Here is a 72,089-nt window from a genome sequence, read left to right as displayed (position 1 = left end):
CCTGCCAGCTCCCACTATTTTGGGAGTGTACTATCTTATTTTCTTTTAATAGGGCCACAGCTTGCTTGGCTTATTTGGTGTGTCCTTGAATTATTTCCTGTGATGATACCAAGAACCTGCTTTTCAGCAACACAATTATTTTATTAGTGCCATTTGCATAAATAAAGAACCTGCAAACAAACTGTCTGAGATATTTTAAGCCGCAAGAAATAATTTCGCGACCACCCTCTAGTCTTTCAAAGTTCCTCTAAAAATAATCTATAGTGAACAAGTTTTTACTATCAGAGACAGCTGTGTTCAAAACTATTAGCTCTGACATGTTCTTTGTAGACACTTGTGAGCTTTGTTTCATCATTTGTTAAATGGGAGAGTGATATCTTCTTTAATATTATGTATGAAAATTTATCAATAATGCATCCAAAGAAATTGATAAGCAACAGATGATCAGTTATTGACAGTAACCTCAATAGGTACAGAGAACACATTTGACAAATCCAGTATCTATTCCTGATTAAAAATCCCCAGCAAATTAGTAATCAAAGGGAATTTCCTTGACTTAACAAAGGGCCTATACAAAAAAACCTATGTCAAGTGTCAAATTTGATGGTGAAGGACTGAATGCTGTCCCCCTAAGATCAGGAATAAGGGAAGAATTTTGGCTCTCACCTCTTATATTTCATATTATATTAGAGGCCTAGCCTGTGGAATAATGAAAAGAAAGAAACAAAAGACATAGAGTTTGGAATGGAAGGAGTGAACCTATATTTATTCATAGACAGCATAAGTGTCTATGTAGAAAAACCAAGGTATCTACAGAAAAGCTATTGGAACAAACAAGTAAGTTTAACAACAAAGTTCAATATATACCTATCATATGATCCAGCCATTCCACTCTCAGGTATTAAACAAAGAGAAATGAAAGCAAATGTCTGTAAAATATCTTATACACAAATGTTCATAGCAGCTTTATCTGTAACAGCCCCAACTTGGAAGCAGCTGAAATGTACATCACCAGGTGAATAGATAAACGAATTGTTTTATATCGCTATGATGGAATACCACTTAGCAACAAAAATGAATGGGCAATTGATTCTTATGAGACCATAGAAGAATCTCAAAATAATTATACTGAGAGAAAGAAGCCAGACTAAAGAATACCTATGATTCTATTTATATAAAATTTTAAAATATGCAAACTGATTTATGACAGAGGTGTTGCCAGAAAATGGGGGTGGGAGATGGGGATAAGGTTGAGAGAAGGATTACAAAGAGATGTGGGGATCCTTTTGGCGGGATGCATATGTGTTGCCTTACAGCCGCTGAACCGTCTGTTCCCCGCGCCTTCCCCATGACGTCACAAGGAAGTGTCTGGAAAGCTGAGATCTGATGGAATGATATTGGTAAAGCGTCCTTGAGGGAATGTCCCAGAACGCTGGGAACTGATGGAATAATATCGGTGAGGCGCCCTTGTCTGATGGTTTCAGTACAGTAATTGTATCCCCTGGTGTTATGCGTGTGTGTGAAGGCACAGTACGTGTTGGAGCACAATGGGGACTTTCGGGAAAAACAGCCAGTCAGGCATGTAACTCATGGACCATGGAAAAATCAAACTTTACTTCCTTGTCTGATTACTAATAAAAGCTATGCGTTGGCCCAGTTCGGGGGCTCAGTCCTTGAAGCTTGAGTCCCTTTGCCCCGCTTGCACTTTACTCTTGGCTACTGTCTTTCTTAACCCTGTGCCGCCCTTCTTGCTTCTCACAGCTCTTGTCATGCAGGACCCGACACATATGTCCATTATCTTGTTTGTGGGGATGGCTTCAGAAACATATACAAATGTCCAATCTTATAAAATTGTTTACTTCAAATAGGTGCCATTTATTTTTATGAAAATTATGCAATAAAGCCAATAAAAATCCAAATGTAAGAAATACCTTCCTTCAATGTTGTGTAAGTCCTTTTGTGTGACCCAAATTGCAAATTATTTCCACTGCAGATGACCATTGGCTTAAAACTGTATTCTTTTGTTTAAGGTGTAGATAACAACTTTCTGCATCCACATGCTATACTGTTCATTTTCAACCCACCGTCATCCCAACCCAGTTTGCACTCTCCCTGTGTGTCAGAACAAATGTTTGTAGCAGCTTTTCCAGAGTTCCTGTCTAGCATAGTTTTGTGTCAGGTTCTGACAATGTGATTTGGAAGGTGGAGAAGAAGAAGAAGGGATATGTGAACCCAAACAGTACCTGAGCCTGAATTTCCTACTAGAGCCACATCTGGGAGACTATTCACACATTGCCTGTGGACTCATGAAGCCCCTTGACCTGAATCTGTGGAGAGAGCTCCTGGGACGCACTGAGCTAAGCTTCCATGTGCATGTCTATGGTAGATGTTCACAGGGCCTTACAGAAAGAGGTGTCCTTCTCTAGAACTTTATCTAGACACCCTCAGAGGTTTTGGTTTTGTTTTGTTTTATAAAGGACTGGTCATAAAAAGGGAGACAAAGAAGTGCTTGCATAGAAAAAGACTCGCTTTCAAAAAGTTGTGTAGTCATAGGGACATTTTCCCATGCTAATCCAGAGATTTCTCCCTGATCTTTGAGGACCATCTTGATCTAGGACAGTTATCACAAATGAGATCTTGTAAATTGGTATCAGGCTGGCTGCACCAAAGCCACCTCGGGGTGGGGTGCTTTCAAAGATTACAGATTAGTGGGCCTCAATCCTGGAAAATGTGATTCATGCAATTAGTGGTGAACTCCCAGAATCTAATTTTAAATCTCTCACACGTCGATTCTACTATCAGTTGTTGTATTGATAGGGTAGGTAGATAGATAGACTTGAGCAGGAGCAGAAGAAGCAACTCTAGTCAGAAAGTCCCTTGCTGCAGCTCCCACTTGAGTCAAGACCTTTTGCAGCTGCCCAGCAGTATTCCAGGCTTACACATACCTGGGAAACAAAGAGGTATGTTATTAAAAGTCAGAGAAGGGAGAAACACATCCTGCTTGTCAGGACAATCAATACCTTACCAGCCCAACAGTATTCCAGGTTTTCACATACCCTTAAGGGATTTGTTTACACATAAACCAAGGGGATATGTTTGCACATGCCCCTGCATCAAAGAAATGCATTGCTAAGTGCTAGAGAAGGGAGGACTAGGTACCTCAGGGGGAGAAAGACAGAAAAGAGAAGGGAGAGGGAGGAACAATTCTACCCATAGAAATAAAAGCCTTTATACAATGTAAAACGAGGCTGCCCTCCTCTCTTGGGTCAGCCCACTCCATGTCTCAGAGTCTGTTTTACTAATAAATTTCTGGCTACTTAATTCTGCACCAAATACTGTCTCTTGACTGAATTCTTTTTTCAAGAAGATGAAGAGCTGAGGTACAACATCATTTCCCAACAACAGTATGAATATCAGCTGGTATGTTTATAATATGAAAAGCTGGGAAAGAAGAGAGTTGTAACTTATGTACCAGGCTTCTGATGCAAATTCACATTTTATGGGTTCCCTACCCAGTGGAGAAAAATTAATCCATTGAGCTTTGGCAACGAAATGTTGAAGAGAGACAACAGTGGAAAGCATTCCTGAAGCTAACATCTGCATTAGCACTATAGGATTAGTACTCGTTGCCTGACTCACGTAGGTTAGCCATCTCATCTCAGAGTCTACGACATAGTAGGAGAATATGATAGTGATCTCAGTTTATTTTACAGAAAATCAGTAACTTCAATTTTGGTGTGTGTGTTTTTAAATCTAGCATTCATATTATCACTTTTTAATGATTCTGAAAGTCAGGAATATTTGACTACTAATAAAATAACCTGACTACTCTCCTAAAGAGCTTTTATTTAAAAGATAGCAGTATTACAATTGATATAATTTAGGATTGAGGAAATATTGTATTTCAGGTAGTAGTGATTCCTCTATCAAAGACTGTTTATTATTATTTTTTAATTTAACAAGTATTTAGTGAACACATAATAAATGTCAACTGCTGTTCTATATGATGGATTACAGTTCTGAAAAACAGAGAACCATTCAATAATGATTCTATTTCTTAATCCTGCCTCTCTTTACAACCCAAGGACTTTTCTGACATGTAATGCATTATAACCTGGTCCACAATGGTTATATAAGAATATAAAGAAGTGTATTAAAATGCTCAAATTGCTATTTTCTCAGCAACAGAAATACTCTGCTTTGTTAAAGAACTTTGTGAGGCAGTGGCCTATGAAGAAAATAGGCCTTAAAGATCATAACAGCTGTTGTTCAGAAAACTGTCATGTGCTTGGGAAACACAGTCAGAGATGAGAACTGACTTTGGGAGGAGCCTAGGAAATGGGCGCCCATTTCAGACCCTGTCCACCAGGGGATGCAACTTCTGACACAAACACATTTCCTGCGTGAAATGTAGGCTTCAATTTATAATTTTACTGTGACCTCCACATTTCTTCATGCTAAGAATCAAGAACATTATTTAGGTGACACTCTGGAGATGAAGTTCTTCTCCAGGCTTAGTGACTGTTGTACTCTTAGTGCTTTGTAAGTAACGTGCCTCTTAAAATATGGATTCTTTCTTCTATTATGTCAGCAACTCCTTTAACCATAATTTTGTTGAAGAGTTTATGCCCAAGTTATCAGATCTGTTTTATTTTCCCCCAGGGCAAACCCATGGAGCCTCAGTGTCCCAGATGGAAGGCCCAGTGACCCTCTCAAGAAGGGGCTTCCCTGAATGTGAGCTGTACTTACATATACTATAGCACATCCCACATCTTTTTTATCCAATTATCCATCGAAGGACACTTTGGTTGTTTCTATGTCTTGGCCACTGTGGATAATGCTGCAACGAACATAGGGGTACATATACTTTTACTGATAAATGTTTTCAGAATTTTTTTGGTAGATAACCAAAAGAGGAATTGTTGGGTCATATGGTAATTCTATTCTTAATTTTTTTGAGAAAGCTTCACACTGTTTTCCATAGTGGCCGTGCCAATTTACGTTCCCACCAGCAGTGTACGAGTATGAGGGTTCCTCTTCCAACACTTGTCATTACTTGTCTTGTTGATAATATCCATTCTAACAAGTGTGAGGTGGTATCTCATTGTGGTTTTGATTTACATTTCCCTAACAGCTGGTGAAGTTGAGCATTTTCATATGTGTGTTGGCTGTTTGCATGCCTTCTTGGGAGAAGTGTGATTGTTACCGTGCTCAAGGTCCTGCTCGTGCAGGAAAGCCAGAACTCGAGAGGTGAAGTTGGCGGGAAGAAAACCAGGTTTATTCAAAATACCAACATTCTGGGAGGATGGTGGACTTCTGTCCAAAGCCATCACCCTCCTTCCTGCATGGCCAAAAGGTTTTACAGGCAGGTAAGGAGAAGCAGAACAACAAAAAAGGAGACGTTGGCCAGGCAGTTCCTGGAAAAGGGTGTGTCCCAGAGGCTGGTTTGTTTCAGGGATCGGAGTGGATCTTATGCAGATGTAAAAGCTTCTTTCAAGTTAGTGTCCTGGAGGTTTCCTTGAGGAACCAGGGTGATTGAGCCTGGTGTGCATATGGTCTGGAGTAAACAGAACCATTGAAACTGGTATGTGTAGTAAATGTATAGTAAATAGAGTCATGCTGGTTTGGTGGGAGAAGAGAGAAGCAAAGCAAAGAAATCTTTCAAAAAGTCCCAAGCTAAACTACTGTTAAATCGAATTACAATAGAGGTTTAAATCTCAAAATAGAAGATATAGTGTCACTGTTTCATGTTCAGTTCCTCTGCCTATTTTTTTTTTTAAATTTTATTTTATTAAATTTATTGGGGTGACAATTGTTAGTAAAATTACATAGATTTCAGGTGTACAATTCTGTATTACATCATCTATAAATCCCATTGTGTGTTCATCACCCAGAGTCAGTTCTTCTTCCATCACCATATATTCGATCCCCCTTACCCTCATCTCCCACCCCCCCACTCCCCATCCCCCTTACCCTCTGGCAACCACCAAACCATTGTCTGTGTCTATGAGTTTCTGTTTCTCATTTGTTTGTCTTGTTCTTTTGTTGCTTTTGGTTTATATACCACATATCAGTGAAATCACATGGTTCTCTGCTTTTTCTGTCTGACTTATTTTGCTCAGCATTACACTCTCAAGATCCATCCATGTTGTCACAAATGTTCCTATATCATCTTTTCTTACCGCCGAATAGTATTCCATTGTATATATATATAACCACAACTTCCTTATCCATTCATCGAAGGACATTTTGGTCTATTTTTTTTTTTAATGGGATCATTTGCTCTTTTATTGTTGAGTTGTATGAGTTCTTTATGTATTTCGGAGATTATCCCCTTATTGGAGTTGTTTGCAAATATCTTTTCCCATTCGGTTCGTTACCTCCTTGTTTTGTTGATGGTTTCTTTTGCTGTGCAGAAGCTCTTTAGTTTGATACAAATTTCTTTTTGTGATATGTTTTATACAATAAGATATTAAAATCAACCCTCCTAGTAAATAAATGAATAAAGTGAGGATTCTAGAGGATGAGTGAGTTGCCTGAACTTACATTACTATTAAATTAGTGAAGTGTGGGTGATATGAGCTTAAACTCTGAGCTATCTGACACAGCAGACTCTTTAGAATCATGTAACTTGAATGATTTCTATTGATGAATTTGTACAATGTGTTTACATATATCACTACCAGAAATATCCATGTAGGGTTTCTTTTAAAATTAAATTTACTGGGTAACATTGGTTACTGATATAAATAATATGAGTTTCAGATGTACAATTCTATAATACGTCACATGTATATGGCATTGTGTGCTCACCACCAAAATTCTAGTCTCCTTCTGTCACCATATATTTGACCCCCTTTACTCTCTTCAACCTCTCTTAAACCTCGTTTCCTCTGGTAACCATCATACTGTTGTCTGTGTCTATGAGTTTGTTTTGTTTGCTCATTTGTTGTTTTATGTTTAATATTCCACATAGGAGTGAAGTCATGTGGTTCTTGTCCTTTTCCTTCTGACTTATTTCCTTTAGCATGATAGTCTTATAAGATACATGCATATTGTCACAAATGGTACTATTTCATCTTTTCTTATGGCTGAGTAGTATTCCATTGTATATATATACCACAACTTCGTTATCCATTCATCTGTCAAAGGACATGTAGGTTGTTTCCATGTCTTGGCTATTATGAATAATGCTGAAATGAACATAGGAACACATACATCTTGAGAAATAAATGTTTTCACATTTTTAAGGTAGATAACCAGATACGGATAGCTAAGTCATATGGGAGCTCTAATCTTAATTTTTTGGGGGAACTTTCATACTGTTCTCTGTAGAGACTGCACCAATTTACTTTTCTACCAGCAATGTACGAGGATTTCACTTAGTTCACGTCTAAATAGCACCTTGAATGGAGGAGCTCATGGTAATTTTCATTCTAATTCTTTGCTCTTCCTTGTCTTTTGAGTGAATCTATTACTTATGATTTTGTACCATCAATCACAGTTTGGGAATGACAGCATATAGCTTCCAGGAATACCCTGAAAAAACCTTTATCTATTTTAGCCAGGCACTAAGACTTTTCACAACCATATGCGAAGTTTATACTTGCATGTGGAATAACTGCAATGCAAACTGAATTCCAACACACTCTGTCTTTTATGTTAATGTCAGGGCATTGATAGGAAGGACTGTGACCCTGAAATTAAGATAAGGACAAATGGGCAGAGTCCAGTGCAACTGGGAGCAGGGCAGCTTCCTGGGCATGTGAGCTGTGCAGTTGCAGAAGAAACACTGCTCTTGGTTCAATGCTCTGTGATTGCTGTCTTGAAATTCTTAATAATTTTACCTTTTACTTGTGTTTTTTAAGGGAAGTCCCATAAGCGGCTGGAACATGAATGTGAGCACAGGAGATACATGGGGCAGGAGGACATGGGACAGGGACACATGCAGGCTCAGGTTCTCTGTCACAGGAGGGAGTGTGAGAGTGAAGCAGTTGTCAGGGTCACCTGTTGTGCCTGTGTGTGTTTTCCCTCTCTGGGACTCTGACATGCAGAAAAGGGTGCAGTAAACTTTGTCGGTAAATTAATACAAAATGAAAGTGCATAGATGAACAATTCAATAAAGCAGTTGGGCAGTTTCTTAGAAAACTAAACATAGTTTTACCATACGATCCAGTAAGGGAATCCTGGGTATTTACCCAAAGGAGTTGAAAAGTTGTGTCCACACAAAATCCTGTCCACAGGTGTTTATAGCAAGTTTCTTCATGACTTATAAACTTGGAGGCAACCAAGACGTCGTTCAATAGGTGAATGCATAAATAAATGGTGGTAAATAAAGACAATGGTATACTATTCCATGTAAAAAGAAATGACCTATCAAGCCATAGAAAAACATGGAGAAAACTAATGCATATTACTAAGTGAAAGGAACCATCCTGAAAAGGCTGTACATTGTATAATTCCAACTATATGACACTGTGGAAAAGGCAAAACTATGGAGACAGTGAAAAAACCAGGGGTAGTCAGGGTTGAGGGGACAGGGAAGGATGAGCAGGCAGAACACAGAGGACTTTTGAGTTGGTGAATCTTGTTTCTAGAATACTATAATGATGGCTAAATGTCATTACATTTGTGTAAACCCACAGAATATACACCACCCCAAGTAACCCCAATGTAAACTATGGACTTTGGGTGATTATGATGTGTCAATATTCCTTTGTCAGTTGTAAGAAACATATCACTCTTGTAGTGAAGTTCATGTGTGGGGGCAGGAGGAATCCTGGAATTGTTTGTACCTTCTTTTTCCTTTTTCTGTGACCCTAAAATGATTGAAAAAAATAAATTCCTTAAACAAATTAACCTCAGACTTCCATGGAACGGATTTGTATGAAGAATGAAAGCACTTTAGAAAAGTGGTTCCACTAAAAACGTTATTTAATTTCTCCTGCTTTTTTGAATAGGAGACCCCAAATTTTCACTTTGCATTTGACTCAAAAAATTAAATAGCTATCCCGGCTGGAATTTGAATCTCCTAACTAACCTCACAAGGAGAAATGCCAGAAGGAAGAGGCAATTAGGTTGTTTCAGAAAGTTCTTTTTGCTTTGCAGAAGAGTAAGCTCACCCACCACCTTTAGGTTTTCCCAGTTGTGGACAGTATTTTTCTTTTCTCCTACAAGATCTGAATGATAAGTTCTAGATACACGTATCAGAAATATGTCTCCAGAAGGGCATCCCACACGGAGCCACCCTGATCACACTATCTGTGATGCCCTTTACACTCAGTGATAAAATCCCATTTTATTCCATTTTCTTAGGGACTTAGGTTTTCCTTGATACACCAGTGCTTTTGTAGGAGAAATGAAAACTAAGAGAGGAAGTTATCCTGAGTATCCATAGTTTTGCAGATGAAGTGGCCCCAGATTTGCTCAGGTGCAGCTCAGACCCACTAGGTTGCATGTGGATGTGAAAATGGGCTTGGGGTTCCGTGATGCAGGACAGTTCTCCCCACTCTCACAAAGCTCTACGTTGCACACAACCAGTCCTCAATAAAAATAGCTTTACAGCTTCAAGAAACCCTTTAGTCCAACCTTAATTTATGAAAACAAACTAAAATTAAGATGCAAATATGAAACAATTAGGAAGTATATGAGCTGAGAGTAGAAAGATACGGCACTTCCTTACTTCCTCTTATATTCCTTTTCCTGCTTCCTTCTAGCAGGGTCATATTGCAGAGCAAAGAGAAATTGCCTAGTGCACGTCTAGGTACTTAGATATCAGCAATATGGTCCGTGCTGAGACACTTATTTCTACCAGGAAACTAGTCCATCGGTCTCTGTAGGAGTAAGCCAAAGATGATGGGACCATCCTCAACACCCAAATGTGTTTCTAAAGACTTGCCTGGAAATAGCAAATATATTTATTATCCCAGATGGACATTCCTTGAAGGCAGGATATGAGTATATTGAGCAAAACTCACACATTGTCAGCAAAAACGATAATTGGAATTGGAAGACTCATGCAGAAAGCAGCACATGGAGATGCTATGTAAAGGTTTTCTAGGCCAAAATTTTGACAGTAAGCTAAGAAATATTCTATGGACTCATCACAGAGCTGGGAATTTTGTCCAATGGATGGCTATGTCTTTGCTATAGTTAAAATATGATCTGCTGGTTTTCATGTGAGTGATCAGATTTATGTCATTACATTCAGATCTGTATGCGTACCTCAAAAGGGCAAACACTGACTTGAGTATCTGTCTCCCAAAAGAGGGAAAACTGCCCAGGGAAGTGTTTGAGAAAGCTTATCTTATGGGGAATGGGAAAGAGAATGGAATTTCCTCAAAATCAGTATGTTCTACATACATAAAAACATACATTTTACAGTAATACGTATATTTATATAGTGAGTTGATAGTATTCTCCATTGGTGTCTTTAAATTGTCAAGTCAGATGTGGAAGAGAGATTAGAATTATTCTTTGTAATTCCAGAAGACCGCTGCGTTCAAATCACAGGAAAGGAGCTTCCACTTCTGGAAATAGTCTTGGTTTCCCAGGGACCACGTCCCATGATCACCTTTTTAGTGTCCGTTTCTATTTGTAAAACTACCCTAGCTGACACAGGCAATATTTGAGCTTCTGTAGATTTACGCTCGCAGAGGTAACCAGAAAATTCCAAGAAGTTAAAGTGGTATAGAAAGCTTGTTCAGCAGGAAATTTAATTCTGAGTACTCTGAGGACTGGAGGACTTTATCAATGTTGGGGGAAAAGTACACTGTCATGGAGTTTGGGAGAAAAGTAACTGAGTATGACATCTGAGCCAGCAATGGTCAGAGAAACAGGAACACATGCCAGGAGAGATGACTTATATGTTAGAAGTAATTCCACGGAGGATATGAGTCTGTAATCTTAGGACATGCCATCCATGTTCACATGAGAAAATGAAGCCACCTCTAGAATAAACTGACATGTGGTTACATTTTCTGAATCTGCAGCTTGATGCTTTCTCAGAAGCTGTACTCTTTCAGTACTTTGAAGCATGGAAGACACAGAGCATTGGAATAGATGTCTTCAAGCCTGTCAGATACAACCATGGGTCAAATGGTTTCCTATGGTTGAAGTGTTAATAGCTTGTGGAACATATTCCCCTGCTCCTTTAACAGTAAAGTTCGCTCTTTTACCTTTTATCACAGTCATCTAACTGCGGGAAGATTGCTCATTTTGACTGTTGGTACTGTCAGTTCTTTGGGAGAAGCAAGGTCACAGGCAAGGCCAGCTGAGGGATCAGAGTCTGAGATAATAGGCACTGGAAATATCGAATGATTCTCTCTTATTCTGATCTCCGACTGACATGTTGCTTTTAGAAGGAGTTTTTCTCCATAAGAGACACATGAGGATGGTAGATTTAGTTGAAAAGGAAGGTTTTGTAATTTTTTTTTTTTTTAAGAGAGTGAATGACAGTGCAATCTGATTTCAAACATGTAAACCCAGGCCATCGTTGGATAAATACCAATAGCATCTGCCTGTTTCCTACATGTTAATAATGACTCAGTAGTATACAGTGATATAAACCTTGACATCTACATTCTCACTTAATCTGTGATTTAAGACCTAATTCGTTTGACTTATTGCTGCCTTTACTTAGGTGTCTGAGTCTCAGAGGCACAGGGTAAGAGAACATCTAACCAGTGTGTTCAGTCGTTACAGATGTGACCACAAGGTGGTAGTGCACCTCTGCTGATACAGAACATGTGGAGGCTCATTTCAGTGGATTCTGAATGAAGGGGCTAAGGCAGAAGCGGGGCCTTTTTCTTATTGGCTGGGTAGACAGTGTTAGAAACCCCTGTGTTTTTTAGAGGACAGAAGAGATAACCTGATACTAGAAGTAGCTCCCCTGGCTGTCGTTTGCAGGTCCACAGTTGATCTTGAATGGGAAGAATGCTGAAGACATCCATTGGTGCTTTATTCATATTCTTGTGGCTGCAGCTGGAATGTGAGTTGAGGTTTTGTGGGAAACAGAGTATATTAGTGGATATTCTTTAGAAGCCAAGAGTGGTTTAATTCGGGTGTCCTCTAGTTGTGGTACAAAAAGAAAATTTGGAAGTTAATGATGTGGTAACTCTTCTTCCTCCTCTGACTTTTTCTTTCTGCGTAGGGGTCAGTGGAGGAGAGAATGTGGTTCAGCGTCCTCCTTCCCTGAGTGTCCAGGAGGGAAACAGCTGTGATATGAATTGTTCTTATACAGACAGTAACTCAGATTACTTTCCTTGGTATAAGCAAGAAGCTGGAAAAGGTCCCCAGTTCATTATATACATTCGTTCATATCAGGACAAAACCGAAGATGGAAGATTCACTGTTTCATTGAATAAGGCGGCCAAACAGCTCTCCCTGCACATCGAGGCCACCCAACCTGGAGACTCAGCTGTCTACTTCTGCGCAGCAAGTGCACATTGCTTCCCAGGCACCTGCAACCTGTACACAAACCTGCGAGTGGAGCCACCGCTATTCTTTAGGACAACCTTCAAGCATAGATAGTATCTGTCATATTTTGTCTGCAAGTGACAACTTATGTGTTGGATTGTTAAAACCACAGAGTAAGTAGGTTAGGTTCAAAATGATTCAGGAAGGGTTAGAACATTTTATTGGATAACTGTTGCTTTGTGAATTCTTGATGGGAGTTACTTATGTTTTATTTTGAAATTTAGGTTTTAAAAATGACTTTACATTTGTTATCCTCCTTTCCTATAAAAACCCTTAGTATCAATACCCCAGTCCTAAATAGGGATGGGCTTTTAAATATTGTGTGTTGAAAATAGCATTAAAAATTTTTCTGAATATAAGTCATTATATGCCAAATATAGAAAATATGTACAATAGAAACATATGAAATTGATAATTCTGTAATCAGATAATATTGCTAATACTTGAATTATTCTTTCCTCCTATTTTTATTGTAATTAGAATCATGATTATTTTTATTCAGTGTTATATCTTGAAAGAACATTCTCCATTTCATCATTAGTCTCTTCAATTACCTGCTTCTTAGTAGCGCTGTGAGATTTTAATACAGTGGTACCTTGGTTTTCGAACGTCTCTGTTGACAAACATTTCGGTTTATGAACACAGTAAATTTTATGGATCTATGGTATCATTACATAGTAAAATTCATGCTAAATTTGCAGTTTTAGGGGTTGATTTTAAAGGTCTGGGACGGATTATATGCATTTTGCATTACTTTCTATGGGGAAACCGTGCCTCAGTTTTTGAACGTTTCAGAACTCGAACTGTCTTCGGAACAGGTTATGTTAGAAAACCGAGGTTCCACTGTAAATTTCAGGTTTCTTCTATATTTGTGGCACATTTGACAGTCCTCTCTATGTGCTCTGAGCTCTTTCTTTTTAAGAAAATGTGACTTTTGTTTTCCTTTAGAACCCAGTAATGGTATATATTATTTGTGTGTTTGAGGAAATTAGGCTAGCAAATGATTTGAGAATGTGATTTCTGTTTAAACTCACTAATCCATTCCTTTTTACAAAATTCTATATGTATCTTTTCACAGTTACTCTCTCATAGAATTTAGACCAGAGTTTGTATTATTCACTGCTATGGCTGTGGTACCTACCACAAACTTTTTCACATGGTTGATAATCAGTAGATGTTTGTTAAAGGAAGAAGGCAAGGTGACTTCTACTATTTATTTACAATTTTAAATTAAGCTTTGTGATAGAATTAAATTTATAAATTGATATGTGAACAAGAAAACTGATACCGGGTATATTAAATTATTTGATTGTTTAAGAATATACTATTTGTTTCCATTTGTATATGTCATTCTTTCTCAATAAAGCTCTGTTGTTTTAAGATAATTAAATTTATTCATTGATTTGTGATAATCTTATTGGGGAATACTGGGGAACAGTGTGCTTCTCTAGGGCCCATTAGTTCTGAGTCATTGTCTGTCAATCTAGTTATGGAGGGCTCAGCTCACTGGCCCATGTGGGAATTGAACTGGCAACTGTCGTTCAGAGCTCATGCGCTAACCAACTGAGCCATCCAGCTACCCTGAATTGTGATTTTGTTTTTCGTTACCGTGAGTGAAATACTTCTTTCTAGGGTATATGGAAAAATTTTTGTACACATTTATCAGTCATCTGACTATTTGTAGTGGATTGCACAAAGGCATTAGATTGATGATTTATTTAGAGATAGCTTGTTACCCATCTCTCTGCCTCATTTTCATGCTTTGACTGAATTAAACATTGCTAACCACAAAGTATTTTTTTTTAAAGTCAGTATTCTTAGTGTTATAGAGAATCAACAAAATGAAAGACATTGCATAAATAATTAATTCCCTAATTCTCCCACCCCTGGTCAAGGTGAGGCTATTTTCAAGATCACTTATAGTCTTCCTGAGGATGGATTATATTTGGCAATTGATATGGTGAGATGATCCCTCTTGGCTGAGTTTTGGTTTTGTTTATTAGCTAACTGGTTTGTTTACATAGGGAAACTCATCAGATTAAATTAGGTTTATAATATCTGAATAAGAAAGGCCCAGGACCTCAATGGTTTATATTAATTCCATCATTATAACCACTAGCTCCTGTGCAGTAAAAGCAAGGTGACTATTGATTGGTCCATTTTCTACAAGTCTGATGGACTGAGAAGGATGCATGGCTTCTATTTTTATTGGTTTATTCCCCTTAAACCAAGTTAGACGAGAGAGAGGGTGCAATTACTATGGGCTTAAGTGCTTTATCACACTTAAATGAGAATTTATTTAATGGAAGAACAATAAATGCTATAGTCAGAGTGTGTAGAATCTGGACATACTTAGACACATTCCAGCTTTAAATCTTTACCATCATTAGTGGATTGATTCCTTCGGAATCTGGGCAATTTACTACATATTTTTGGTCTTCTCTTGATCCCACAAAGCCAGACTAGGTGTTAGCAGCCTGCTTTTTCCTTGCATTACCTCGGGAGTTCGAGACTGCTCAGATTTGTGTGCTTTCTTCCAATCCTGCAGAGTGGGGCCCATTCTGCGCTTGCTCACTAGACATTTGCAAAGACTCACTGTATTTCTTTTAAATTTATTAAATTTCTTGTGGTGACATTGGTTAACAAAATTATATAGACTTCAAGCATACAATTCTATAATGCATCATCTGTATATGCACTGTGTGTTCACTACCCAAAGTCAAGTCTCCTTCCATCACCATATATTTCACACCCTATACCTCTTCTACTCCCCCACATCCCTTTCTCTCCACCACCATACTGTTGTCTGTGTCTTTGTTTTTGTGTGTTTGTCTTGTTTCTTTATTGCTTTCAGTTTTATATTCCAAATATGAGTGAAATCATATAATTCTTGACATTTTTAGTCTGACTTACTTCACTTACATGATATTTTCAAATTCCTTTCATGTTGTCATAAAACGCAGTGTTTTATCTTTATTCTTATTGCTCAGTAATATTCCATTGTATATATGTATCACATCTTTATCCAATGATCTATCAAAAGACACTTTGGTTGTTTCATGTCTTGGCTACTGTGAATTGTGCTGGAATGAACATAGAGGTACATATATCTTTACTGATTAATGTTTTCAGATATTTTGAGTAGATACTCAGAAGAGGGATTCCTGGGTCATATGGTAATTCTGTTCCTAATTTTTTGAGAAAACTCCATACTGTTTCCATAGTGGCTGTATCATTTACATTCCCACCAGCAGTGTATGAGGGTTCCTTTCCTCCACAGCCTCTCCAACACCTGTTATTACTTGTTTTGTTGACAATAGGCATCCTAACGTGTGAGGAGGTCTCTTATTGTGGTTTTGATTTTCATTTCCCTAATAGCTAGTGAAGTTATGCATTTTTCATATATCAGTTGGCTGTTTGTATCTCTTCTTGGGATGAAGTGTCTGTTCATTTCCTCTGCCCATTTTATTGTTTTGCTTTTGTTTTTCAATGATCGCATTTTGTATTTCAGAGAAGAGGCATTAAGGATTCATGCCATTAGTTTATTTACAAACATATCTAGTATATTGAGTTTGAGTTTGATCCATTTTTCAAAGTGACTGCACCTCTTAAAATGCTCCTCTTCATATCTTCTTCATGCAGTAAAACATCTTTATTTCTTAAGCAGTTGTTGTCTTGCTATAAAGAAAAGGTGCGGCAAATCCAGATCCAAAGGACAGAATCATCATCACTAGCAACTGCCACTTGTTTCCCACTGAAAACGGCGCATTCTTCCCTGGGCCCTCCTCATAGTGGCTCCTCCGGACCACAGAGGTTGTGAACCACTGGATGCCCTGTCCCAACATGTGGCTGTTGGGAGGCCTGTGAAAGGCACAGAGACCAAAAAAGTAGGAAATGCTTCTGCCCATTTTTAAACTGGATTGTTTGTTCTTTTGTTGTTGAGTTGTATGAGTTCTTTATATAGTTTGGATATTATCCCCTTATCGGAGGTGTTGTTTGCAAATATCTTCTCCCATTTGGTTGGGTGCCTCCTTGTTTTGTTGATGGTTTCTTTTGTTGTGCAGAAGCTGTTTAGTTTGATCAAAACTTCTTTTTGTGGTATGTTTTATACAATAAGATATTAAAAGCAACCCTCCTAGTAAATAAATGTGCAGTTTATAAATAAGGCAGTTAAAAACTCCCTCGATTCAACTTTCCACTAATTGCTTGTGCACAGAATAATTATATGCTATTTTGATGAGGGGCATTTTCTACTTTGTCTTAAAGGGTTTTTAGGGGATTTAGAAATGTGATATATGTTGTCTGATGTTCATTGCCACTTTATCCATGGTTGCTAAGACATGGAAACAACCAAAGTGTCCTTTGATAGATGATTGGATAAAAAAGATGTGGTATATATACACAATAGAATACTATTCTGCCATAAGAAGAGATGAAATAGTACCATTTGTGACAACATTGATGGATCTTCTGATTATTATGCTAATCATTATGCTAAGTCAGACAGAAGTGTAGAGAATCATATGGTTTCACTGATATAGGGTATATAAAACTGAAAACAACAAAAGAACAAGACAAACAAACGAAGAAAAAAGACTCTTAGACACAGACAATAGTTTAGTGGTTATCAGAGGGTAGTGGGGAGGGGATGGTAGATGAGTGTAAGGGGGATCAAATATATGATGATGGAAAGAGAAATGCCTCTGGGTGGTGAACACACAATGTGATATATAGATGATGTATTACAGAATTGTACACCTGAAACCTATGCAACTTTACTGACAATTGTCATCCCAATAAACTTTTATTAAAAAAAGAAATTTGTTTATAAGTAGCTCATAAACATTCCTTATGTAAAAGAATGAAGGTTGAGGGACTACTAATAACTCTGTAAGAGTTTTTATGAACACTTGGCTTTTTTATTCTCTGCTATACCAAGATACAAATTCCTTAATTTCAGTTTCCTGCTTTCCTGTGAATCTTAATTTCTTCCTGGTGTTTCCTCTCTGCAAGTTTTCCCTTTTTTTCTATTATCTTTTTTATCTGAATATTAATTTTGTAAACCTGTCTTTTTTCTTAGATCTCACCTAGGTAGGAGTTAACTTAGTTCACTTTTGATGTTCCCGTGGAGTTCTCTTGGTCTGTCCTTCAGCAGAATTGTCCTTCCTTTGGGATATTAATATCACTTTGGTGGGTATGGTGGGATAAGCACGTGAGGGAGGGCAGCAGGAAGACGCCCATCTTATGTGCACAGCCTTCTTGGTTGTGTTCTTCAGTTTTGTCTCTTAAGCCATATGTAGCAATTTTGTAAATTTTGATTCCATCAAATAATCTCTTTTTATATACGTTTTGAGTCCTGATATATTTGGACTCATTTCTCATATTTTGTTTTGCTCCACGTGCTCTTGTTTTTTTCTTTTCTATTTTCATCTGTCTTCTGCTGCATTTATAATTTTTTTCTCTCTGCTGATTTAGAAAATGTAGAGTGTCTTCCTTTTCTTAGGCAAATATCGAGAAATTATGTGTGTGTGTTATTTTATACCATTTCCCTCCTTGTATGTACTACTCCTTCTCTATGGGAATACTTTTTGACTTGCTGGTTTACTATCTTCAGAATGAACTCAGTGGCAGTTGAATCAAACTACCCTCCAGCTATACATTAGGACAGTAAACTCAGAGTTTATTAAATGAGCTCAAAAATTACAGTTCCAATGCTCATTTAGAAGACTATAATAGAAAACCATTTAATACAATAATGAGAACATGAATTCATTGCCTTCTGCCTCAGAGCCTTTGCCCCTGATGTGTCCTCCGCCTGGAGTGACTTTCACCTTGTAACCTCGTGATGTTCCTTCACTTCTTCTAGTCTCTGCTCCTAGACAAACATGTGCACATGTGAATAAAGATGAATCTCAGAAAGGTGTATTGCAGTGTTGTATTTCATAGACAAAAATAAATGAATACAAGGAACGGCTGTATAAAAGGTATTATGTCCATAATATGGGACATAATGTTGCAGAGGATCTGTGTGTTAACGTAACAAGACATACAAATTTATCACTGAGTTTATAAAATCGGTTACAGAATGGAATACTCAATATACGAGGTTAGACAATGAAGTTCACAAACTTGTTGCAAAGATGTTGCTTGTCTTTATAGATATCAGAAGAATTATTCATTATGAATTTGTACCAACTGGACAAACAGTTAACCGAGTTTACTATTTGGAAGTGCTGAAAAGGCTGCATGACAAATGTAGATGACCTGAAGTTTTCCTCAAAAATTCATGGCTCTGGCATCATGACAATGCACCAACTGAGACAGCACTGTCTGTGAGGGAATATTTAGCCAGTAAACAAATAACTGTATTGGGACGCCCTCCCTACTCATCTGATCTGGCCCCCAATGACTTCTTTCTTTACCCAAGGATAAAGGAAATATTATTTACCTGGGATTAAAGGACATTTTGATGACATTCAGGACATCAAGGGTAATGCGACGAGAGCTCTGATGGCCATTCCAGAAAAAGAGTTCCAAAACTGCTTGGAAGGGTGGACTAGGCACTGGCGTCGGTGCATAGCTTCCCACGGAACTACTTCGAAGGTGACCATAGTGATATTCAGCAATGAGGTATGTAGCACTTTTTCTAGGATGAGTTCGCAAATTTAATTGTCAGACCTCATATATGTATTATAATAAAGTATAAATGAAATATATATTTTCTGTCAATTGACGTCTATAGTGAAAAACCTGGAAACTTCAGTCCAAAGTAATCAAGATGAAAAAGAGTGAGGGTAATAAGTGATGGAAAAATGAGAATTGGGAGTGGTATTCAAAGGGGACTTTAGTCTATCTGTAATGTTTTATTATTTTTAATAATTAATATGTTTATGAATTCCTCTTATTGTTAAAATTAATAACAGTCATAGGCATTATAGACATTTATCCATGTTCTTTTCACTCACCAATAAAGGGGGAAAGTAGAAAATGACATCTTCATAAGATTTTATTCAACTACCCCGTGTATATGTAGTTTTTCTTCCTCTGGGATCATATAGCTTTTAGTTTTCATTCCTCTTAGGGTCCTACTCTTTAACTGTATTATACTTATGCATATTTTTGTCTTCCCCAGTGGACTGTACATTAGTATGTTATCTTTTATATAGTCTTAAGATCTAGTAAATTACCACACTTATACTAAAATTCCACAAGTGTTGATAGATTTATTTTGAACTGAGGTAAGAAATCAGGTAAATAGCACAAGATGAGAGTTCCCAAAATTATTTCTAGATAATAGTTTTTATGAAATGACATTTTCAAAGTAGGATTTGGTTCATTTGTAATCCCCATTTCATCTAGGCAGTAACTGTATTTTCTGACCATCTGCATTTCCTTCCTCAGAAGACATGGAGTAATTGGGGCTGGGGTAGTGTGACAGCTGTGTTATTCTGTCTGAAATGGTCTTTATTGATGGTTTCGGCCTTGTAGGAGGTACTGTAGGCCTTACAAGAAATGACTTTTTTGGGGCCGGCCCGGTGGCTCAGGAGGTTAGAGCTCCGTGCTCCTAACTCCAAAGGTTGCCGGTTCGATTCCCACATGGGCCAGTGGGCTCTCAACCACAAGGTTGCCAGTTTAATTTCTCGAGTCCTGCAAGGGATGGTGGGCAGCGCCCCCTGCAACTAAAATTGAACACAGCACCTTGAGCTGAGCTCCCTGGAGCGTGTCCTTTCAACCACAAGGTTGCTGGTTCGACTCCCACAAGGGATGGTGGGCTGTGCCCCCTGCAACTAGAAAACAGCAACTGGACCTGGAGCTGAGCTGCGCCTTCCACAACTAAGATTGAAAGGACAACTTGAAGCTGAACGGCACCCTCCACAAGTAAGATTGAAAGGACAACAACTTGACTTGGAAAAAAGTTCTGAAAGTACACACTGTTCCCCAATAAAGTCCTGTTCCCCTTCCCCAATTAAAAAAAAAAAAAAAGAAATGACTTTTTCTGTAGTTCCCACAGGTTTGATCTTCAAGAGCAGAGACCAGCAAGCCTGTGAGCCAATGAGTTGGCTCAGCAAAGATGAGGAGAGGGTAACAGTGTTCGTGTAAAGCTGGTCTCAGTTTTTTCAGTTCTGCTTCTCTATGTAAACTTTAGAAAGATAGAGTCCATACTCCATAAACACACTGTGAGGCTGATTCTCTGAGCAGAGGTACAGGAGTAAGAATGTTACTGGTCATTGTGAGCATGGAGGCTTAACAGAAAACATTTCCATATTTTTAATCGTTATGACTAAAATTCCTCAAACCATCTGAACTAGAATTACTTCAATAACCCAAATATCGTACCTTTTCATATAGCTCCCTGAAAAATAGAAGGAACCAAAATAAAGCGAAAATGGTAGAGAAAAAAAAACACAGAAAAAATAGAGGGGAAGGGAGAGGACAATATTTAATTGGACGAGGAAAGTGTGAGCAGATCAGAATGATCTATGTGGGTCAGCAGAGTGCCCAAGGTTGGACAGTAGAAGGGGAGAGGTAGAAATTAATTCAGAGTGGGCATTATACACATATTTTATTTTTTCACTACCCAGATTTTGTTGGAATTGTTTTCTGTTCAGATGGTGGTTGTACATCTTGGTTTATAGAACTCTCCTGATTTCAAGAAACTCTATTTATTTCTACAATACACAATTGATGTTATCAGGTAGTTTTTCCTTTATCAGAATTTTTATATACTTGAATTTTCAAATTCTCTGTCAAACTATGGAATTTTGGAAATGGGGTCACTCTTCCTAGGATTTTTCAAGGTTCTATGTTACCCAATGAGACACTGATTCTCTTAGAAACATCATACACCCTACCTCACACTCTATCCCACAAACATCTCTTACATAAGGTTCTTAAAAAATGAAACTCTTCTATCTTCATACATTGGAAATATTGCCTCTTACCTTCCTTCGCTGTTCTCAGATACAATTTTGGAGAGATGACTGTGCCATTGGACTGACCCACTGTAAATGAAGATTCCCATGGCGTGAATGATGAAGCTCAGATTTGAATTTTGCTCAGTGAATATTGTGGAACATAATGACTGTAAAAAAGCACTTACCTGGGCCTCTGTGGGTGGAATTTTCTATTAAGTGAATGACAGATCTCAGAAGTTACAGAAGAAACCCTGCCCTTGGCTTAATGCTCTGTGATCACTGTCTTGAAATTCTTAATGATTTTATCTTTTACTTGTGTTTTTAAAGGGAAGTCCCATACACAGCTGGAACATGTGTGAGCAGAGGAGACATATGGGGCAGGAGGATACAGGACAGGGACACATTCAGGCTCAGGTTCACGGTCACAGGAGGAAGTGTGTGAGTGAAGCAGTTGTCAGGGTCACCTGTTGTGTCTCTGCATGCTTTCACTCTCTGGGGTTCTGACATGCAGCAAAGGGGTGCAGTAAACTTTGTTGGTAAATTATTATAAAATGAATGTGCATACATGGACATTTCAATAAAGCAGTTTGGTAATTTCTTAAAATCTAAACACACTCTTACTATAAGATCCAGTAATGGAATTCCTGGGTATTTACCCACAGCGTTGAAAAATTATCTGTGCACAAAATCCTGTCCACAGGTGTTTATAGCAGCTTTATTCATAATTGTCAAAACATTGAGGCAACCAAGATATCATTTAGTAGGTGCATAGATAAATAAATGATGGTACATTCAAACAATGGAATTTTATTCAGTGTTTAATAGAAATGAACTATCAAACCATGAAAAGATAGGGGAAAATTAAATGTAGATTATTAAATGAAAGAATCCAATCTGAAAATATTATGTACGACATCAGACAATTAAGTTCGCGAACTCATCCTAGAAGAAATACTACATACCTCATTGCTGAATATCACTACAGTCACCTTTCAAGTAACTCCTCTTGGGAAGCTATGCACCCATGCCAGAGCAATGTCCACCCTTCAAAGCAATTTTGGAACTCTTTTCTGGAATGGCCATCAGAGCTGTTGTCGTGTTACCCTTGATGTCCTGAATGTCATCAAAATGTCTTCCTTTCAATATTTCGTTTATCTTTGGGTAAAGAAAGAAGTCATTGGGGGCAGGATCAGGTCAGTAGGGAGGGTGTTACAATACAGTTTTCTGTTTACTGGCTAAAAGCTCCCTCACAAACAGTGCTGTGTCAGCTGGTGCATTGTCGTGATGCAAGAGCCAGGAATTGTTGGAGAAAATTTCAGGTCATTTTCATCTAACATTTTCATGCAGCCTTTTCAGCACTTCCAAATAGTAAACATGGTTAACTGCTTGTCCAATTGATAGAAATTCATAATGAATAGTCCCTCTAATATCAAAAAAAGTTTAGCAACATTGTTGTAACAATTTCACGAACTTAATTGTCTACCTCATACATGCTGTAGTATGATTCTAAGTATATCACATTCTGGAAAAGGCAAAACTATGGAGACAGTAAAAAGACCAATGGTAGCCAGGGTTGAGGAAAGAGGAAGGGAAGAGTAGGCAGAGGACAAAGGATTTTTAAGTTGGTGAAACTAGTCTCTATGATACTATAATGATGGATATATGCCATTAAACAGTTGTGTAAAGCGATAAAATGCACAACATAGTAAATTATGTTAAACTACAGCCTTTGGGTGATTATGATGTGTCAATGTACTTTTATCAATTGTAAGAAATATACCACTCTTGTGGGGAAGTTCATGTGTGGGGGCAGGAGGTATATTGAAACTCTCTGTACCTTCTTTATTTTTCTGTGAACCTAAAATGACAGAAGAAATAAAGTGTTAAAAAACTAAATTCAAGCATACAGGAAACTGATTTGTATGAAGAGTTAAAACATTTTAGAAAAGTGGTTCCACTATAAATATTACCTAATTTCACCTGTGGTTTTGAATAAGAGACCCCAAATTTTCATTTTGCATTCAATCTCAAAAGATTATATAGCTATCATAGGCTGGGGATTTTGAACCCCCAAACTAACCTTGCAAAGAGAAAGGGCAGAAGGGCAGAATACAATTAGATTGTTTTAAAAAGTGCTTCTTGCTTTGCAGATGAGTAAGCTCACCCACCGCCTCTAAGTTCTCACAATAGAGGAGAGTTTTTTTCTTTTTTCCTACAAGATCTGAATGATAAGGTATAGATACACATATCAGAAATGTGTCTCCAGAAGAACATCCTGCTTACCCATGGCTCAGCCATGGAGCTACCCTGATCACACTGCCTGTGATGACCTTTACACTCAGTGGTAAAATCCCATTTTATTCCTTTTTACTAGGGACTTAGGTTTTCCCGGATCCATCAGTGATCTTAGAGAAGAAATGGAAACTAAGATAAGAACTCATCCTGAGGATCCTGTGTGCCAGTGAACAGGCCCTGAGATTGCTTAGGGGCAACCTGAGACCCCCTAGGTTACATGTGGATGTGAAAATGGTTTTGGGGTTCCATGATGCAGGATAATTTCTCCCCACTCTCACTCAACTCTACATTGCACGCTAGTCCTCAATAAAAATAATTTTAGTCCAACCTTAATTTACAAAAACAAGCTAGAATTAAGATGCCAGTATGAAACAATTAGATAATATGTGAGCTAAGAGTATAAGGATACTGGACTTTTTCACTTCCTCTTTAGCATTCTTTCCCCTGCTTCTTCTTGCAGGGTCATACTGCTGGGCAGAGAGAAACTGTCTAGTGCACGTCCAGGTACTTAGATATCTGTTGTATGTGTCTGGGAAAGCCAGGGTCAATAATTTTGAACACTTGAATAAGAATTCTAATTGGTGTAAATGTTTGACATCTAGGGCAGGAAAGGAGACTCATGCTGAGCCACTTACTTCTACCAGGAAACCAGTGCATCATTCACTGGCCTCTGTAAGAATAAGCCAAAGATGATGGGGCCATTCTCAATGCCCAGATGTATTTCTAAAGACTTGCCTGGAAATAGAAAATATATTCATTATCACAGGTGGACATTTCTCGAAGGTAGGATATGAGTCTATTGAGCATAACACACATTGTCAGCAAAAAAGATAATTGGAATTGGAAGGCTCATGCAGCTGGCAGTCCATTGACATTCTACATAAAGGATTTTTAGGCCCAAACTTTGACAATAAGTAGCAATATTCTATGAAATAATTATGGAGCTGGGAAGTTTGTCCAAGGGTGGGTATATCTGTACTGTAGGTAATATATGACTCACTGGGTTTCATATGAATGATGACATTCACAACATGACTTTCAGTTCTGTATGCGTACCTCAAAAGGGCAAATAATGACCTAAGCATGTGTCTCCCAAAAGAGGGAATTCTGCCCACAGAAGGGTTTACGAAATCTTATCTTATGGGGAATGGGTGAGCTAATGGAAGTTCCTCAAAATCAGGAAGTTTTACATACATAAAAACATACGTTTTACAACTACACATATATTGATATAATGAGTTGATAGTCTTCACCATCACTGTCTTTAAATTGTCAATGGAGTGAGATGTGGAAGAGAGAGTAGAATTCTTCTTGTAATTCCAGAGGACCACTGAGTTCAAATCACAGGAAAGGAGCTCCCACTTCTGTAAGTGACGTAGTCTTGATTTCACAGGGACCATTTCTCATGGTGGATTTAGCTGAAGAGGAAGGTTTTATATTTTGTCTTTAATACAGTGAATGACGGTGCTATCCTGATCTCAAACGTGTAAACCCAGGCCATCATTGGATAAATACCAATAGCATCTGCCTCTGTCCTGTATATCAGTAATAACTCAGTAGTGTGCAGTGATATAAACCGTGCTCTCTACATTCTTACTTCATCATTGATTTAAGACCTAATTCGTTTTACCTATTGCTGCCTTTACTTAGGTGTCTGAGTCTCAGAGGCACAGGGAAAGAGAACATTTAACCAGTGCGTTCAGTCATTACAGATGTGACCACAAGGTGGTAGTGCACCTCTGCTGATACAGAACATGTGGAGGCTCATTTCAGTGGGTTCTGAATGAAGGGGCTAAGACAGAAGCGGGGCCTTTTTCTTATTGGCTGGGTAGACAGTGTTAGAAACCCTGTGTTTTTTAGAGGAAAGAAGACATAACCTGATACTAGAAGTAGCTCCCCTGGCTGTAGTTTGCAGGTCCATGGTTGATCCTAAATGGGAAGAATGCTGAAGACATCAATTGGTGCTTTATTTATGTTCTTTTATCTGCAGCTGGACTGTAAGTTGAAGCTTTTGGGAAACAGTTGATATTAGTGGATATTGTTTAGTAGCCAAGAGTGGCTTAATTCGGGTGTCCTCTAGTTGCTGTAGAAAAAGAAAATTCTGAAGCATAATGATGTGGTAACTCTTCCTCTGACTTTTTCTTTCTGCACAGGGGTCAGCGGTGCTGACAATGTGGATCAGAGTCCTCCTTCCCTGAGTGTCCAGGAGGGAAACAGCTGTGCCATGAACTGTTCTTATTCAAACAGTGCTTTAGAATACTTTCCTTGGTATAAGCAAGAAGCTGGAAAAGGTCCCCAGCTCATTATATACATTCGTTCAAATCAGGACAAAACCGAAGTTGGAAGATTTACTGTTTTATTGAATAAGGCAGCCAAACAGTTCTCCCTGCACATCGAGGCCACCCAACCTGGAGACTCAGCTGTCTACTTCTGTGCAGCGAGTACACATTGCTTCCCAGGCACCTGCAACCTGTACGCAAACCTGCGAGTGGAGCCACCGCTCTCCTTTGACTACCTTCAATCATAGATAGTACTTGTCATATTTTATCTGAAAATGGAAACTAATGTGTTGGATGTTAAAAACACATAAGTAAGTTAAGTTCGAGATGACCCAGAAAGGGTTAGAACATTTTGTTGGCTGACAGTTAGTTGATTTTGATGGGAGTTTGTTATATTTTATTTTGAAATTTAGGCTTTAAAGTTGACTGTACATTTGTTAGTTAGACTCTAGACCTGTTACTAAAACCTTAGCGTCAATATCACGGTGCTTATTAGGAACGAGCTCTTAATCACTGTGTTTTTAAAACAGCATTCATTATTTTTCTGATTATAAGCCATTACATGCCGTATGTAGAAATGATCTATAATATAAAAGTATGAAGTTGAACATTCTGTAATCAGATAATATTGCTAATATTTATATTACTCATTCCATCAATTTTTATTGTAATTAGGATCATGATTATTTTCACTCAGTGTTATATCTTGGATGGAGGAGTCTCCATTTCATCATCATCCCTTCAAATACCTGCTTCTTAATAGCTCTGTGAGATTTTAATAATTTTCAGTTTTATATTAATTTTCCTCTGTATTTATGGCACATTTGATAGTCCTTTCTATGATCTCTGACCACTTACCTTTTTAAAAAGATAATGTGAACTTTATTTTCTTTTAGGCCCTAGTTATGGTATATATTATTTGTGTGTTTGAGTAAACAGGATAGGAATTGATTTGAGAATGTGGTTTCCATTTAAACTCACTGATCTGTTCTTTTTCTCCAAAATTCTATATGTATCTGTTTACAGTTACTCTCTCATAGAATTTAGACCAGAGTTTGTATTATTCACTGCCATAGCTGCAGTAACTATCACAAACTTTTTCACGTCGTTGATAATCAGTAGATGTCTATTAAAGGAAGAAGGAAAGGTGACTTCTACTATTTATTCACAATTTAAAATTAAGACTTGTGAGGGAATAAATTTATAAATTGATTTGTGGACAAGAAAACTGCTACTGGGTATATTAAATTATTCGATTGTTTAGAATGTACTACTTGTTGCCATTTGTATCTATCTTTCATTCTCAATAAAGCTCTGTTGGTTTAAGTAATTAAATTTATTCCTAGACATGTGATTTTTTTGTTACCATGAGTGAAAACCTTCTCTTTGGGGTGTTTGGCAAAATTTTTATATATATTTATCTGCCACCTTACTATTGTTCGTGTATTGCAGAAAGGCATTAGAATAATGGTTAATTTAGAGATAGCTTGTTGCCAATCTCTCTGCCTCATCTTCACATTTTGATTGAATTAAAGAGTGCTAACCACAAATTTTTGTAAAGTTACTACTTTTAGTGTTATAGATAATCAATGGAATGAAAGATGTTGCATCAATATTAAAACTTTATTCCCTATTTCTTCCACCTCTGGTCAAGGTTAGGCTATTTTCAAGATCACTTATACGTTCCCTGAGGATGGATATAATTGCTGATTGATAGGGTGAGATGATCCCTCTTGGCTGAGTTATGGTTGTTGGTTATTAGCTAATGGGTTTGTATTCATGAGAAAAGCCATTTATTAAATTAGGTTTATAACATTTGAACAAGAAGGCCCATCACCCAATGGCTTATATTAATTCTGTCACTATAATCACTAGCTCCTGTGCAGGAAAAGCAAGGTGACTCTTGATTGGTCCATTTCCTACAAATCTGATGGGGTGAGAAGGATGCATATGTTCTATTTTATTGGTTTATTCTTCTTAAACCAACTTAGAAGAGAGAGCCGGTGCAATTACTATGGACTTAAGTGCGTTATCACACTTAGATGAGAATTTATTTAATGGAAGAAAAATAAATGCTCTAGTTAGAGTGTGCAGAATCAGTACATACTTAGACACATTCCAGCTTTAAATCTTCACCACTATTACTTGTTTAATTTCCTACTGCTTCTGGGCAATTTACTACAATCTTTATGGCCTTCACTTGATCCTACAAAGCCAGACTGGGTGTTAACAGCCTGCATTTTGCTTGCATTTCCTAGGGTGGTGCAGGCTGCTCACATTTGTGTTTTTTTCCAGTTCTGCAGAGTGGGGCCCTTTCTGCACATGCTCACTAGACATGTGCAAAGTCTCATTGTTTTTCTTTTAAATTTATTAAATTTCTTGTGGTGACATTGGTTAACAAAGTTATATAGATTTCAAGTGTAGAATTCTGTAATGTATCATCTGTATATGCACTGTGTGTTCACTACCCAAAATCAAGTCTCCTTCCATCACCATATTCCATCCCCTATACTTCTACCTCCCTCCACACTCCTTTGCCTCTGATAACCGCCATACTGTTGTCTGTACCTGTCAGTTTTTGTGTGTTTGTCTTGTTTGTTTGTTGCTTTCAGTTTTATATCCTGCATCTGAGTGAACTCATATGGTTCTAGACATTATCTACCTGACTTATTTCACTTACCATACTATTCTCAAATTTCATCAAGGTTGTCACAAAAGGCAGTCTTTTATCTTTTCTTATGGCTGAGTAATGTTCCATTGTATATGTATGTACCACATCCTCTTTATCCAAACATCTGTTGAAGGACGCTTTAGTTGTTTCTATGTCTTTGCCACCGTGAATAGTGTTGCAATGAACAGATGGGTACATGTATCTTTACTGATAAATGTTTTCAGAAAGGCATGTTTAGCATGATATATATATATATTTTTAATTTATTTATTTTTTCATTTTTTAAAATTAGTTTCAGGTGCACAAGACAATGTAATAGTTAGACATTTATCATTTATATCCCTCACACAGTGACAACCCCCCTCTCCCATCCACTACCTCTCTGACATCGCACACAGCCATTACATTTCCACTGTCTCTATTCCTAATGCTGTACTCCACTTCATTCATATATATATATATATATATATATATATATATATATAATTGTAGTTGACCTTCGTTATTGTTCACCTTCAGCTTCAGGTGTACAGTGCAGTGATCAGGCATCTACATCTTCCCTGAGGTGGTCTCCTAATGAGACAAGTGTCCATTGGATACCCTACAAAATCTTTACAACATTATTGATTACATTCCCCAAATTGACTTTCGTTTCCCCATGGCAATCTTGTGATTACCGACTGTGCTTTCTAATCCCTCACCTTCCCCCTATCCCCCCCCCATCTAGCAACGCTCAGGTTTTCCTCCATGTCTCTGAGACTGTTTCTGATTAGTTCACTCATTTATTCTTTTCTTTAGATTCCACATATAAGTGAGATCCTATGGTATTTGTCTTTCTCTGTCTGACTTATTTCACTTAACATAATGTTCTCCAGGTCCGTGCATATTGTTGCAAATAGTAATATTTCCTTCTTCTTTATGGCTGCGTAATACTCCATTGTATAAATGTACCACAGCTTCTTAATCCAGTCATCTACCGATGGGCATTTTGGTTGTTTCCATGTCTTGGCTGTTGTGTATAATGCTGCAATAAACATAGGGGTGCATACATTTTTTTTGAGTTAGAGTTTTGGATTTCTCCGAATAGATACCTAGGAGTGGAATTGCTGGGTCATAAGGTTGTTCCATTTTCAGATTGTTGAGATACCTCCATACTGTTTTCCATAGCGGCTGCACCAATCTGCAATCCCACCAACAGTGCACAAGGGTTCCCTTTTCTCCACATCCTCACCAGCACTTGTTGTTTGTTGATTTATCAATGATAGCCATTTTGGCTGGGGTGAGGTGGTATCTCATTGTGGTTTTTATTTGCATTTCTCTAATGATTAGTGAGGTTGAGCATTTTTTCATATGTCTATTTGCCATCTGTGTAGCATTATATTTTGCTCAATAATTTTTTCTACCATCTCCAGTGTATTTTATAAGATGATAGTTTGTCTTGATGACAACAATTTCTTTGAGTAGCTAGAAGACATCAAATAATTCATGTGCCGGTGTCATTCTTAATAGGAATATGTAGATATATGACAGAGTTAAGGAAAGGTGAAGATGGTAAACAAACCCCATTTTTCTCATAGTATTTGAAAGTAGTGAAACATTAAAATTTATGATTACCACTGTATTTATTGGTAATTAATATGCACAGAAGAAACCTACAAGTTCAGCCATTAAATTTGATTTTGCTTATGTTAAGAGATTGGAATTATATAGGGCTCTGAAGTAGTTATGGTATAATCAATCTGGTTTTGCTCTTCTAATTGTTAATATAAGACATTAAAAAACTTATTAATGCAGAATTGGTAAGAGAGTGTCCAAATGATTTGTTCTGGACATGGATACTTCCTGAAAGGCAGAAGTATGATCATGAGATTCTTTTAATTGAGAAGTATCACAGATTTGAATAATATAAAGAAAAATTAATATTATTTTCTAGTTATTAAAAAAGTTGGTAAAAAAATCTTGGGTGTTCATAAATAGAAAAAACATTTTGTATTGTATGTGGTACCATAAGATTTCATTGTGATTCCAGTGCAAGATCTGAAGATGCTTCAAACAATTTAGTTGAAGCTCCAATTACTTTGAGATAGGGAGGATAAGTTTTGGCTAGTGTATCAAGAGACTGGCAGTGATAGGCAATGAGTGTTTGCAGTTTGGCATATTGTTGAGTAATATCTTTCAGCATAGCTTTCATTTTAAATCCATAACAACAGTATATTGCAATCTTATGATCAGTCTCCGGTAGAGCTATATGGGGTCACCTAAGATGCATTCTCTTTAGAATTGGGCATAAAGAATATAGAGATTTGTCGTAGCCCATTTAGGGTCCTAATTAAGGTAATGGCAAGAAGGTAAATTTAAAGTGTTGATAACCTAATGACCAAACTCTGGTGTCTTATCTGGCCTTTCTGAATAGGGCTTAGCTATAACACTAAATGAAGAAGAGAAGGGGACCTCTGTGACAGGACTCCATGCCTGAGGGCTTCATCCTAGTCTTCAGAGTAGGAGATCAGTTTTTCTCCTGCTATTTGTCATAAGACGGGTAACTGAACAGACATTGGTAGTGAGGAAGTAGATTGCCATAATAATTGGTAGATCAAAAGACCTGTATTGATAAGTACAAACAGCTTATCCTTTTTATCAGAAAGTGATTTATTCCTATTATAGATGAAATAACAGCACCCATATGTGTGAGGATATATGATTATTACATCTGATGCTGTTGCCATGTTCTATTGAATGTAGTATTTTCAAATAAATGCTGCCACCCAGTTCCATCACAGATGCAATGACTGAACCTAGCAATTGGTCAATTCTTCGATCTTCTTTTCAATAAACAATTTTACTGATGTTATTTTTAGTTCTAATTGTGTTTAAATTAAGAGTTGGTTGATTAATCCAAAAGGAACTTTGGGTTGGGTGACACTCTCAGCCAGAACATAGAGAAGTTTGATGTCACCCACAGCAACTTGCTACACCAGGAAACCCGTTTCCTGTTCTAGGGCAGCAGCAGACACAGCCCAGCATTTCTTCTCTCCCCCTTCAGAGTCGTCTCTCCTTGCACAGCCCTGACATGAGGAAGAGCAAGACATTGTTAATCTAGTAGAAGAAATCAAAGATGTTGCTTTCCATCCTTCTGAAATTGGTCATGGCTTCCATGTGGCTGGGTAAGGATGGCACCCATGGGAATGGGCTTCCTCTACGACCCTAGGTTTTGGGGTTCAGACAGTATTTTATGGGTATCCTAGGAAGGAAAGGTAGCAGGGTGTGATAAATAATTTCTTTGTCCCACGCTACTTATCCTAAAACCATGTGACTGTATCTTTTCTCTTTCAGGATCTAATATTGCCGAGAAGGTTACTCAAGGCCAACCGTCAATGTTAGTGCAGGAGAAGGAGGCTGTGACCCTGGACTGCACATATGACACCACTGATAGTACTTATAATCTATTTTGGTACAAGCAGCTCAGCAGTGGGGCAATGATTTTCCTTATTCGTCAGGACTCTTATAACCAACAAAATGCCACAGAAGGTCGCTACTCCTTGAATTTTGAGAAAGCAAAGAAGTCTGTCAACCTTGTCATCTCAGCTTCACAGCTGGAGGACTCCGCATTGTATTTCTGTGCCCTGAGAGAGCCCACAGTGAGAGGTGTGTTGGAAGGAGGTGTATCAAAACCTCAGGGCTCTGCTTGATGCATCCACCTGCTATAAAGACCAAGGCCAGGAATTGCCATCACAGACAGGAAGTGGTGAGGTCTGTGGCAGCATAGGCAGGTAGTGTTAATGGCAAAGAGTCTAAGAAAAAATACCTCTGTAGTTTCATATACTATGTCAAGAGTTATCCTTCCTGGGGGCAGCCGGAGGGTTAAGTTGGTTAGAGCATGAGCTCTAAACAAGGTTGTGGGTTCAATTCCCGCAGGGGATGGTGGGCTGTGCCCCCTGCAACTAAGGTTGAAAATGGCGACTGGAGTTGGAATTGAGTTGTGTCTCCCGCAACTAGATAGAAGGACAAGGACTTGACTTGGAGCTGATGGACCCTGGAGAAACACACTGTTCCCCAACATTCTCCAATTAAAAAAAAAAGGAGATTTCATTCATGAAAAAGTTTGACAATTTGGTTTGAAATTTTTTATTAAAGAAAAGAGCAGCCACGATAAACAATTTGCCTATTGGTGATAGTTTGAGCTAGAAGAATTTAGTAAGGACATTCAGAAACATCTAACTCAAACATCAGTAAAACGTGTGAATTGTTGGATTTTTCAGATCAATATTCTATAAATACTTACGGAGTATATTTTTTGTTGCAGGCATTGTTGTGATTAAGGAAGGCCATGAAATCTGCCTGTGCTTTTTCTCTTGTATATTATGCTCTTATATACTGTTTACTGACTTAGTTTATTTTAGATTTGTTAGCTGAGTTAAGGGTACTCTCATTTATTTTCTAAGGAGCCTACTTTGTGACAAATTTTGTTCTGATGCTATTCTGTCTTCTTAACACTCTAGCACGGAAGAGCTCAATTCAATAATGTAGATTTACCTTCCTCCCACCAACCTTATTCATAAAATGATCAATAGTTAGTGCTCTAGGGGGACAATTTGAAGAAGCAGAGTGCGCATTATCTTCTTTCTCTGCTCTTGCTTTTCATTTCACTGCTCCTCCCAAAGCATTTTTGCCTTCACGTGGCTCATTTGCATACCAATGTTCTGCAATCCAAAATCTGCATTCTCTCCTATTTCTTACCACCTTTCCTCTAACCCATGTCCTCAGTGCCCTAAATTTGGAATGGTAATGTTTTGTTCCTAAGTGTATTTTCATTTGGAAGCAGATTTGTAGAGTAGAAACCGAAAGGTGGGTCTTCTATAAATATTTTAATTTTATATTATCATTTTAACAAACATTTTCTTTTTTTACCATTTTAACAATTTTTAAGTGTATAATCTACTGGCATTAAGTCCACTTACATTGTTGTTCACTGTTTCTCTCTATATCTTTTTCATCTTGAAAAACTGAAAATATGTACTCATTAAACAAAAACTCCCCATTTTCCTGTCCTTGTAGCCCCTAGTAACTATCATTTTACTTTCTTTTTCTAGGGTTGACTGTTTTAAACAGCACAGATAAATGGAATCATGCAACATTGGTCATTTTGTGACTCATTCACCTAGCATAATGTCCTCAAGTTTCACCCGTGTTTTAGTGTGTGTTAGAATTTTTTTCCTTTTAATGTTGTATGATATTCCAGTGTACGTATATATCACACTTTGTCTATCCATTCAACTGTTGATGGATGTTTGGGTTGCTTCCATCTTTCAGTGGAAACATGTGTATAAATATATCAATATTTTGGGTATATACACATTTTCTTTCAATTTCTTTTCTTGAGTATATACTCAGAAGTAGATTGCTGGATCATACAGCAATTCTATTTAAAAGTTTTGTGAAACTTCATAGTGATTAATTTGAAGAAATACGCTCTAGACTGCTTAATCACAAGCAGATTTCAAGGATCATTGAAAGAGTGATTCTTAGCCATGGATGAAGTTTCAGTTTCCTGGTGATTTTTAAAGCCTAGAAGAGTTTGTCACCCTTCCTACAATGTATTTGTCAAGTCTGTGACTAATTGTTCTGAAAAGAATGGTCAAGCCTCTAACTTATTGTCAGCTCTTGAACTGCAGTTTGTGTTCCTTTATAATATGTTTTTTTTCCTCTCTGGTGAAGGAGCCAAACCTGCAAATGTTACCATAGACAGAAAGAATGGGGCAGCGGGAAAAGAAGTGGGAGCAAGAGAAGAAGAAAGTAAGGGGAGACAAAGGAGGGAATAGGTGAGCTCATCCTTAAGAAATAGTGCAGCTACCAAATGAGCCAGAGCTAAATTTCAGTGGCCATGGACAAATCCAGGATGCCATCTTGCCTCTCAAGGGGAACTTTTAGCTAATTATAAAAGATCATAATATTAGTACTACAGGTAGGAAAACTCTTTACTAACTACCTCCGTGACAGTTCCACTAGAGCCAAATAAAGACAAAGAGAGTCTCTCCTCTTGCCAGAGAGGAGAGGTCATAAGGACCAGCCTAAGAACACCTATAATGCCACCACTAAATTTTGAATATATCTTGCCCTCATTTTGAGGGTAAAAAATTTCTAAGCCTCTTTGTTCTTTGGTGCAGTTGCCCTTCTCCTGGCCTGTGCACTCCCACTATTTTGGGAGTGTACTATCTTATTTTCTTTCAGTAAGGCCTCTGCTTGCTTGGCTTATTTGGTGTGTCCTTGAATTATTTCCGGTAACGATATCAAGACCTCGTTTTGAAGCAACACAATTATTTAATTATTTTATTACTCCATTTGCATAAATAAAAAACCTGTTAACAAACTGTCTTAAGATATTTCAAAGGCTCAAGAACTATTTTACTACTCTGTAGTCTTTCTCTCAAATTTTCTCTGAAAATAATTTGTAGTGAGAAAACCAGGGAGCAATTTTTTACTACCAGAAAGAACTGTGTTCAAAACTATTAGCTCTGACATGTGCTTTCTAGACACTTGTGAGCTTTGTTTCATCATTTGTTAAATGGGAGAGTGATATCTTCTTTAATGTTTTGTTTTGACAATTTATCAATAATGCATCCAAAGAAACTGACAGGCAACAGATGATCAGTTATTGACAGTAACCTCAGTGGGGACAGAAAACGCATTTGACAATCTAGCATCCATTCCTGATAAAAAAATTCCCAGCAAATTAGTAATCAAAGGGAATTTCTTCAAATTAACAAAGGGAATGTACAAAAAAACCCTATGTCAAGTGTCATACTTGATGGTGAAAGATTGAATGTTTTCCCCTTAAGATCAAGAATAAGGGAAGAATTTTGTCTCTCACCTCTTGTATTTCGTATTATACTAGATGTCTAGCCTGTGGAATAATGCAAAAGAAGGAAACAAAAGACATCAAGTTTGGAATGGAAGAAGTGAACCTGTCTTTATTCACAGACAGCCTCATTATCTAAGTAGAAAATCCAAGGTATCTACAGAAAAGTTACTAGAAGAAACAAAGTTCAACATGCACCTATCATGATCGAGCCGTTGCACTCTGAGGCATTAACCAGAGAGAAATGAAAGCAAATGTTTATAAAATTTGTTAAAGACAAATGTTCGTAGCAACTTTATCTGTAACAGCCCCAACTGGGAGCAGCTGAAATGTAGATCACCAGGTGAATAGATAAACAAATTGTTTTACGTCTCTATGATGGAATACCACTGAGGAACAAAAACGAATGTACCATTGATACTTATGAGACCATAGAACAATCTCAAAATAATTATGCTGAGAGAAAGAAGCCAGACAAAAGAATACATATGATTCTCTTCATATAAAATTTTAAAGTATGCAAACTAAGTTATGACAGAGATGATGTCTGAAAATGGGGTGGGAAGTGGGGAGAAAGGTGAGAGAAGGATTACAGAGACGTGGGGATCCTTTAGGTGGGATGCATATGCTCATTATCTTGTTTGTGGGGGTGGCTTCACAAGTGCGTAGAAATGTCCAATCTTATAAATTGTTTACTTCAAATAGGTGCCATTTATTTTTGTGAAAATTATGCATTTATAAAGCCATTAAAAATCCAAATTTAAGAAATATCTTCCCTGAATGTGTACAAGTCCTTTTGTGTGACTCAAAATGCAAAAGGATCCCACTGCTGATGGTCATTGGCTTAAACTGTTTTGTTTTGTTTAAGGTGTAGATACAACTTTCAGTCTCCACATGCTATACTGTTGATTTTCAAACCAACATCATCCCTACCTAGTTTGCACTCTCTCTGTTTGTCAGAACAAGTGTTTGTAGCTGCTTTTCAAGAGTTCCTGTCTAGCATAGTTTTGTGTCAGGTTCTGAAAATGTGATTTGGAAAGTGGAGAAGAAGGAGAAGGGATACATGAACCCAAACAGTTCCTGAGCCTGAATTTTCTGCTTAGGTCCACGTATGGGAGATTATTCACACATTGCCTTTGGACTCATGAAGCCCCTTGACCTGAATCTGTGGAGAGAGCTCCGGGGACGCACTGAGTTAAGCTTTCATGTGCATGTCTACGGTAGATGTTCACAGGGCCTTACAGAAAGAGGTGTCCTTCTCCAGAATTTCATTCACACACCCTCAGCGGTTATTGTTTTGTTTTGTTTTATAAAGGACTAGCCATAAAAACGGAGTTAAGGAAGTACTTGCTTTTGCTCCTGGCACTTCATAGAAAAAGACTCACTTTCAAAAAGTTGTGTAGTCATAGGGACATTTTCCCATGCTAATCCCAGAGCTTTCTCCCTGATCATTGAGGACTAACTTGGTCTAGGACCGTATCACAAATGAGATCTTGTAAACTGGTATCAGGCTGGCTGCACCAAGGCCACCCGGGGGAGCTTTCAAAGCTTACACATTAGTGGGTCTGAATCTTGGAAACAATAATTCACGAATTAGTCGTGGAATCCCAGAATCTGTAATGTTAAATCTCTCACACATTGATTCTACTATCATTGTTGTATGACTATCAGCTTGTCTATTTAACATTATGAAAAGCTGGGAAGGAAGAGAATCCTGACTTATGTACCAGATTTTTGATGCAAATTCACATTTTTCAGAGTTCCCTGACCTATAATTTTAATCAATTATAAAACTAATTGATTAAACTTTGGCCACAAAATGTTGAAGAGAGACAACAGTGGAAACCATTCCTGAAGGTAGCTCTGCATTAGCACTATAGGATTGGTACTGGTTGTCTGATTCACATAGGTTAGCCACTCATCTCAGAGTGAATGAGATAGTGGGAGAAAGAAATAATGATCTCAGTTTATTTTCTAGGAAATCAGTAACTTCAATCATGGTGTTTTTTTTCTCTCTCTGGCATGCATTCATAGTATCACATTTTAATGATTCTGAAATTCAGGAATATTTGCATACTGATAAGATAGTGTGACTACTCTCCTAAAGTGCTCCTATTAAAAGAGACATAAAATCAACTTACAAAAGTCCATTGCATTACTATATACTAACAACGAAACTCAGAAAAACACACACACACACACACACACACACACACACACACACAAAACAATTCCTTTTGCAATTGCAGCAAAAAGAATAAAAGACCTAGGAATAAACTTAACCAAGGATGTGAAAGAACTGTATGCTGAAAACTATAAGACATTTTTAAAAGAAATTGAAGAAGACACCAAGAAATTGAAAGACATTCCGTGCTCATGGATTGGAAGAATCAACATAGTTAACATGGCCATATTACTCAAAGCAATATACAGATTTAATGCAATCCCCATCAGAATCTCAATGGCATTTTTTAAAGAAATAGAACAAAAAATCATCAGATTTGTTTGGAACCACAAAAGACCCCGAATAGCCAAAGCAATCTTAAGAAAAAAGAACAATGCTGGAGGTATCATACTCCCTGACTTTAGCTTGTACTACAGGACAACAATAATCAAAACAGCATGGTACTGGCAGAAAAACAAACACATTGACCAATGGAATAGAATTGAGAACCCAGAAATAAAACCACATAAATATGGACAGATAATTTTTGACAAAGAAGCTAAAAACATACAATGGAGGAAAGACAGCCTCTTCAATAAATGGTGCTGGGAGAATTGGATAGCCACGTGCAAAAGAATGAAACTGGACTGCTATTTGTCACCATGTACCAAAGTTAATTCAAAATGGATCAAAGACTTAAGCATAAGACCTGACACAATAAACTGCATAGAAGAAAACATAGGTACTAAACTTATGGACGTTGTGTTCAAAGAGCATATCATGAATTTGACTCCAAAGGCAAGGGAAATAAAAACTAAAATAAATGAATGGGACTATATCAAACTTAAAAGCTTCTGCACAGCAAAAGAAACCATCGACAAAATAAAGAAGCAACCAACTGAATGGGAGAAGATTTTTGCAAACAGTGCCTCCGATAAGGGGCTAATATCCAAAATATACAAGGAACTCATGCAACTCAACAACAAAAAAACAAACAACCCAATTGAAAAATAGGCAGAGGACCTGAAGGGACATTTCTCCAAAGAGGACATACAAATGGCAAATAGACATATGAAAAAATGTTCAACATCACTAATTATCAGAGAAATGCAAATAAAAACCACAATGTGATATCACCTCACCCCAGTCAGAATGGCTATCATCAACAAGACAAATAGTAACAAGTGTTGGAGAGGCTGTGGAGAAAAAGGAACCCTCACACACTGTTGGTGGGAATGCAGACTGGTGCAGCTTCTATTACGAATAGAATTACCATATGACCCAGCAATCCCTCTCTGGGTATCTACCCCAAAAAATCCGAAAACATTTATCCATAAAGAAAAGTGTTCCGATGTTCATTGCAGCTTTATTTACGGTGGCCAAGATATGGAAACAACCATAGATGAATGGATAAAGAAGTTGTGGTATATATACACAATGGAATACTATTCAGCAGTAAGAAAAGATGAAATAGGACCATTTGTGACAACATGGATGGATCTTGAGATTATAATGCTAAGCGAAATAAGTCAGACAGAAAAAGCAGAGAACCATATGATTTCACTGATATGTGGTATATGAACCAAAAACAACAAAAGAACAAGACAAATAAATGAGAAACAAAAACTCATAGACACAGACAGTAGTTTAGTGGTTACCAGAAGGTAAGGGGGGAGAAGGGTGGTAGATGAGGGTAAAGGGGATCAAATATATGGTGATGGAAGGAGAACTGAGTCTGTGCGGTGAACACACAATGTGATTTATAGATGATGTAATACAGAATTGTACACCTGAAATCTATGTAACTTTACTAACAATTGTCACCCCAATAAATTTAATTAAAGAAAAAAGAGAGCAAAGTTACATGTGATATAATTTAGGTTGAGGAAATATTGTATTTCAGGTGGTAGTAATTCCTGTATCAAAGATTGATTACTATTATTATTTTTTAATTTAACAAATATTTAGTGAATGCATAATAAATGTCAGTTGTTCTATATGATGGATTACAGTGTTGAATATTCAATATGTAATTCAATAATGAGTAATTCAATAATGACTCTACTTCTTAATCCTTCCTGTGATTGCCACCCAAGGTCTTCTCTGATATTCAGTTTATTATGTAGCCTGGCCCTCTATGGTTTTATATATATATATATATATGAGGAAAGTATTGAAATACTCAATTTGTTGTTTTCTCTGTTTGTTAATAAACTCCCATGTGAGGTGGTGGCCTAAGAAGAAAACAAACCTTAAAGATCATCACAGCCGTTGTTCAGAAAACTGTCATGTGCTTGGGAAATACAGTCAGAGATCAGAACTGACTTTGGGAGGAGCCTAGGAAATGGGCGCCCATTTCAGTCCCTGTCCACCAGGGGGTGCAACTTCCTAACACAAACGCATTTCCTGTATGAAATGCAGGCTTTGATTTCTCATTTCACTGTTTCCTCCAGAGTCCCTCATGCTAAGAATCAAGAACATTATTTAGGTGACACTCTGGAGATGAAGTCTTCTCCAGCCTTAGTGACTGTGGTACTCTTAGTGCTTGGTAAGTAACATGCCTCGTAAAATATGGATTCTTCCTTCTATTATGTCAGCAAATCCTTTAACCGTAATTTTATTGAAGAGCTTTATGCCCAGGTATCACAGATCTGTTTTATTTTCCCCAGGACGAACCCATGGAGAGTCAGTGTCCCAGATGGAAGGCCCAGTGACTCTCTCAGAAGGGAGTTCCCTGAATGTGAACTGCTCTTATGAAGCCTCAGGGTATCCCCGTCTCTTCTGGTATGTTCAGTATCCCGGAGAAGGTCCGCAGCTCCTCCTGAAAGCCGTGGCAGATGGTGAGAAGGGACGCAACAAAGGTTTTGAAGCCACCTACCGCAAAGAATCAAAATCATTCCACCTGGAGAAAGCCTCAGCCCAGGAGTCAGATTCGGCTATGTACTACTGTGCTCTGAGTGACACAGTGACAGAAACTGCAGGGGGAGCTGAGCACAAACTCTGAGCAGAACTAGAGCCTGGCTGCTGAGTGTGTCTGACTGTTTGATCCACTCTAGTGGATTTCGTTATTTAATATCAAATACACAATACCTTTCCTACACATTTCCAATCTTTTATCACATTAATAGAGTTATTAGGATAATTAGACTTCCATACACAATACCTATGAGTGGTATCTAACACAACGGAATACTTTTGGTAGGAAATAGCGCACTAAAAAATGTATATTAAAATAATCAATTGTTAATATTTTGAATATATTTTATATTATATTTTTGCCTCGTAATTTCTTTTTAAGAAAATTTTGTTAAATTTGTGGGGGTGACATTGGTTACTTAGTAAAATTATATATTTTTTAAGTGTACAATTCTATAGGACATCTATATATAGCATTAAGTGTTCACCACCCAAGGTCAGTTCTCCTTCCATCACCATATATTTGACCCCTTTACCCTGTCTCCTACCCTCTCCCCGCTTACCCTCTGGTAACCACTAAACTGTTGTCGGTGCTTATGAGTTTTTGTTTGTTTGTTTTGTTCATTTGTTGCTTCAGTTTTATATCCCATATATGAGTGAAGTCATATGGTTCTTGACTTTTTTGGTCTGACTTACTTCTCTTAGCCTAATAATCTCAAGTTCCTTCCATGTTGTCACAAATGGCAGTGTTTCATCTTTATTCTTATGGCTCAGTAATAGTCCATTGTATATATGTACCAATCTTCTTTATCCAATCATCTATTAAAGGACACTTTGGTTGTTTCATTGACTTGGCTACTGTGAATAATACTGCAATGAACACAAGGGTACATATATCTTTACTGATAAGTGTTTTCAGATTTTGTGGGTAGATAACCAGAAGAGGGATCGCATGGTCATACGGCAATTCTGTTCCTAATACTGTTTTCCATAGCTGTGCTAGTTTACATTCCCACCAGCAGTGTATGAGGGTTCCTTTTCCTCCACAGCCTCTCCAACACTTGTTATTACTTGTCTTATTGATAGTAGCCATTATAAAAGGTGTGTGGTGGTATTCATTGTGGTTTTGATTTATATTTCCCTAATAGCTAGGAAAGTTGTGCATTTTTCATATATCTGTTGGCTGTTTGTATGTCTTCTTGGGATGAAGTGTCTATTCAGTTCCTCTGCCCATTTTGTTGTTGTTTTTGTTTTTCAATGATCACATTTTGTATTTCAGAGAAGAGGCATTAAAGATCCGTGCCATCAGTTTATTTATAAACATATCTAGTATGTTGAGTTCAGAGGTTTGATCCATTTTTCAAGGTGAGTGTACCTCTTAAAATGCTCCTCTTCATATCTGTTTCATGCAGTAAAACATCCTTATTTCTTAAGCAGTTGGTGTCTTGCTATAAAGAAAAGATGTAGCAAATCCAGATCCAGAAAGGACAGAATCATCATGATAATCACCACTTGTTTCCCACTGAAAATGGCGCATTCTTCCCTGGGCCCTTCTCATAGTGGCTCCTCCGGACCACAGAGGTTGTGAACCCCCGGATGCCCTGTCCCAACATAGGGCTGTTGGGAGGCCTGCGAAAGTCAGAGACCGAAAAAGTAGGAAATGCCTCTGCCCATTTTTCAACTCGATTGTTTGTTCTTTTGTTGTTGAGTTGTATGAGTTCCTTATATAGTTTGGATATTATCCCCTCATCAGAGGTGTTTTTTGCAAATAACTTCTCCCATTAGGTTGGGTGCCTCCTTGTTTTGTTGATGGTTTCTTTTGCTGTGCAGACGCTGTTTAGATTGATCAAAATTTCTTTTTGTGGTATGATTTATACAATAAGATATTAAAATCAACCCTCCTAGTACATAAATTTGCAGTTTATAAACAAGACAGGTAAAGCCACCCTTGATTCAACTTTCTACTGATTACTTGTGCACAGAGTAATTGTATGCTATTTTGGTGGGGGGGGTTATCTACCTTCTGTTAAAGGGTTTTTAGGAGATTTAGAAATGTGTTTTAAAAGTAGTTCATAAAAGATTAAAAATTATTAAAGAATTAAGGTTGAGGGACCACTGATAACAATATAAGAGCTGTTATCAACACTTGGCTTTTTTATTCTCTGCTATATCAAGATACAGATTTGCTAATTTTAGTTTCCCGCTTTCCTGTGAATCTGAATTTCCTCCTGGTGTTTCCTCTCTGCAAGTTTTCCCTTTTTTTCTGTTGTCTTTTTTATCTGAATATTAATTTTGTAAACCTCTGTCTTTTTTCTTTTTTCTTAGATCTCACCTAGGTAGGAGTTAACTTAGTTCACTTTTGATGTTCCGTGGAGTTCTCTTGGTCTGTCCTTCAGCAGAATTGTCCTTCCTTTGGGATATTAATATCACTTTGGTGGGTATGGTGGGATAAGCACGTGAGGGAGGGCAGCAGGAAGACGCCCATCTTATGTGCACAGCCTTCTTGGTTGTGTTCTTCAGTTTTGTCTCTTAAGCCATATGTAGCAATTTTGTAAATTTTGATTCCATCAAATAGTCTCTTTTTATATATGTTTTGATTCATGATATATTTGGGCTCATTTCTAATATTTTGTTTTGCTTCACATGCTTTTATTTTTTCTTTTCTTTTTTCATCTGTCTTCTGCTGCATTTACGATTTTTTTCTCTCTGATGATTTAGAAAATGTAGAGTCTTTCTTTTCTTAGGCAAGTATCCAGAAATTATGTGTGTGTGTTATTTTATACCATTTCCCTCCTTGTATATACTACTCCTTCTCTATGGGAATACTTTTTGACTTGCTGGTTTACTATCTTCAGAATGAACTCAGTGGCAGTCGAATCAAACTACCCTCCGGCTATATGTTAGAATAGTAATTTCAGAGAGAGTTTATCAAATGAGCTCTAAATTAGAGTTCCAATGCTCATTTAGAAGAATAAAATAGAAAACCATTTCAGACAATAATGAGAACATGAATTCATTGCCTTCTGCCTCAGAGCCTTTGCCCCTGATGTGTCCTCCGCCTGGAGTGACTTTCACCTTGTAAACTTGTGATGTTCCTTCACTTCTTCTAGTCTCTGCTCCTAGACAAGCTTTTGCACAATGTGAATAAAGATGAATCTCAAAAAGGTTTAATTTAGTGTTGTATTTAAGAAATGAAATTAGTGAATATCCTAAATGTTCGTCTACATGGGAAGGACTGTATAAAATGTATTTTACAGATAATTTGGGATATAACTTTGCAGAGGACCTGTATGTTAACATAACAAAATGTACAAATTTATTATTGATTTTATAAAACCAGTTACAGAATGGAATATTCAATATATGAGTTCAGAAAATGAAGTTCGCCAACTTGTTGCAACGATGTTGTTAAACTTTTTTGACATCAGAGGGATTATTCGTTATGAATTTGTATGAACTGGATAGAGTTAACTAAGTTTACTATTTGGAAGTTCTGAAAAGGCTACATGAAAAATTTAAATGATCTGAACTTTTTGCTAACAATTCATGGCTCTTGCATCACGACAATGCACCTGTTGACACGGCACTGTCTGTGAGGGAGTTTTTAGCCAGTAAACAAATAACTGTATTGGAACACCCTCCCTACTCACCTGATCTGGCCCCCAATGACTTCTTTCTTTTCCCGTAAGATAAAGGAAATATTGAAAGGAAGACATTTTGATGACATTCTGTCTTCCCTTCAATATTTCCTTTATCTTACGGGACAACAGCTATGATGGCCATACCAGAAAAAGAGTTTCAATATTGCTTTGAAGGGTGGACTAGGTGCTGTTGGTGGTGCATAGCTTCTGAAGGGGAGTACCTCAAAGGTGACCGTAGTGATGAGTTATGTAAGACTTTTTCTGGGATGAGTTCATGAATCTAATTGTCAGACATCGTATATGTATTATAATGAAGCATAAATGAAATATTATATATTTTCTGTTGATTTAAGAGTATAGTAAAAAATATGGAAACATCAATCCAAAGTAATGAAGATGATGAAAGAATGAGGGTAGCAAGTTACGGAAGAATGAGAATTGAGAGTGGTATTCAAAGGGGACTTTGGACTATACGTAATGTTTTATTACTTTTAGTAATTTATATATTCATGAATTCCTTCTATTGTTAAAATTAATAAAAGGCATAAGCCATTATAAAGGATTATCCATTTGCTCTTCTTCTCATTAATAAAGGAGGAAAGTAGAATATGACATCTTCTTCCTAAGATTTTATTCAACTTCCCCACATATATGTAAGTTTTCTTCCTCTGGGATCATATGGCTTTTAGTTTTCATTCCTCTTAGGGTCCTACTCTTTAACTGTATTACAGTTATGTATATTTTCATCTTCCCCAGAGTACTGTACATTAGTATGATATCCTCTTTTATGTATCCTTAAGATCTAGTAAACTACACCATTTACACCTAAACTTCTGCAAGTGTTTATGGATTTATTGTTAACTAATGGGAAGAAATCAGGTAAATAGCACAAGATAAGATTCACTAAATTATTTCAAAATAATGGTTTTCATGAAATGACATTTTAAAAGTAGGATTTGGTTCATCTGTAATCCCTATTCAGTCTAGGCAGTGACTTTGTTTTCTGACCATCTGCATTTCCTTCCTCAGGAAACATGGAGTAATTGGGTGTGGGGTACAGTGACAGCTGAGTTAGTCTGTCTTAAGTAGTCTTTGTTGATGGTTTTGGCCTACTAAGGGTTACCGTAGGCCTTATAAAGAACGACTCTTTCTGGTGTTCCCAACAGGTTGACCTTTAAGAGAGGAGACCAGTGACCATGTGAGACAATGAGTTGGCTCAGCAAAGATGAGGAGAGGGTAACAGCGTTTGTGTAAAGCTGGTCTCAGTTTTTCAGTTCTGCCTATCTACGTAAACTTTATAAAGCTGGAGTCTATACTCCATAAACCCACTGTGAGGATGATTCTCTGAGCAGAGTTACAGGAGTAAGAATGCTACTGGTCATTGTGAGCATGGAGGCTTAACAGAAAACATCTCCATATTTTTAATTTTTATAACTAAAATTCCCCAAACCCAATGACCTAGAAATTATTCCCATACCCCAAATAGCCTACCTTTTCATATATCTCCCTGAATATAGAAGAAAACAAAATAAAGAGAAACAGGTAGAGGGAAAAAAAAAACAGAAAAGAAATAGAGGGACAGGGAGAAGACAATATTTAATTGGACAAGCAAAATGTGGGCAGGTCAGAATGTTCTATTTGGGTCAGCAGGGTGCCCAAGGGTTGTACAATAGAAGGGGAGAGGTGGAAATTAAGTCAGATTGGGCATTATACACATATTTTATTTTTCACTACCCAAATTTTGTTGGAATCATTTTCTGTTCAGATGGTGGTTATACGTCTTGGTTTATAAAACTCTCCTGATTTCAAGAAAATACATTTATTTCTATAGTACACTATCGATGTTATCACGTAGTTTTTCCATTATCAGAATTTTCATATACCTGAATTCTCAAATTCTCTGTCAAACTATGGAATTTGGGAAATGGGGTCACTTTTCCTAGGATTGGTCAAGATTCTGTGTTACCCAGTGAGACACTGATCATTTCTTAGAAACATTATAAAGCATTCCTCACTCTCTATCCAACAATCTCTTACGTAAGGTTCTTAAAAAAATAAAACCCTTCTATCTTCATACATTGGCAATATTGCCTCTTACCTTCCTGCTGTGTTCGCAGATACAGTTTTGGAGAGATTACCGTGCTGTCGGATTGGGCCACTGTGAGTGAAGTTTCCTATTACGTGAATGAAGGAGCTCAGATGTGAGTGCTCCTCTGTGAATGTGGTGGACACATTGACCGTAAGAGTACATTTGCCTGGACGACTGTGGGTGGAATTTTCCACAATGAATGACAGAGCTGAGAAGATGCAGAAGAAACCCTGACCTTGGTTTAATGCTCTTTGATCACTGTCTTGAAATTCTTAATAATTTTATCTTCTACTTGTGATTTTTAAGGGAAGTCCCATAAGCATCTGGAACATGTGTGTGTGTGAGCAGAGGAGGTACATGGGGTAGTAGAAACGGGATAGGTACACGTGCAGGCTCAGGTTCACGGTCACAGGAGGGAGTGTGTGAGTGAAGCAGTTGTCAGGGTCACCTGTTGTACCTCTGCAGGCTTTCATTGTATGGTGTTCTGACATACAGCAAAAGGGTGCTATAAACTTTGTCGGTAATTATTACAAAATGAATGTGCATACATGGAAATTTCAATGGAGCAGTTTGGCGGTCTCTTAAAAACTAAACATCCTCTTACTATGTAATCCAGTAATGGTGCTCCTGGGTATTTACCCACAAGAGTTGAAAAATTATCTGTGCACAAAATCCTGTCCACAGGTGTTTATAGCAGCTTTATTCATAATTGTCAAAACTTGGAGGCAACCAAGAGTTGTTCAGTGGTGAATAGGTAAATAAATGGTGGTTCATCCAAAAAATGAAATATTATTCAGTATTAAATAGAAATCAGCTATCAAGCTGTGAAAAGAAAGGGAAAATGAAACATATATTACTAAATGAAAGAAGCCAATCTGAAAATGTTCTATATGAAGGCAGACAATCAAGTTCACAAACTCTTCTTCGAAAAAGTGCTACATACCTCATCGCTGAATATCACTACCATCATCTTTGAAGTACTCCCCTTGGGAAGCTGTGCACCGACGCCAGCACCAAGTCTACCCTTTAAAGCAATTTTGGAACTCTTTTTCTGGAATGGCCATCAGGGTTGTCATTGTATTACCCTTGATATCCTGAATGTCATCAAAATGTCTTCCTTTCGATATTTCTTCTATGGTCACATAAAGATAGAAGTAATTGGGGGCCAGATCAGGTGAGTAGAGAGGGTGTTCCAATACCGTTATTTGTTGACTGGCTAAAAACTCCCACATAGTAACTGCTGTGTGAGCTGGTGCATTGCCGTGATGCAAGAGCCATGAATTGTTGGCTAAAAGTTGAAGTAATTTAACTTTTTCATACAGCCTTTTCTGCACTTCCAAATAGCAAACTTGGTTAACTGTTCAGTTGCTACAAATTCATAATGAATAATCCTTCTGATATCAAAAAAGGACAGCAAGATTGTTGCAACAAGTTTGTGAACTTAATTGTCAGGCCTCGTACATACCGTAATATGATTCTAAATAAATGACATTCTGGAAAAGGCAAACCTATGGAGACAATAAAATGACCTGTGGTAGCCAGAGTTGAACAAAGAGGATGGAATCAGTAGGCAGAGCACCAAGGTTTTTTAGGTTGATGAAACTAGTCTCTATGATACCATAATGATGGACATATGCCATTTTACATTTGTGTAAAGTCATAAAATGCCCAACATAGTAAATTATGCTAAACTATGGCCTTTGGGTGATTATGATGTGTCAATGTACTTTTATAAATTGTAACAAATGTACCACTATCATAGGGAATTTCATGTGTGGGGGCAGGAGGTATATTGGAACTCTCTGTACTTCTTCATTTTTCTGTGACTGTAAATTGACAGAAATTAACAAAGTCTTAAAAAATTAAACTCATACTTACATGAAACTGATTTGTATGGAGAGTTAAAGCATTTGAAAAAGGTGATTCCACTATAAACATTACCTAATTTCACCTGTTCCCTTGCATAAGAGACCGCAAATTTTCATTTTGTAGTCAATCTCAAAAATTATATAGCCATACCTGGCTGGTGATTTTGAACCTCCAAACTAACCTTGCAAGCAGAAAGGCCAGAAGGCAGAATGCAAGTAGGTGGTTTTAGAAAGTTGTTCTTGCTTTGCAGATGAGTAAGGTCACCCACCACGTCTAGGTTCTCCCAATAGAGGAGAGTTTTTTTCTTTCTTCCTATGAGATCTGAATGATAAGTTATAGATACACATATCAGAAATGTGTCTCCAGAAGCACATCCTGCTTACCCATGGCTCAGCCATGGAGCCACCCTGATCACACTGCCTGTGATGACCTTTACACTCAGTGGTAAAATCCCATTTTATTCCATTTTACTATGGTTTAGGTTCTCCCTGATCTATCAGTGATCTTATAGGAGAAATGAAAACTTAGATAGGAACTCATCCTGAGGATCCTTCTGTGCCAGTGAAGAGGCCCTTGGATTGCTCAGGGGTACCTCAGACCCACTAGGTTGCATGTTGATGTGAAAATGGGTTTGGGGTTCCGTGATGCAGGACAATTTCTCCCCACTCTCACACAACTCTACATTGCACACAGACAGTCCTCAGTAAAAATAATTTTGGAGCTCCAAGAAAACCTTTAGTCCAACTTAATTTATGAAAACAAACTAAAAATGAAGATACAAGTATGAAACAATTAGATAGTATATGAGCTGGGAGTAGAAAGAAACAAAACTTCCTCACTTTCTCTCTAGCATTCTTTCCCCTGCTTCCTTCTTGCAGGGTCATACTGCTGACCAAAGAGAAACTGTCTAATGCATATCCAGGTACTTAGATATCTGTTGTATGTATCTCGGAAAGCCATGGTCAATCATTTTGAACACATGAATGAGAATTCCAATTGGTATAAATGTTTGAAATCTTTTGCAGGAAAGTAGACTTGTGCTGAGCCACTTGCTTCTACCAGGAAACCCATGCATCATTCACTGGCTTCTGTACGAATAAGCCAAAGATGATGGGGCCATCCCCAACACCCACATGTATTTTAAAGCCTTGCTGAAAATAGTAAACATATTCATTATCTCATGTGGACAATCTTTGAAGGCAGGGTATGAGTCTATTGAGCATAACTCACACATTGTCAGCAAAAACGATAATTGGAATTGGGAGACTCATGCAGCTGGCCGTCCATGGAGATGCTACATAAAGGTTTTCAGGGCCAAAACTTTGACAATAAGTAAAGTAATATTCTATGAAATCATCATGGAGCAGGGAATTTTGTCCAAGAGTGGCTATGTCTGTGCTGTAGTTAATATACGAAACACTGGTTTTCATATGAATGATTACATTCCAACCATTAATTCAATTCTGTATGCATACTTCAAAAGGGCAAATAATGACTAAGTATCTGTTTCCCAAAAGAGGGAAATCTGCCCAGAGAAGTACGTTAGAAATGTTATCTTATGGGGAATGGGTGAGATAATGGAAGTTCCTCAATATCAGGAAGTTTTACACATATAAAAGCAAACATTTTACACATACACATATATAGTTATATAGTGAGTTGATAGTCTTCACCATCACTGTCTTTAAATTGTCAAGGGAGTGAGATGTGGAAGAGAGAGTAGAATTCTTCTTGTAATTTCAGAGGACCACTGAGTTCAAATCACAGGAAAGGAGCTCCCACTTCTGGAAATGAGGCAGTCTCAGTTTCCCAGGGACCATTTCTACCTGGTCAGCTTTTCAGCATCCGTTTCTATTTGGAAGATGACCCTAGCAGACACAGGCAATATTGGGCTTCTGTAGATTTATTCTCACAGAGGTAATCAGAAAACTCCAAGAAGATAAAGTGGATGAGAAAGGATTTGGGGCAGGAAACTTACTTTTGAATACTCTCAGGACTGGAGGACTTTATCAATGTCTTAGGGAAAGTACACTGTAGTGGAGTTTGGGAGAAAAGTGATTGAGTATGAAATCTGAGCCAGCAACGGTCAGGGAAACAGGAACACATGCCAGGAGAGTTGACTTATTCATCGGAAGAAAGTCCGTCAAGGATATGAGACACTAAGTTTAGGACATGCCATCCATGAAAATATGAGAAAATGAAACCCCCTCAAGAACAATCTGACATGTGGTCCATTTCCTGATCTGCAGCTTGATATTTTCTCAGAAGCTGTACTCTTTCAGTACTTTGAAGCATGTAAGACACAGAGCATTGGAACAGATGTCTTCAAGCCTGTCAGATCCAACCATGGGTCAAATGGTTTCCTATGGCTGAAGTGTTAATAACTTGTGGAAGATATCCCCCTGCTCCTTTAACAGTAAGATTTGCTCTTTCACTTTTTATCAGTCATCTTAACTGAGGGAAGATTCCTCATTTTGACTGTTGGTACTGTCCGTTCTCTGGGAAAAGCCAGGTCACAGGCAAGGCCAGCTGAGAGGGGCAGAGTGTGAGATAATGGGCACTGGAAATATTGAAAGATTTTCTCTCTCTTATTCTGATCTTTGACTTACACATTGCTTTTAGAAAGAGTCTTTCTCCATAATAGACAGATGAGGATGGTAGATTTAGTTGAAAAGGAAGATTTTGTAATTTCTATGTTTATGAGAGTGAATCTTGGCATTTTCCTGTTTTCAAGCACTTAGATCCAGGCCATCGTTGAATAACTACCACCAGCATCGGTCTCTTTCCTATATATCAATAATGACTCACCAGTGTGCACTGATATAAACCTTGATCTCTACATTCTTACTTCATCTCTGATTCAAGACCTAATTCGTTTGACCTATTGCTACCTTTACTTACGTGTCTGAGTCTCAGAGGCACAGGTTAAGAGAACATCTAACCAGTGCGTTCAGTCTTTACAGATGTGACCACAAGGTGGTAGTGCACCTCTGCTGATACAGAACATGTGGAGGCTCATTTCAGTGGATTCTGAATGAATGGGCTAAGGCAGAAGCGGGGCCTTTTTCTTATTGGCTGGGTAGACAGTGTTAGAAACCCTGTGTTTTTCAGAGGACAGAAGAGATAACCTGATACTAGAAGTAGCTCCCCTGGCTGTAGTTTGCAGGTCTAAGGTTGATCCTAAATGGGAAGAATGTTGAAGACATCCATTGGTGCTTTATTCATGTTCTTGTGGCTGCAGCTGGACTGTAAGTTGAGGCTTATGGGAAACGGTTTATATTAGCGGATACTCTTTAGAAGAATTAAACGTGGTTTAATTCGGGTGTCCTCTAGTTGCTGTAGAAAAAGATATTTCTAAGCATAATGACGTGGTAACTCTTCTCCTTCCTCTAACTTTTCCTTTCTACACAGGGGTCAGCGGAGGAGAGAATGTGGTTCAGCGTCCTCCTTCCCTGAGTGTCCAGGAGGGTAACGGCTGTGACATGGACTGTTCTTATTCAGACAGCGCCTCACAGTACTTCTCTTGGTATAAGCAAGAAGCTGGAAAAGGTCCCCAGCTCATTACATACATTCGTTCATATCAGGACAAAACCGAAGATAGAAGATTCACTGTTTTATTGAATAAGAAGGTCAAACAGTTCTCCCTGCACATCGTGGCCACCCAACCTGGAGACTCAGCTGTCTACTTCTGTGCAGCGAGTACACATTGCTTCCCAGGCACCTGCAACCTGCACGCAAACCTGCGAGTGGAGCCACCGCTCTTCTTTAGGACTGACCTTCAAACATAGATAGTATTTGTCATGTTTTATCTGAAAATGGAAACTAATGTTTTGGATGTAAGAACTCATAAGTCAGTTAGGTTCAAGCTGACCCAGAATGGGTTAGAACATTTTGTTGGTTCACTGTTAGTTAGTTGATTCTTGATCGGCGTTTGTTATACTTTATTTTGAAATTTAGGCTTGAAAGATGACTTTACGTTTGTTATTTAGACTCCAGTCCTGTAAGTTAAACTTTAGCATCAATATCACAACGCACATTAGGTTGGGCTCTTAATCACAGTGTTTTGAAAACAGCATTTATTGTTTTTCTGATTATAAGCCGTAAATAGAAATGACGTACAAGATACAAGTATGAAATTGATCATTCTGTAATCACATGATATTACTAATACTTATATTACTCATTCCATCACTTATAATTGTAATTAGGATCATGATTATTTTCACTCAGTGTTATACCTTGAATTGAGGAGTCTCCATTTCATCATCTCTTCAAATATCTGCTTTTTAATAGCTCTGTGAGATTTTAATAAATTTCAGTTTTACATTAATTTTTTTCTTCTATATTTATGGTACATTTGACAGCCCTTTGTATGTGCTCTGACCACTGTTTTTTGTTTGTTTGTTTGTTTTAAGAAATTGTGACCTTTGTTTTAAGTGCTAGTTATGGTATATATTATTTGTGTTTTTGAGGAAAGAGGTTGGAAGTAATTTGAGAATGTGATTTCTATTTAAACTCACTAATCGTTCCTTTTAACCAAATTCTATACGGATCTGTTCACAGTTACTCTCTCATAGAATTTAGACCAGAGTTTGTATTATTCACTGCCATAGCTGCAGTACCTACCACAAACTTTTTCATGTCTTTGATAATCAGTAGATGTCTGTTAAAGGAAGAAGGAAAGGTGACTTCTACTATTTTTTCACAATTTTAAATTAAGCTTTGTGATAGAGTTAAATTTATAAATTGATTTGTGGACAAGAAAACTGCTACCAGGTATATTAAATTATTTGGTTGTTTAAGAATGTGCTGTTTGTTTCCATTTGTATCTATCTTTCATTCTCAGTAAAATTCTGTTGGTTTAAGGTAATTAAATTTGGTCATGAGTGAAATACTTTCTCTGGAGTGTGTGACAAAATTTTTATACGTATTTACCTGCCACCTTACTATTGTTAATGGGTTGCACAAAAACATTAGAATAATGGGTAATTTAGAGAGAGCTTATTGCCAATCCCTCTACCTCATCTTCATATGACTGAATTAAACAGTGCTAACCACATTTTTTTTTTTGGTAAAGTTACTACTTTTAGTGTTATAGATAATCAATGGAATGAAAGATGTTGCATAAATACTTTATTCCCTATTTCTGCCACCCCTGCTCAAGGATAGGCTATTATCAAGATTGCTTATAGTCTTCCTGAGGATGAATATATTGGTGATTTTTAGGGTAAAATCATTCCTCTTGGCTTAGTTATGGTTGTTGGTTATTAGCTAACTGGTTTGTTTTTATAAGGAAAATCATCAGATTAAATTAGGTTTATAACATCTGAACAAGAAAGGCCCATCACCCCAATGGCTTATATTAATTCTGTCACTATAACAACTATCTCCTGTGCAGCAAAAGCAAGGTGACTCTTGATTAGTCCATTTCCTACAAGTCTGATGGGGTGAGAAGGATGCATGTCTTCTATTTTATTGGTTTATTATTCTTAAATCAACTTAGAAGAGAGAGCGTGTGCAATTACTATGGACTTAAGTGCTTTAGCACACTTAGCTGAGAATTTATTTAATGGGAAAAAAAATGCTGTGGTCAGAGTGTACAGAATCAGTATATACTTAGACACATTCCAGCTTTAAATCTTCTCCACTATTAGGGATTAATTTCCTGTTGCTTCTGGGCAATTCACTATAATCTTTATGGCCTTCTCTTGATACTACAAAGCCAGACTGGGTGTTAACAGCCTTCTTTTCACTTGCTTTCCCTAGGGTGGTTCAGACTGCTCAAATTTGTGTGGTTTTTCCAGTTCTGCAAAGCTGACCCCTTTCTGTACATGCTCATTAGTGCACATGCGCAAAGGCACTTTGTTTTTCTTTTAAATTTATTAATTTTTTTGTGGTGACATTGGTTAACAAAATCATATAGATTTCAAGTGTATAATTCTATAATGAACATCTTTATATGCATTGTGTATTCACTACCCAAAGTCAAGTCTGCTTCCATCACCATGTATTCTATCCCCTATACCTCTTCTACCTCTCTCCACACTCCTTTCCCTCTGATAACCACCATACTGTTGTCTGTGTTATGAGTTTTTGTCAGTTTGTTTGTCTTGTTTATTTATTGTTTCAGTTTTATTCCCCATATAAGATATTTTCCATTTGACTTATTTCACTTACCAATATATTCTCAAATTTCATCAATGTAGTCGCAAAAGGCAGTATTTTATCTTTTCTTATGGCTCAGTAATATTCCATTGTATCTATGTACCACATCTTCTTTATCCAATTATCTTTAGAAAGACACTTCGGTTTTTTCCATGTCTTTGCCACCATAAATAATGCTGCAATGAACGTAGGGGTACACATACGTTTACAGATAAATGTTTTCTGAAAGGCATGTTTTGCATGATATTTTGCTCAAAAATTTTTGTTACCTTCTCCATTGTCTTTTATAATGTGGTATTTTGTCTTGATAACATAAATTTCTTTGAGTAGTTTGAAGACATCAAACAATTCATGTGTTGGTATCATTCTTTTTTTTTTTTTTTTTTTTTAAGATTTTATTGGGGAAGGGGAACAGGACTTTATTGGGGAACAGTGTGTACTTCCAGGACTTTTTTTTTTTTCCAAGTCAAGTTTTTGTCCTTTCAATCTTAGTTGAGGAGGGCGCAGCTCAGCTCCAGGTCCAGAACCAGCAACCTTGTGGTTGAGAGAACACGCTCCAACCAACTGAGCCATCCGGGAGCTCAGCGGCAGCTCAGCTCAAGGTGCCGTGTTCAATTTTTAGTTTCAGGGGGCGCTGCCCACCATCCCTTGTGGGAGTCGAGGAATTGAACTGGCAACCTTGTGGTTGAGAGCCCACTGGTCCATGTGGGAATCGCCTTCGGAGTTAGGGGCACGGAACTCTAACCGCCTGAGCCACCGGGCCGGCCCCGGTGTCATTCTTAATAGGAACATATAGATATATGAGAGGGTTAAGAAAAGGTGAAGATGATTAACAAACCCCATTGTTCTAATAGTATTTGAAAACAATGAAACTAAAATTTATGATTACCACTGTACATATTGGTAATTAACATGACCAGGAGAAATCTATAAGTTTAGCTGTTAGATTTAATTTTGTTTCTCTTAAGGGGTTGGAATTATATAGGAGTCTGAAGCAGATACTGTATAATCAATCTGGTTTTGCTCTTCTAATTTTTAATATAAGACATTAAAAAACTTATTAATGCAGAATTTGGTAAGAGAGTGTCCAAATGATTTGTTCTGGACATGGATACTTCCTGAAAAGCAGAAGTATAATCATGAGATTCTTTTAATTGAGAAGTATCACAGATTTGAACAATATAAAGAAAAATTAATACTGTTTTCTAGTTATTCAACCACGTGGTAGAAAAACGTTGGGTGTTTTTAGATAGACAAGAATTTGGATTGTGTGTGGTACTATAAGATTTCATGGTGATTCCAGGGCAAGATCTGCAGATTCTTCCACCATGTTAGCTGAGGCTTCAATTTTTTGAGACAAGGAGTAAGCTTTGGCTACTGTATCCAGAGACCAGCAGTGAGAGGCAATGGGTGTTTGCTGTTTGACATATTGTTGAGTCATATCCCTAGGCATAGCTTTCATGTTATATCCATACACAGTGGTTTATTGCAACCAGTGATCTTATGATCAGTCTCCTGTGGAGGTATACTGGGTCACCTAAGATACATTCTCTTTAGAATTGGGCATACAGAATATAGAAGCTTGTTGTGGCCCATTTAGGGTCCTAATTGAAGTAATGGGAAAAATGTAAATTTAAAGTCTTGATAACCTAATGACCAAACTCTGGTGCCTATCTGGCCTTTCTGAGCAGAGCTGAGCTATCACACTAAGTGGAGAAGAGAAGGGATCTCTGTAACAGAACTCCATGCCTGAAGACTTCATTCTAGTCTTTAGCAGAGGAAGGTCAATTTTTCCCCCCTGCTATTTGGCATAAGATAGGTAACTGAGCAGATATCGAAATGAGGAGGAATATCGCCATAATAATAGGTATATTCAAAGAGCTATAGTGATTGGTCCAAAGAGCTTAGCCTTCTTATCAGAAAGTGACTTATTTCTACTTTAGGTGAAAGAACAGCATACATACTTGAGAGGATACATGATTATTACATCTGATGTTTCCATGTTCCATTACATGTAGTATTGCAAATAAGTGCTATCACCTAGTTCCATTGCAGATACAATGACTGAGCCTAGCAGTTGATGAAGTCATTGGTCTTCTTTTCAATATACTATTTTACTGATGTTTATTTTTTATTTGTAATTGTTTTTAAATGAAGAGTTAGTTAATTAATCCAAAAGGAACTTTGGCTTGGGTGAGACTCTCAGCCAGTGCAGAGAGAAGTTTGACATCACCCACAGCAACTTGCTACACCAGGAAACCCGTTTCCTGTTCTAGGGCAGCAGCAGCACACAGCCCAGCATTTCTTCTCTCCCCCTTCGGAGTCGTCTCTCCTTGCAGAGCCTTGACATAAGGAAGAACAAAACATTGTCAGTCTAGTAGAAGAAATCAAAGATGTTGCTTTCCATCCTTCTGAAGTTGGTCATGGCTTCCATGTGGCTGGGTAAGGATGGCACCCGTGGGAATAGGCCTCCTCTATGACCCTACGCTTGGAGGTCCAGACAGCATTTTATGGGTATCCTGGGGAGGAAAGGTAGCAGGGTGTGATAAATAATTTCTTTATCCCACACCACTTATCCAAAAACCATGTGATTATATCTTTTTTCTTTTAGGATCTAATATCGCCCAGAAGGTTACTCAAGGCCAACCAGCAATATTAGTGCAGGAGAAGGAATCCGTTACCTTGGAATGCAAATATAGCACCAGTGATTCGTCTTATAGTCTATTCTGGTACAAGCAGCTCAGCAGTGGAACAATGATTTTCCTTATTCGTCAGGACTCTTATAACCAGCAAAATGCCACAGAAGGTCGCTACTCCTTGAATTTTGAGAAAACAAAGAATTCTGTCAACCTTGTCATCTCAGCTTCACAGCTGGAGGACTCCGCATTGTATTTCTGTGCCCTGAGAGAGCCCACAGTGAGAAGCTTGTTGGAAGGAGATGTATCAAAACCCTAGGGCTCTGCTTGATGCATCCACCTGCTGTAGAGGCCAAGGCCAGGAATTGCCATCAGAGACAGGAAGTGGTGAGGTCTGTGGCAGTGTAGGTGTAGGTAGTGGTAGAGGACAAACAATCTAAGAAAATACTTCTCTAGGTTCATATACCATGACAAGAGTTATCATTCATGAAAATGTTTGACAATTTGGTTTGAAATTGTTTATTAAAGAGAAAGAGAAGCCACAATAAACAATTTGCTATTTGGTGATAAATTGGGCTAGAAGAATTGACTGAAAACCTTCAGAAACATCTGACTCAAACATTAGTAAAAATATGTGTGAATTGTTGGATTTTCATATCAATATTCTATAAATATTTATGGAGTATATTTTTTTGTTGCAGGCATTGTTGTGATTAAGGAAGGCCATGAAATTTGTCCGTGTTTTTCCTCTTGCTGTATATTATGCTCTTATATACTGTTTAATGAATTAGTTTAATTTAGATTTGTTAGCTGAGTTAAGGGTACTCTCATTTATTTTCTAAGGACCCTACATGTAACAAACTTTGTTCTGATGCTATTCTGTCTTATTAACACTCTAGCATGGAAGAGCTCAGTTCCATAATGTAGATTTCCCTTCCTCCCACCAAACTTATCCATAAAATGATCAATAGTTAGTGCTCTAGGGAAACATTTTGAAGAAGCAGAGTGTGAATTATCTTTTTTCTCTGCTCTTGCTTTTCATTTCACTGCTCCTCCCAAAACATTTTTGCAATCACTTGGCTCATTGCATACACATGGGTCCTCTTTCTTAGAACAATGTTCTGCAATCCGAACTCTGCATTCTCTCCTATTTCCTACCATGCTCCCTCTAACCCATGTCCTTAGTGCCCTAAATTTGGAATGGTAATGTTTTGTTCCTAAATGTATTTGCATTTGGAAGTAGATTTGTAGGACAGAAACTGAAAAGGAGTGTCTTCTATAAATATTTCAGGTTTTTGAAATTTTATCATTTTAACATAATTTTTCTTTTATCATTTTAACAATTTTTAAGTATATAATCTACTGACATTAAATCCACTTACATTGTTGTTCACCATCTCTCTGTATATCTTTTTTCATCTTGAAAAACTGAAAATATGTACTCATTAAACAATGACTCCCCATTTTCCTGTCCTTGTAGCCCCTGGCAACTATCATTCTACTTTCTCTTTCTAGGGTTGGCTGTTTTAAATAGCACAGATAAATGGAATCATGCAGCATTGGTCATATTGTGACTCATTCACCTAGCATCATGTCCTCAAGTTTCACCCGTGTTTTAGTGTGTATTAGAATTTTTTTCCTTTTAACGTTGTATGATATTCCAGTGTCCGTATATATCACACTTTGTCTATCCATTCAGCTGTTGATGGATGTTTGGGTTGCTTCCACCTTTCAGTAGAAACATGTGTATAAATATATCAATATTTTGGGTATATACACATTTTCTTTCAAATTTTTTTCTTGAGTATGTACTCAGAAGTAGATTGCTGGATCATACAGCAATTCTATTTAAAAGTTTTGTGAAACTTCATAGTGATTAATTTGAAGAAATACGCTCTAGACTGCTTAATCACAAGCAGATTTCAAGGATCGTTGAAAGAGTGATTGTCAGCCACAGATGAAGTTTCAGTTTCCTGGTGATTTTTTAAGCCTAGAAGAGTTTGTCACCCTTCCTACAATGTATTTGTCAAGTCTGTGACTAATAGTTGTTCTGAAAAGAATGGTCAAGCCTCTAACTTATTGTCAGCTCTTGAACTGCAGTTTGTGTTCCTTTATAATATGTTTTTTTTCCTCTCTGGTGAAGGAGCCAAACCTGCAAATGTTACCATAGACAGAAAGAATGGGGCAGCGGGAAAAGAAGTGGGAGCAAGAGAAGAAGAAAGTAAGGGGAGACAAAGGAGGGAATAGATGAGATCATCCTTAAGAAAAAGTGCAGCTACCAAATGAGCCAGAGCTAAATTTCAGTGGCCATGGACAAATCCAGGATGCCATCTTGCCTTGCAAGGTGAACTTTAGCTAATTATAATCATAATTAGGTAAATATTATTTAGCTATATTATTATTAGATCATAAGATTATTAGTACTACAAATAGGGAAAACCTTTACCCCTGTACCTCCATGACAGTTCTACTAGAACCAAATAAAAACAACAGAATCTCTCCTCCTTCCAAGCAGGAGAGGTCATAGGGATCAGCCTAAGAACACCTATAAACCCACCACTAAAGTTTGATTATATCTTGCCCTCATTTTGAGGGTAATAATTCCTAAGGCCCCTTTGTTCTTTGGTGCAGTTGTCCTTCTCCTGGTCTGCCGAACCCACTATTCTGGAAGTGTACTATCTTATTTTCTATTGGTAAGACCTCTGCTTGCTTGGCTCATTGGTATGTCCTTGAATTATTTCTGGTGATGATACCAAGAATCCATTTTGCCACAACACAGTTAGTTAATTATTTTGTTACTGCAATTTGCATAAATAGCCCGTTAACAAACTGTCTTAAGATATTTCAAAGTTCAAGAACTAATTTTGCTACCCTGTAATCTTTCTCTCAAATTTTCTCTGAAAATAATCTGTAGTGAAAAAACCGGGGAACAAGTTTTTACTATCAGAAAGAACTGTGTTCAAAACTATTACCTTGAACATGTCCTTTGCAGACACTTGTGAGCTTTGTTTCATCATTTGTTAAATGAGAGCGTGATATCTTCTTTAATATTTTGTTGTGATAATTTATCAATAATGCATCCAAAGAAACTGACAAGCAACAGATGATCAGTTATTGATAGTAACCTCAGTGGGGACAGAAAACGCATTTGACAATCTAGCATCCATTCCTGATAAAAAAAATTTCCAGCAAATTAGTAATCTAAGGGAATTTCCTCAACTTAATGAAGGGACTGTATAAAAAAACCTATGTCAAGAGTCATACTTGATGGTGAAAGACTGAATGCTGTCCCCAAAGATCAGGAATAAGGGAAAAATTTTGGCTCTCACCTCTTGTATTTCGTATTATACTAGAGGCCTAGCCTATGGAATAATGCAAAAGAAAGAAACAAAAGACATCGAGTTTGGAATGGAAGAAGTGAATCTATCTTTATTCACAGACAGCCTCATTGTCTAAATAGAAAATCCAAGGTATCTATTGAAAATCTACAAGAAGAAACAAAGTTCAATGTGTACCTATCATACGATTGAGCCATTGCACTCTCAGGTATTAACCAAAGAGAAATGAAAGCAAATGTCTGTAAAATTTGTTAAAGACAAATGTTCATAGCAGCCTTATCTGTAACAGCCCCAAACTGGGAGCAGCTGAAATGTAGATCACCAGGTGAATAGATAAACAAATTGTTTTATGTCTCTATGCTGGAATACTACTGATAACAAAAACGAATGGACCATTGATACTTATGAGACCATAGAAGAATTTCAAAATAATTATGCTGAGAGAAAGAAGCCAGACAAAAGAATACATATGATTCTCTTTATATAAAATTTTAAAGTATGCAAGCTAAGTTATGACAGAGATGATGTCTGAAAATGGGAGTGGGAGGTGGGGAGAAAGGTGATAGAAAGATTACAGAGACGTGGGGATCCTTTAGGTGGGATGCATATGTCCATTTTCTTGTTTGTGGGGGTGGATTCACAAGTGCGTAGAAATGTCCAATCTTATAAAATAGTTTACTTCAAATAGGTGCCATTTTTTGGGGTGAAAATTATGCATTTATAAAGCCATTAAAAATCCAAATTTAAGAAATATCTTCCCTGAATGTGTACAAGTCCTTTTGTGTGACTCAAAATGCAAAAGGATCCCACTGCTGATGGTCATTGGCTTAAACTGTTTTGTTTTGTTTAAGGTGTAGATACAACTTTCTGCATCCAAGGCTATACTGTTGATTTGCAACCCTCAATCGTCCTACCTAGTTTGCACTCTCCCTGTGTGTCAGAACAGATGTTTGTTGCTGCTTTTCCAGAGTTCCTTTCTAGCATAGGTTTATGTCAGGTTCTGACCTTGTGATTTGGAAAGTGGAGAAGGAGAAGGGATACGTGAACCCAAACAGTACCTGAGCCTGAATTTCCTACTAGAGCCACATCTGGGAGACTATTCACACATTGCCTGTGGACTCATGAAGCCCCTTGACCTGAATCTGTGGAGAGAGCTCTGGGGACGCACTTAGCTAAGCTTTCACATACATGTCTATGGGTAGATGTTCACAGGGCCTTACAGAAAGAGGTGTCCTTCTCCAGACATTTATCCAGACACCCTCAGAGGTTTTGATTTGTTTTGTTTTATAAGGGACTGATCATAAAAAGAGTTAAAGAAGTGCTTGCTTTTGCTGGTGGCACTCCATACAAATGGACTCGCTTTCAAAAAGTTGTGTAGTCATAGGGACCTTTTTCAGGCTGATTCCAGAGCTTTCTCCCTGATCTTTGAGGACCGTCTTGGTCTAGGACAGTGATCACAAAAGAGATCTTATAAAGTGGTATCAGGCTGGCTGCACCAAAGTTACCTGGGGGAGCTTTGAAAAATTGCACATCATTGGGTCTCAATCTTGGAAACAATGATTCAGCAATTAGTAGTGAAATTCCAGAATCTGTAATGTTAAATCTCTCACACATTGATTCTACTATTAGTGCTGTACAACTATCAGCTGGTCTATTTAACATTATGAAAAGCTGGGAAAGAAGAGAATCCTGAGTTATGCACCAGACTTTTGAGCAAATTCACATTTCTCTGGGTTCACTACTCTGTGGTGGAAAATTAATTATTAACCTTGGGCAACAAAATATTGAAGAGAGACAACAGTGGAAACCATTCCTGAAACTAGCTCTCCATTAGCAGTACAGCATTAGTACATATCACCTCATCCACATTGCTTAGCTGTCTCATCTCAGACATAGCGGGAGATGCAAGAGTGATCTCAGTGGATTTTATGGGAAATCAGTAACTTCAGTCATGGTTTTTTTTTTTTCGGTCTAGCATTCATAGTATCACATTTTAATGATTCTGAAATTCAGGAATATTTGACTACTGATAATATAGTGTGACTACTCTCCTAAAGCGTTCCTATTAAAAGAGAGCAGAGAATTACATGTGATATAATTTAAGACTGGGGAAATATTGTATTTCAGGTAGTAGTGATTCCTGTATCAAAGATTGATTATTTTTTAATTTAACAAATATTTAGTGACTGCATAATGTCAGTTGTTGTTCTATATGATGAGTTACAAGGCTGAATAACAGAGAATCACTCAATAATAACTCTACTTCTTAATCTTTCCTGTCATTGCCACTGATATTCAATGTACTTTATAGCCTGGCCCACAATGGTTACATAAAAATATAAAAAAAAGTGTTAAAATGCTCAATTTGTTATTTTCTCTGCTTTGTTAGACAATTCCCTGTAAGGCAGTGGCCTAAGAAGAAAATACCTGTAGACCTTAGAGTACATGACAGCCATTGTTCAGAAAACTGTCATGTACTTGGGAAATACAGTCAGAGATGAGAACTGACTTTGGGAGGAGCCTAGGAAATGGGAGCCCATTTCAGTCGCTGTCCACCAGGGGGTGCAACTTCCTAACACAAACGCATTTCCTGTGTGAAATGCAGGCTTAGATTTCTCATTTCAATGCTTCCTCCACAGTTCTTCATGCTAAGAATCAAGAACATTATTTAGGGGACACTCTGGAGATGAAGTCTTCTTCAGCCTTAGTGACTGTGGTACTCTTAGTGCTTGGTAAGTAATGTGCCTCTTAAAATATGTTTTTTTTCCTCTATTACGTCAAAAATCCTTTAATCATAATTTTATTGAAGAGCTTTATGCCCAGGTATCACAGATCTGTTTTATTTTCCCCAGGACGAACCCATGGAGAGTCAGTGTCCCAGATGGAAGGCCCAGTGACTCTCTCAGAAGGGAGTTCCCTGAATGTGACCTGCTCCTATGAAACCTCAGGGTACCCCACTCTCTTCTGGTATGTTCAGTATCCCGGAGAAGGTCCACAGCTCCTCCTGAAAGCCATGACGGATGGTGAGAAGGGACGCAACAAAGGTTTTGAAGCCACCTACCACAAAGAACCAAATTCCTTCCACTTGGAGAAAGCCTCAGTCCAGGAGTCAGATTCGGCTATGTACTACTGTGCTCTGAGTGACACAGTGACAGAAACTGCAGGGGGAGCTGAGCACAAACTCTGAGCAGAACTAGAGCCTGGCTGCTGAGTGTGTCTGACTGTTTGATCCACTCTAGTGGATTTCGTTATTTAATATCAAATACACAATACCTTTCCTACACATTTCCAATCTTTTATCACATTAATAGAGTTGTTAGGATAATTAGACATGCATACACAATATTTGCAAGGGGTAGCTAACACAAAGGAACACTTTTGCTAGGAAATAATGCACTAGAAAATGTATATAAAAATAATTAATTGTTAAAATTTTGAATATATTTTATATTATAGGTTTGACTCCTAATTTATTTTTAAAAAATTTTTATTAAATATGTGGGTACGACATTGGTTAGTAATATTATATAGGTTTTAAGTGTACAAATCTATAGAACGTCACCTATATATAGAATTAAGTGTTCACCACCCAGGATCAGTTCTCTTTCCATCACCATATATTGACCCCTTTACCCTGTTCTCCTACCCTCTCCTACTTATCCTCTGGTAACTGCTAAACTGTTGTCGGTGTTTATGAGTTTTTGTTTGTTTTTTTTGTTTTGTTCTTTTGTTGCTTTCAATTTTATATCCCACATATGAGTGAAGTCATATGGTTCTTGACATTTTTTATCTGACTTATTCGGCTTAGCATGATAATCTCAAGTTCCTTCCAAACTTCCATCTCAAGTTCCTTCCATGTTGTCACAAATGGCAGTATTTCATCTTTATTCTTATGGCTCAGTGATATTCCATTGTATATATGTACCAATCTTCTTTATCAAATCATCTATTAAAGGACACTTTGGTTTTTTTCCCCATGACTTGGCTAACATGAACATTACTGCAATGAACACAAGGTACATATATCTTTACCAATAAATGTTTTCAGATTTTGTGGGTAGATAATCAGAAGAGGGATCGCAGGGTCATATGGCAATTCTGTTCCTAATTTTTTGAGGAACTTCCATACTGTTTTCCATAGTGGCCGTGTCAATTTACGTTCCCACCAGCACTGTATGAGGGTTCCTTTTTCTCCACAGCCTCTCCAACACTTGTTATTACTTGTCTTGTTGACAATAGGCATTCTAATAGGTGTGAGGTAGTGTCTCATTGTGGTTTTGATTTCCATTTCTCTAATAGCTAGGGAAGTTGTGCATTTTTCATATATCTGTTGGCTATTTGTAGCTCTTCTTGGGATTAAGTGTCTGTTAGATCTTCTGCCCATTTGTGTTGTTTGGTTTTGGTTTCTCAATGGTCACATTTTGTATTTCAGATAGGGGGATTTAAGATTCAGGCCATTAGTTTATTTACAGACATATCTAGTATGTTGAGTTCAAGGGTTTGATCCATTTTTCAAGGTGAGTGCATCTCTTAAAATGCTCCTCTTCATATCTTTTTCATGCAGTAAAATATCCTTATTTCTTAAGCAGCTGGTGTCTTGCGATAAAGAAAACATGTGGCAAATCCAGATCCAGAAAGGACAGAATCATCATGATAATCACCACTTGTTTCCCACTGAAAATGGCGCATTCTTCCCTGGGCCCTCCTCATAGTGGCTTCTCCAGACCAAAGAGGTTGTGAACCCCCGGATGCCCTGTCCCAACATAGGGTTGTTGGGAGGCCTGCGAAAGGCACAGCGACCGAAAAAGTAGGAAATGCCTCTGCACATTTTTAAAGTGGATAGTTTGTTCTTTTGTTGTTGAGTTGTATGAGTTCTTTATATATTTTGAATATTATCCCCTTATCGGAGGTGTTGTTTGCAAATATCTTCTCTCATTAGGTTGGATGCCTCCTTGTTTTGTTGATGGTTTCTTTTGCTGTGCAGAAGCTGTTTAGTTTGATCAAAACTTCTTTTTGTGGTATGTTTTATACAATAAGATATTAAAAACAACCCTCCTAGTAAATAAATGTGCAGTTTATAAATATGACAGGTAAAGCCTAACTTTATTAACTTTCCACTAATTACTTGTGCACAGAATAATTATATGTTATTTTGATGAGGGGCATGTTCTACTTTCTCTTAATCAGTTTTTAGGGGATTTAGAAATGTGTTTTATAAGTAGTCCATAAAAGATTCCTTATTGTAAATAAATGAAATTTGAGGGACCACTATTAACAATGTAAGAGCTGTGATCAACATTTGGTTTTTTTATTCTCTGCTATATCAAGATGTAAATTTTCTTAATTTTAGTTTCCTGCTTTCCTGGAATCTTAATTCCTTCCTGCTGTTTCCTCTCTGCAAGTGTTCCTTTTTTTTCCCTTGTTGTTTTTTTTATCTGAATATTCATTTTGTAAACCTCTGTCTTTTTTCTCTTTTCCTTAGATCCCACCTAGGTAGGAGTTAACTTAGTTCACTTTTGATGTTCCCGTGGAGTTCTCTTGGTCTGTCCTTCAGCAGAATTGTCCTTCCTTTGGGATATTAATATCACTTTGGTGGGTATGGTGGGATAAGCACGTGAGGGAGGGCAGCAGGAAGAGGCCCATCTTATGTGCACAGCCTTCTTGGTTGTGTTCTTCAGTTTTGTCTCTTAAGCCGTATGTAGCAATTTTGTAAATTTTGATTCCATCAAATAGTCTCTTTTTATATATGTTTTGATTCCTGATATATTTGGGCTCATTTCTAATATTTTGTTTTGCTTCACATGCTTTTATTTTTTCTTTTCTTTTTTTTATCTGTCTTCTGCTCCATTTATAATATTTTTCTCTCTGCTGATTTAGAAAATGTAGAGTGTCTTTCTTTTCTTATACAAGTGTTCATAAATTATGTGTGTGTTGTTTTATACCATTTGCCATTTTGTATATGCTACTCATTCTCATTGGGAATACTTTTTGTCTTGCTGATTTACTGTCTTTAGAATGACCTCAGTACTTGTTATAGCAAATTACATTCCAGCTATATTCAAATGAGTAAATTCATTTGACAGTAAATTCAAATGAGCTCAAAAACTACAATTCCAATGCTCATTTAGAAGAATAAAATAGAAAACCATCTAACACAATAATGAGAAGAGGAATTCATTGCCTTCTTCCTTAGAGCCTTTGTTCCAATTTTCCCTCTGCCTGGAGTGACTTTCATTTGTAGCCTCAAGATATTCCTTCACTTCTTCTAGTCTCTGCTCCTAGGCAAACATGTGCACATGTGAGTAAAGATTAATTTTTAAAATGTTTTCATAGAGGCGGGCCCAGTGGCTCAGGTGGTTGGAGTGCCATGCTCCTAACACCAAGGTTGCTGGTTTGATTCCTACATGGACCAGTGAGCTGTGTCCTACACAATGGCTTGAACCGGAGTGGGGCGGGGGAGGAGGTGGAAGAAGGGGGAAAAATGTTTTTGTAGTGTTATATTTCACAGACAAAATAAATGCATATCCTAATTGTTTGTCAATTTGGAAAGGGCTGTATAAATGGTATTATATCTATAATATGGGATATAATATTGCAGAGGACCTGTGTGTGTTAACATAACAAGACCTACAAATTTATTACTGATTTTATAAAACTAGTTACAGAATGGAATACTCTGTCTCTACCTAGGTATTATAATAATGTATAAATAAAATATTACATGTTTTCTGTTGATTTAAATCTATAGTAAAAAACCTGGAAACATCAATTCAAAGTAATGAAGATGAAGAAAGAATGAGGGTAATAAGTGATGGAAGAATGAGAATTGAGGTTGGTATTTAAAGGGTATTTTAGTCTCTATGTAATGTCATAATACTTTTAATAATTCATATATTCATGAATTCCTCCTATTATACAATAATAAAAAATCATAAGGCATTATAGAGGTTTATTCACATCCTCTCCTTCTCACCAATAAAGGGAGGCAGTGGAAAATGACATCTTCTTTATAAAATTTTATTCGACTACTCCACAGATACGTAATTTTTCTTCCTCTGGGATCATATAGCTTTTAGTTTTCATTCCTCTTAGGGTCCTACTCTTTAACTGTATTACAGTTATACATATTTTTGTATTCCCCAGTGGACCGTACATTAGTGTGTTATCATCTTTTATATATTCTTAAGATCTAGTAAATTGCCCCATTTACACTAAAACTTCAATAAATGTTCATGGATTTATCTTGAACTAAAGTAAAGAAATCAGGTAAATAGCACAAGATGAGATTCATCAAATTATTTCAAGATAATAGTTTTCATCAGACGAAATTTTAAAAGTAGGATTTTTTTCATTCGTAATCCCCATTCAATCTCGGTAGTTACTTTGTTTTCTGACCGCCTGCATTTTCTTCATCAGGATACATGGAATAATTGGGGCTGAGGTAGTGTGACAGCTGAGTTAGTGTGTCTGAAGTGGACTTTATTGATGGTTTCAGCCCACTAGGCATTACTGTAGGCTTTACAAGAAACAAATTTTTCTGGTGGTGTCAGAGTTGTTGAACAGTTAAGGGAGGAGAACAGTGAGCATGTGAGCCAATAAATTATGGACAGCAAAGATGAGGAGTGGGGTAACACTGTTGGTGTAATGTTCACGTCAGATTTTCAGCTCTGCCGCTCTATGTAAACTTCGGAAAGCTGGAGTCCACACTCCATAAACCCATTGTGAGGATGATTCTCTGAGCAGAGGTACAGGGGTTAGAATGTTATAGTTCATTGTCAATGTGGAAGCTCAACTGAAAACATCTCCATAACTTGTTTTTAATTTTGTAATTCTTATGACTAAAATTCCCCAAACCCACTGACCTAGAAATGATGACAATACTACAGCTATTCTACCTTTTCATAAATCTCCCTAAAGTAGAAGGAACAAGAATAAAGAGAGGAGAAGAAGACAGAGGAAATAGGCAGACAAAAGGTAGAAGGAGAGGGAGAGGACAATATGTAATTTGACTAGCAAAGTGCAGTCAGATTAGAAAGAGCTATGTGGGTCAGCAGGATTCCCAAGGGTTCGACAAGGGCCAGAGGGAGGTGAAAATTAAATCAGAGTGGATATTACACACATATTTTATTTTTCACCACCCAAATTTTGTTGGAATCATTTTCTGTTCAGATTGTGGTTGTATGTCTTGGTTTATAGAACTCTCCTGATTTCATGAAAATATATTTATTTCTACAGTACACAATTGATGTTGTCAGATAGTTTTCGTTAATCAGAATTTTCATATAACCGAATTGTCAAATTCTCTGTCAAACTATGCAATTTCGGAAGTTGGAGTCACTCTCTTAAGATTCTTCAAGCTTGTGGGTTACCCTCTGAGACACTGATTCTTTTAGAAACATCATACACACTTCCTCACACACTATTCAACAGATTTCTCTTACCTAAAGTATTTTTTAAAAATAAAAACCTATATAAGTATCTTCATACATCGGAAATATTGCCTCTTACCCTCCTGCAATGTTTGCACTCACAATTTTGAAGAGATGACAGTGCCATCTGACTGAGCCAATGTGGGTGGAGTTTCCTGTTCAGTGAATGATGGAGCTCAGATGTGGATTATGCTCAGTGAGTCTGGCGGAACATATTGACTGTTAGACAACATTTTCCTGGTCTAGGACTCTACACACTCCTGAGCAGGGGCAAAGGCACCACAGCAACTGGGCAAAGCGTCATGAAGAGACACTGGGGAGCTCTGCTGGGGCTTCCGTGGGTCCAGGTTTGCTGTGAGCTGGGGCTGTCCCACATGGGAAATTGGGGAGTGATGCACAGCTAGCAGTGGGAGGAAGGTAAGGATGTGGGCCCATCAGAGCTCCTAGATGCTCCTTCATCCTCATGGGTATTTCTTAGGGTATTTATAGGTTTGGAAACTGCATCACCCCTGCCCAATGACATCATTAGTGTTTATTGTGCTCTTTCCAAACAGGGGTGAGAGGATTGAAGGTGGAGCAGAATCCTTCATCCCTGAACCTCCAGGAAGGAACCAACTCTACTCTCGGTGCAATTTTTCTATCGCTGTGACCTATGTGCAGTGGTTCTGACAGAATCCTGGAGGTGGCCTCATCAGTCTATTTTTCACGACTTCAGCACCAAAGTGGAATGGAAGGTTAGGCTCCACATTGAATTTTAAGAAATTGTACACTACCCTGCACATCATGACCTCCCAACTAGAGGATTCAACCACCTACCTCTGTGCCGTGGATGCAGAGTGATCTGAAGCCTGTAGCAAAACTGCAGCTGGGCCTGCAGTCCCACCCCTTCCATGGGACAGGCATTTGCCCCCCAGGAGCCCTTAAACACCTGCGGGTTTTCAAATTTTTGTTTCAGTATTGTTTTCCCTCCTAAAATAAGACTCTTCTGGACTACTTCACTTTTTTTTTGCCCTTTTTCTTTCCAGTAATAACTTGGCAGGTAAGAAGGTCTAATATGGAACCATTAAAACAACGATAAAGACGTCAATATACAACATCCTGTTAAAACAGATACCTTGTTGGTAGCTGATAAATGACATGTAAATTATTCTGCTGGAAAAGTCTTAGTGAAATACATGGTGGTCAAGAAATAGAAAGAGATGACTCAGTTCTTCAGTTAACTGCAGATGGTTCTACTTTCAAGTAAAGGGAAGAGAACGTGGTAATTTTTATTTTAAGTTTGTATTAAATGGATTCATTTCTGGAAATAACAAATATAATAAAAATAATTGTATTGAGGATAATGCACTCCCTTCCCCCCCTTTCTCTCTAGAATATATATATTCTATTTCATTACTGATACAACACTGTAAATATAAACTCTGTTGTTTTACACATGAGTGAGTTAAGGAGTATAGAGCATGAGTGAGTTGCCTGAACTTACATTACAACTAAATTAGTGAAGCCGGGGTGACATGAGATCTTAAACCCTGAGCTACCTGATACAGAAGACTCCTTAGAATCATCTAACTTGAATGAATTCTATTGATAAATTCGTACAATGTGTTTACTTATATCAGTACCAGAATTATCCATTTTGGGCTTTTTAAAAAAAATATGTTTATTGGGTTAATAACATTATACGAGTTTCAGATGTACAATTCTATAATACATCACATGTATATTGCATTGTGTGCTCACCACCAAAAGTCTAGTCTCCTTCCATCACTATGTATTTGACCCCCTCTACCCTCTTCAATCTCCCCTAAACTCTTTCCCTTCTGGTAACCACCACAGTGTTCTCTGTGTCTATGAGTTTGTTTGTTAATTTGTTGCTTTATGTTTAATATCCCACATATGAGTGTGTGAAGTCATGTGGTTCTTGTCCTTTTCCTTCTAACTTATTTCCTTTAGCATGATACTCTTAAGATCCATCGATGTTTTTGCAAATGGCAATATTTCATCTTTTCTCGCGGCTGAGTAGTATTCCATTGTATGTATGTACCACATCTACTTTATCCAGTCATCTATCGAAGGACATTAGGTTGTTTCCATGTCTTGGCTATTGTGAATAATGCTGAAATGATCATAGGAACACATACATCATGACAAATAAGCGTTTTCAAATTTTCCAGGTAGATAACCAGAATATGTATAGCTGGGTCATATGGGAGCTCTAATCTTAATATTTTGGGGTAACTTTCATACTGTTATCCATAGAAGCTGCACCATTTCACTTTTCCACCAGCAATGTACAAGGGTTCACCTTAGGCCACTTCTAAATAGCACTTGCATGGAGGAGCTCATGGTAATTTTCATTCTAATCCATTGTTCTTCCTTGCATTTTGAGTGAATCTATTAGTTAAGATTCTGTAACATTATTCAAAGTTTGGGAAAGACAGCAGATAGCTTCCAGAACTACCCTAAAAAAACCTTTATCTATTTTAGCCAGGCACTAAGACTTTTGGCAACCAAACCTGAAAGTTAAAGTTGCATGTGGAATAACTACGATGCAAACTGAATACCAACACACTCTGTCTTTTATGTTAATGTCAGGGCATTGATAGGAAGGACTGTGACCCTGAAAATTAAGATGAGGACAAATGGGCAGAGTCCAGTGCAGCTGGGAGCAGGGCAGCTTCCCGGGCATGTGACCTGTGCAGTTGCAGAAGAAACACTGCTCTTGGTTCAATGCTCTGTTGATTGCTGTCTTGAATTCTTAATAATTTTATCTTTTATTTGTGTTTTTTAATGGAAGTTCCATAAGCGGCTGGAACATGAATGTGAGCAGAGGAGATACATGGGGCAGGAGGACATGGGACAGGGACACATGCAGGCTCAGGTTCTCTGTCACAGGAGGGAGTGTGAGAGTGAAGCAGTTGTCAGGGTCACCTGTTGTGCCTGTGCGTGTTTTCCCTCTCTGGGACTCTGACATGCAGAAAAGGGTGCAGTAAACTTTGTCTGTAAATTAATACAAAATGAAAGTGCATAGATGGACAATTCAATAATGCAGTTTGGCAGTTTCTTACAAAACTAAACACAGTCTTACCATATGATCCAGTAATGGAATTCCTGGGTATTTACCTAAAGGAGCTGAAAAGTTGTGTTCACACATAATCCTTTCCACAGATGTTTATTACAGGTTTATTCATAACTGTTAAACTTGGAGGCAACAAAGATGTCGTTCAATATGTGAATGGATAAATAAATGGTGGTACATAAAGACAATGGCATACTATTCCATGCTAAAAATAAATGACCTATCAAGCCATGGAAAGACAGGGAGAAAACATATTACTAAGTGAAAAGA

General features: G+C 37.6%; 4 pseudogenes and 1 gene segment (V, D, J or C); 2 read left to right on the top strand and 3 right to left on the bottom strand.

The window, feature by feature from the left end:
* Positions 1-16,129: 16,129 nt before the first annotated feature.
* LOC109439346 (cytochrome c oxidase subunit 7C, mitochondrial pseudogene) lies at positions 16,130-16,322 on the bottom strand (annotated as a pseudogene).
* A 23,789-nt stretch (positions 16,323-40,111) lies between these two features.
* On the top strand, positions 40,112-40,710 carry LOC148758644 (T cell receptor alpha variable 9-2-like). The segment is given in 2 exon segments: positions 40,112-40,205; positions 40,327-40,710. Coding segments are annotated over 2 exon segments (381 nt in total).
* A 1,285-nt stretch (positions 40,711-41,995) lies between these two features.
* LOC109439050 (cytochrome c oxidase subunit 7C, mitochondrial-like) lies at positions 41,996-42,186 on the bottom strand (annotated as a pseudogene).
* A 14,574-nt stretch (positions 42,187-56,760) lies between these two features.
* On the top strand, positions 56,761-57,292 carry LOC148758643 (T cell receptor alpha variable 14/delta variable 4 pseudogene; annotated as a pseudogene).
* Positions 57,293-64,885: 7,593 nt separating this feature from the next.
* On the bottom strand, positions 64,886-65,190 carry LOC148758642 (cytochrome c oxidase subunit 7C, mitochondrial-like; annotated as a pseudogene).
* Between the last annotated feature and the right edge of the window lie 6,899 nt (positions 65,191-72,089).

Source organism: Rhinolophus sinicus, chromosome 3, assembly GCF_057876585.1.
Source record: "Rhinolophus sinicus isolate RSI-liver-muscle chromosome 3, RSI-T2T, whole genome shotgun sequence".
Classification (NCBI taxonomy): Eukaryota; Metazoa; Chordata; class Mammalia; order Chiroptera; family Rhinolophidae; genus Rhinolophus; species Rhinolophus sinicus.
Note: the sequence above shows the minus strand (reverse complement) of the source record. Positions and strands in the feature narration are given on the sequence as shown.